This window comes from Mustela erminea, chromosome 4 (assembly GCF_009829155.1).
Source record: "Mustela erminea isolate mMusErm1 chromosome 4, mMusErm1.Pri, whole genome shotgun sequence".
NCBI classification, from domain to species: domain Eukaryota; kingdom Metazoa; phylum Chordata; class Mammalia; order Carnivora; family Mustelidae; genus Mustela; species Mustela erminea.
Window position 1 is genome coordinate 23,856,844 of NC_045617.1, and position 62,260 is coordinate 23,919,103.

Sequence of the window (62,260 nt, forward strand, 5' to 3'; positions counted from 1 at the left end):
GCTTCTTTGACCACCCTGTCTGATGAGCTTGTCTTAAGGGACTTAAGGGACACAACTCTCTATCAGATTATTCTAGCTTTATTTCCTTATAGCACCAATCTTATTATTTATTGACTTACTATGTTTCCCCAAGGACTCGATAGCCGACCTGATGAATTCAGAGAATTTCCGTAACTTATTTACCCTTAACTCACTACTATCTACTCTTAACTCACTAGTATTTACAGTTGAAAAATACCTACTAGACCTTCAAGAAATATTTGTTGCACTAATGAACGTTGATTTTTCAGAAAATAGTGTGTATTATATTTAAGTAATTTCTTTATTCCAACTGTTCTTAGTGTTATTAGGAATGGTTTTTAATTATCTGGGCAATTTTTCAACTTAAGGGTCAGATTATTCAAAGTGAAATTTCTGAAACTCAATATACTTCTAAAAATGCAGACATAGTTGCAGAACTATGCCATAAACAGAGATAACCCTCTAGGCAGGGATAGAAACATCCTTCTACCTCAAAGTTCGAAATCTCCATTTGCTACAGATGAACTACCATCTACTGGTTTTTTTTCCAGGCGGCTCCCCCCCACCCCCCAATTCTTAGAAAGTCTTATCTGAGTTTAAAATGCTGTAGAGGGGCGCCTGGGTGGCTCAGTGAGTTAAAGCCTATGCCTTTGGCTCAGGTCATGATCCCAGGGTCCTGAGATGGAGCCCACATCGGGCTCTCTGATCAGCAGGGAGCCTGCTTCCTTCTCTCTCTCTGCCTGCTTCTCTGCCTACTTGTGATCTCTGTCAAATAAATAAATAAAATGTTGTAGAAATATGTTTGCCACTTTTCTTTCTTTCTTTTTTAACTTACTGGAACTTTGTGGGAAATGAGGGAAGAAAGTTGCAGTTTACCCAAACACAGGTCATTAAAGGCAGGTTTCAGCCCACTTAACTACGTTATTTTGTTCTCGAGAGCCCAACAGTCTCCAAATGGTTTGACCTTAGTGCTGTGATCTGGCAAGGTCTTTGTCTGTATTCCACTCTCCTACTTAATCACCTACCATTTATCAATCTAGATACGCGTCTGGTCAAACTGTCACGATGATGTCAAAATCAGAATGTGAGGCCGGTTAATGGTTATCTAGAAAGGCATTGTCAGTGGTTCAAGGTAAGACGGGTGAAAGGTTGACACAGAGTTAGCTGGAGTTTCATTTCGACTGCGGGCAAATCCCACAAATCTAGCCGTTTAACTTTTGTTCTCGCAGCCCCCTAGACCGTGAAGATCATTTCCGTGCTCCCTCCCACCGCTCCAGGCCCAAACGACTGCAGAGAGACAGGAAGCGACCACCCCCGGACCCCTAGGTCCGGCCGAACCTCGGCCTCAGCCTGGCGGCGACGCGCTCGCCCGGTGCATTGTGGGCACTGTAGTCTGGCCGGAACCTGTTCACGACTACAAGTCCCGTGACCGCCATTGCCCCACAGCCGCCTAGCCCTCAGTCCCCCTCCGCGGCCTCCGCTGGGCCTCCCCGGCCCAGGGCGCGGCGTCCCGGCGAGTCAGCCGTCTCGCCGGGGCCCAAGAGGCGGAAGCCGGAGAGACGCAGGGAGGAGCTTCGCGTGCGGGGTGAACGCCCGTCCTACGTGCTCGTTCGCTTCGCGACCGCTGTGCGCGAGCCCGGTGTCCCCGCGGCGGGCAGCAGCGGCGGCGTCGGTGGAACGCGGAGGGGGCGGAGGGAGTCCGCGGCGGCGGCGGCTGCAGTAGAGAAATGGCGGAGACCGTGGCGGACACCCGGCGGCTGATCACCAAGCCGCAGAACCTGAATGATGCCTACGGGCCGCCCAGCAACTTCCTCGAGATCGATGTGAGCAACCCGCAGACGGTGGGGGTCGGCCGGGGCCGCTTCACCACCTACGAAATCAGGGTCAAGGTGAGGCTGTCTTTCTCCCCTTCGGAGAGACCCCTCCCGCCGTCCGTGGTCTCCCCCAGCCAACCCACGAGTGGTCCCCTCCGGCGGCTATAGCCGCCCAGGCCGGGAGCTCCGGGCTGACTCGGTCGGGCAGCCTTGTCCCCGGGCGGGGTCTTGGGCCAGGGCCCCGCTTCCTCTAGGGCTTACTCAAGGGGTCTGCAGAGTGAGCTGAGCCCAGCCCTGGTATGTGGAGAAGGTGCTCGAAGAAGAGGGCGTGGGTTGAGCGCCGCTTGCCCCTCAAGCAGCTGATCTGGGAATGACATTTGAGTTGGAAAGGTGTAGATCTTTCGAGAACACAGTGCTTCCTCGGGAGGGGAGCTAGATCTGACTGAGAAAGGGGGTTTGCGCAAAGTTGAAGTTTCCCCAGTCTTCTTGAGCTGGAGACTTTTTTCCTAAAGGTGGCCGAGCCAAGCTGGTTGGTTGTTCCAGGCCTTTCCCGAGCTACCAAACTGACTAGGTTGTACACTTCCCGGAACAAAATCTAGTGGGTGTTCATAAAAGCCTGACGAATTTGGTAGGGCTGAGCCTGGAGAGAACAGTGATAGACCTTAGCCTTCTGGGCCACCATCGTGCTAAAGGCTGAGGTGTGGCGAGTGTTGTCTACCTCACAATCCAAAACTACAACTGCTTTTAAGAAAGCCTATTCCCTTAGGGATCTTGCTCTCTTAATTTCGAGATTTGCACTTAACTGAATGAAGGAATCAGCTGAAGTAGAAACACACTTATAATTTCGTAGCTAGTGTTTGATAGCAAGTAATTCAGATGATTTGAAAGATGCTAATTGAAAATAGTGCTTCACTTTCACTGTAGTTCAGGATTAAAGAACTTTCTTATGTATTAACTTTAAAAGTTAATGACATGAAATGAATTTAGCTGTTCAAAACGGCAACAGATTTTACTAAAAATTAAGAATTTCACTTTACAGTAATCGAAATTTACATAACAAGTTACTAGTAATATTTAAGTGGAGTAATTTCTCATTAACTTGTGCATTTTTTTGTGCATATGGTTGAAAAACAACCTATAATTTGCCATCTTCACCATTTTTAAGTGTACAGTTCAGTAGTGCTAAGTATATTCATAGTGTGAAATTTATGCATTTAAAAAATATGTGTTGCTAAAAGAATTTTAATAATCAGACTTTAAAATGTGAAACTAAAGTTTATGTTCCAAGTCACCCTAGTGTCCCTACGGATTTGTAAACTGTGAGCCATATGCAGTTTTGTGAAAAAATCCAGCCTCTGGTATACTCAAGGAAGTGTTTTACCACATAAGCCTAGTGAAAGAGTAAGGCCCCCGGCCCCCCCTTTTTTTTTTTTTTAAACTTTTGGAATGATTTTAAAATACATGGCAGAATGTTCACTAAAAAGAACTTCCTCTTTTACCCTAATTCACCACCATGTTTTCCTTTATTTTTTGTGCTAAAACAGAAGTTGGTATTCCTGTTTCTAAACTTCCATAGTTAGTACTTCCTGTCATACAACTGAAGCAGAATCTTCTGCTTCCTCTTCCTCCATTTAATAACTTCGTGTTTATCTTGCTGAGTGCATTGTATTAAATGCATTGTATTATAATTTAATCATTTAAAAATACATCTGATACTTGATTACTGCATAGCTGATGGGACACTTTAAAAATAGTGTTTATGGTATGATCATTTACATTTTTAAGAATAATCCTTTTTAAGAGTGGTTAATAAGTTATGGAATGAACAAAGAATACACCTGCATTGGTTTGTATTATATAAAACAGGTTATTTTGTGTGTTAATGATGGTATTAGTCATAAATGCAGTATCCCAAAAAAAGTGTAATTGAGTTTCTAATGGTTGTGAAATGACATTGGAGTTTTTAATATGTGGTGTGTTAACTTAAAATTCAGAACACCTTATAGTAAGACAGTAGGTCTTAACTTAAGTAGCATATGATTTTTTAGAGTAATTACAGTCTTGTGTTAAGGTAAACTGGCCAAGAAGATGAATAGTTAAGTCATTTTGTAATTTTATTTATTACTACTACTTTCTAAACTGTTGCTTCTCTCCCTAGCCCCTGTTGCCTGCCCTTTGCTACTGAATTGCCATGTGGAGTTTGGGACCTTAAACTATCTTATAGTTACTTTCTAATTCTGGTCTTGAGTAAAGTGTTCAATTTTATAGAATCTGATTGAAATTACTCTAATTCACAAAGTAATTTTATCTAGATAGTGGTACTTTAGAATGGAAGTTTCCCAGTCTCCATTTATCTTTCGGTTTGAGGGTAGTGTTTAAGATTATTAGGATCACTTGATTAGTATCTCTGGGCTTTTGAAAATAATTGGTACAGTGTTAATGTTTTTAAAAATTGTTCTAATGGGTAGGTACAGCAGAGAGCACCATAAATGATGAAAGGTTTAGGAAAGCTTAGGGTTTAGAACTATTTTGGCATATTAAAGAGAAGTTTAAAGGAGAAACTCAGTCACTATTTTTGAAGTTTGTACCATAATGCCACCTTAATTTTCTGGGGATTTGAAGTTAGTTCAGATCTACTATTGTAACTAGAGACAGTTGTTTCAAACAAGTTAAGGATCTTTCTTGAGCTCTGAGTTCAGTGAATAGATTATAAGCAGAGTAAGGTCAACAATCTAAACTCCCATTTCCCCTCTGTAAAATAGGTATGCTAGCAATAGCATGTACTCGTAGGACTAAATGAGATACTGTATGTAAATCTCCTTAGCATTGACTGGTACATATACTAAGCTTTCAAAAGTTACCTCTTTCTAAAAACAGATAAGTTCTAATTTAAAAGGCAGTGATCAACTAACTACACTTTCTGAGTTACTGTGCAGTTGAGTTACTAAAATTGTTAGATTTTCTTGGCATGGAAGTATACTTTCATTGCGGCAGATGTAGTATAAAAGAAGCCATCTTGTTCAAGGAGCTTTTTGGTTTGTTTGAAGTTTTTATTATTTTGTGTGATTCCATGTAGAAAGTTGTGATGTCGTTTGGAAGGTGGTAAATTTCATATTAAGCCCCAAAATATTTAATAGAATACTTCATATTTTAAGGTTGTACATTTCTTGTGATTATAATAGTATTCTTACAGTTTTATTGAGATATGGTTGATATACAAGGTATTAAAGTTGTACAGCAAAATGATTTTTTATGTGCGTATATTTTGAAATGATTACCACAGTAAGGTTAGCTAACATGCAACTCCTCGCATAGTTACAGAAGTAGCCTTTTCAAATTGAGGCTTATTAAAATACAAAGCTGAATACTAAAGTTTAATCAACATTTTCAAAAAGATTTTATTTATTTATTTATTTTAAAGATTTTATTTATTTATTTGACAGAGAGAGATCACAAGTAGGCAGAGAGACAGGCAGAGAGAGAGAGAGGAGGAAGCAGGCTCCCCGCTGAGCAGAGAGCCTGATGCGGGACTCGATCCCAGGACCCTGAGATCATGACCCGAGCCGAAGGCAGCGGCTTAACCCACTGAGCCACCCAGGCGCCCCAAGATTTTATTTATTTATTTGATGGAGAGAGAGAACATGAGCAGGTGGAGGAGCAGAGGAAGAAAGAAAAGGAAGAAGCTGACTTTCAGCTGAGCAGAGAGCCGTATGTGGGACTTGATTCCAGGACCCTGGGATCATGAACAGAGTGAAAGGTAGACACATAACAGACTGAGCCACCCAGCCATATTTTTTTTTTTAATTAAGATTTTATATATTTATTTTAGAGAGAATGCGTGGGGGTGGGGGATAAGGGGCAGAGAGAGAAGAGAAACTCAGGTAGACTCCACGCTTAGTCTGGAGCCTGAATCAGGACAGGAGCCGAAACCAAGAGTGGATGGATGCTTAACTGACTGTGCCACCCAGGCGCCGCAAGTCTGATAAACATTTGGACAAGAAAGATGGTTAGTAAAAGTAGCATTTCGACAGTTTTCCATTCTAAACCCATATTGGTGATTTTATTCTGTGTGAGTCCTCTCATTTTAAATTGGAAGTTATTAATACCGGGATTGGAAACTAAGAAATACATTCTTAGAGGCTCCTGGGTGGCTCAGCGGGTTAAGGCCTCTGCCTTCTGCTCACGTCAGGGTCCTGGGATCAAGCCCCACATTGGGCTCTCTGCTGGGTGGGGAGCCGCTTCCTCCTCTCCCTCTGCCTGCCTGCCTCGCTGCCTGCTTGTGATCTCTGTCTGTCAGATAAATAAAATCTTTAAAAAAAAAAAAAAAAAGAGAAAGAAAGAAAATTCTTAGACTTGCTATCAGTATTTATAAGAATGTTTTAGTAAAGGGCCCAAATATATTTTTTAATGATGTTTTAAAGAATCAAGGTATTTTATGTCAAAGGACATCTGCAGAATCTAGGTAGCTTTATCAGCTGGCCAGGAGATGTCTGATACGCATCTTTGCTGGTGGCTCCAGCTGGCTTCCGGGATCTCCATGAAGGATGGGCCTGTCACTAGCTTTCAAGGTTCTTACCTAATCCATGCCTTAAGATGGGGAAGGAAAAGCAGTGACAGTTAAAAAGTAGTCCTGCTATATTGGGCTACTAGGGACTGTTCTGTATTGTTCATTATAGTACTTTAGGGAACCAAAGCACAGACAGTTGTCTCTCACCCAAAGTAAATTATCTCTGACTAGTGTCACAGCCAGGGTTAGATTGGAAGTAGTCTGGTCCTGGTTCAGAATTGCTTCACAGCTGCAGTTCATTTAATTTAAAACATGACATTAAAACCCTTGTTGTCTGCAGCCTCGTTTTGGGGCACCCTTGGGTGTCTGAACACTGGAAGGAAATCCCAGGGTTGGTACTCTTGAGGCCTGAGTTGAGTCTTCAGTAATGCACAGCGGGTAAGACGCACCCAGGAGAGGCGAGCAGCTGCCAAGAGCTTGCTGTTAAATTCTGTGCTCTGATGAGACCTGGAGGGAACACGTTGTTGACTGGCTGGCGGGTGATGTTATAAAAGGCAGGCCTTTTTTTCTGTGTGTGTTGAAGCCGATGAGGGGACTTAGCACTTCAGTGCTTCTTCTATTCAAGGCGCTGTGCTATATATATGTGTCTATAAAATATGGAGTGTTTCATGAATTTGCGTGTCATCCTTGCGCAGGGGCCATGCTAGTCTCTGTATCCTTCCAATTTTAGTGTATGTGCTGCTGAAGCGAGCACTGCTGTATATGTATAACACGGTCTTTGAAGTAACTGAAGAGAATAGGGAATATTCCTGTTTTGCTGATGTAAAAGCTGGGGTCCCTGTTGATCTGATCCTCATCTTTGGTCCCTTCCTCATTCTTGCTTTATGTTCCAGGCCTGTTGAGCTGCTTGTACCTCCTGAATAAGTGAATTCTCTTTTATCCAGGCCTCTTGTGTCTACATACTTCCTCCACCATTACAGACCATCTTCCTGGGGTGCCTGGCTAGCTCGGTTGGCGAAGCGTGTGACTCTTGATCTTGGGCTCGTGAGTTTGAGCCCCACGTTGGATGTAGAGATTACTTTAAAAAATAAAGTTATTTATTTATTTATCTTTAAAGATTTTTCTTTATTTGTCAGAGCGAGAGAGCACAAGCAGGGGCGGAATGGCAGGCTATACTGTAGGCACAGGGGTAACTGGCCCACCCAGGTGCCCCCTTGCTATCATTTTTCTAGAGATTTTGCTGATCCTTGGAATTTAGATTGGATTTCCTTCCTGTGTAGCCTTGTAGCCCTATGAGGATTAAATTTATTTGCTTATTTGTGGCTTCCTTTAGTTCTTGTGTCTTCCACTATAAGCTCCTAGAGGACAGGGACTGTCATGATCACCCTTATTCAACACCTGGCACTGCACTTCCACATAGTGGACATTATGAATAATGACGTTTAGGAAGGTTAAGTAACTTGCCCAAAGTCTTGGGTATTAAATGGCAAAACTGGGATTTGATCTACATTTTCTGACCTTCAGAGCCTGTATTGAACATTCTCCTGGGGAGCTTTTGAAACCATTGTCTTCTTTCATTGGGCAGAAGTGGGATTTGGGAAATGGTAGTTTCTTTATTTATTTTTAAGATTTTATTTATTTTATTTTGGGAGAATGAATGATGGAGAGAGCATGAGCCGGGGGAGAGGAAGGGGGAGAAGCATACTCCTCGCTGAGCAGGGAGCCCAGCTAGGGTGCTTCTTAAACTGTCATTTCCTGAGGTGCCTGGGTGGCTCAGTGGGTTAAGCTTCTGCCTTCGGCTCAGGTCATGATCCCAGGGTTCCTGGGATTGAGCCCTGTGTCGGGCCCCCTGCTCCGCAAGGAGTCTGCTTCTCCCTCTGCCCCTGCCTCTCTGCCTGGCTCTTGCTCTCTCCCGTCCACTCTGTTTCTCTTTGTCAAATAAATAAATAAAATCTTAAAAAAAAAAAAAAAAAAAGCACCCTAGCAAGGACGCTTTACTGATACACAGGAAGGCTCATTTCTGGTTGCACCATGCTCTCTGTCTCTGAGAAGTATGAAACAAATATATGGAACCACAGTGGTTGGTAGTTAGATGTGATTTAGAAAGGCAAATTCTAAGTAAATAAATAGAAACAAATCAGCCAACCAGAACAAAAAAGCAGATCCTGATAGAGATCTGAGAGAGGAGAGGAAAACCAATGACATTTACCAAAGATAGAAAACTGTTTTTGGAGGGGAGGCAATTTAGATACTAGCTGAAAGTGTAACAACCTGTATAGCTTAGCTTTTTCAGAAGAAGGGGAGGCATTGGCTGTATTCAGCCAAGACAGTTGTTTTTGCCACTTGTACTGTGTCCCCATGTAAGAATCAGGGAGGTAAGCCAGGAGTTAGGGAAATATAAAATATATATCCATCTAAGAAAGAAATAATAAGCACATGAGCCCAGGTGGGGAGGCAGACAATCTTTTTTTTTTTTTTTTTTTTTTAAGAATTTGTGTACTTATTTGTCAGAGAGAGAGAGCACAAGTAGGGGGAGAGCCAGGGCCCTTGCCAAGCAAGGAGCTTGATGTGGGACTCGATCTCAGGACTGTGGGACCATGATCCAAGCTGAAGGCAGATGCTTAACCGATTGAGCCAGCCAGGTGTCCTGGGACAGAGAGAATCTGCTTTCATGTAAGCAGAGCCAGCAATTTTTTGAACATCAGATAAGAGAGATGGTGTCCAAGAAAAGCAACACTGTAATCTCAGTACGGCTATTTACTGATTTCATAGTTAATGACTTAACCCATTCAACCAGAATTTTACATCCTTAAAGAAATATTTAGAACCTAGGAATTTTGACATGGTAGTAAAATGTGGCATATGATGTAACTTTCAAGAAAGGTGGTATCAGGATACAGTTTGGGCTGTTCTCACAGAGTCTTCAACAATAGAGTCTTTATTTTTTCACATGACAGGTTTCAGAGGCAATCTTGGGCTGTTACCCTGGCTTGACTGTCAGCTCCCAGCATCACATCCATCTTCTAGCCAAGGGGAAAATGTATTCCTGCCCCATTGCCCTTTTCCTCAAAAAGAAGCTGGGAATTTAGTCACATCTTCAGCCATGTGAAGAAAGGAAGAACACAATAAAGAAGTAATTGGGATCAGCCCTTCTAGGGTGTGGCTTTAGCAACCTTCTGATCATCTCTCTTAATTCTTTACTTTTTTGCTGATGTCTGATTTCAAAGTTTAGAGGAAGGTGGGTAAGAAATAAAATTGAGTTCTCATTAGTTCTGACAATCTTTTTTTTTTTTTTTTAAAGATTTTTTGTTTATTTTATTAGCATGAGTGGGAGGGCCAGTGGGAGAGGGAGAAGCGGACTCCCCACTGAGCAAGGAGCCAGGGATCCCAGAACCCCAACCTGAGCCAAACGCAGATGCTTAACCGACTGAGCTACCCAGGTGCCCCAGTTTTTACAATCTTAAATGTGAATGAGTTTTGATTTCTTCCTGAGAATTAATTTCGATAAGTTGAGAAAGACTATTGTTAAGACATGGTATATCTGATAGAGGCATACCATGGGATTGGGGTTGGATTAGAGGTGTTGAAAATACATGATTAATCTTTTTTTTTCTTCCATGGCTGTTTAAAACTATGGAGGCAGTTCTACTTAGGACCAGCATTTTAGTTGATGATATTGAATGATAGAGTATATAATTTGAGATACCCGAATAAGTGAGATCATTGTCTCTTACCAGAAAATCATAGAAGACTTGAAATAATTTTCATAAAATTATTTTGTGTCTAGCAGTATCGGAACGGGCACTTCCTAATTCTTTGCTCTCTAGACTTTGATTTTATCACTGATGTATCATCTCTGTTTGCTTGGATTTCCTTAAATTATTTCCACACTTGCCACCTATAGATTGTTTGCCTTCTGTTTTTTCCCCAGTCCTGCCTTGTGGGATAGTAAATTTGGGGATTTTGATCCATGCAGAGGAGGAGAGGAGTCTCAGATCTCCTCTCCTTACATCCATTTCTTTGCCTCTCACTCCTCTTTTGCCTTGACATTATTCGTTATCTTGAAGTGGAAACAGAAGTAGATAAAAGTCTTGTTGGCTAGGCATATATTATGTATTGTCAGGTCTTTATTTAAGTTTATCCCCAGGGGTGCTTGGGTAGCTCAGTTCATTGAGCATCTGACCCTTGGTTTCAGCTTAGGTCATGACCTCAGGGTTGTGGGATAGAGCTCTGTGTCTGGCTCTGTGCTCAGCGCAGAGTCTGCTGGAGATTTTCTCCCTCTCTCCCTTAAGCTTTCACTTGTGTGAGTGCGCACACACAACTCTCTCTCTTTCTCTTAAATAAATAAAATCTTAAATAAATGTATTTATAGTCAGAGATGCCTCCCATATTGTGTAACTTGAGAACTTTTTTTTTTTAAGATTTATTTATTTATTTGGAAAGAGAGAGGGCAATGAGTAGGGGAAAGGGCAGAGGGAGAGAGAGAGAGAGAAAGACTCGAAGCCAACTCCCTGCTGAGTGTGGAGCTGGACCTGGGGCTTGATCTCTCCGCCCTGCCCTGAGATCATGACCTAAGCTGAAATCAGGATTCAGAAGCCCAACCTGCTGAGCCACCCAGGCACCCCACCGAGAAAATTATTAAGACACTAATAGATTTAAAAGAAAAGAAAAGGTACTAATAGATCTAGAGCAGGAGTGAGCAAGCTGTGGACTTCCCTGTTTTTATAGTTTTATTGGAAGACTTCCACAACTCAAGGCAATAAATTTGTGTTTTAAGCTACTAAGTTTGTGACAATTTGTTACAGCAGCAATAGGAAATTAATAAGAATGACCATACCCTTTTACTAAAAGTCATTTCCCCGGGCACCTGAGTAGCTCAGGTGGTTGAATGTCTGCCTTTGGCTCAAGTCATGGTCCCAAGGTCCTGGGATTGAGCTCCAGATCTGGCTCCCTGCTCAGTGGGGAGTCTGCTTTTCCTCCCCCATGGTCTTCTGCTATTGCTTGCTCTCTCTCTCTCTCTCTCTCTAAAATAACTAAAATATTTTTTAAAAACTGGGTATAAGAGAAAGAACCACATAATCTTTAATAGGGTTTTTTATCCTTGCTGTTATCTGGTGCTCTTATATGAGAGGGGGCCAACTTCTGAGACTAGACAGATGTAAGATTATGCGTACTTTGTGATGAATACTGTGGATTATTGGCTCTTGGTTAAAATTTAGCTTAGAAAAGGTATAATTCTTTATTATTAGCCTTTGACCCTCCATAATTCTAGGCAAGTTCTTGGAAGCAATAGTATCTTATGTTCGTAGCACACATTGGAAGAAAAATACTTTTGAGTTCTGTATCTTGTGAATCTAGGTTTCAAAGTCTAACATTTAAGTATTTCAGGCAATAAATGTATAACTACACGATTTCTTCTGATGTTACATTTTTTTTTTTTTCTTGGATTTCTATTTTGGAAAGAAACCTGCACGTTAGCCTCAGGCATTTATTTATAATGAGTAGGAACAGGCGGTTCTTTTAAAATATCCAGATCCATTTATGACAGGATAGATTTTAAAAATCCAACTTTAAAAGGCTATGAGGTATATGAACTATATCAAATACGTAAGGCACCCAGAATTTCTATATGAAGAAAGTTCAAGAATGTCAAAGCTAAGGAAGCATTGTAGAAGAAGGCTTTTTAACTATAAAATCTGATAAAACATTCATAAAATTAAGAAAGTATTTATAGGTTGGAGTAGGCTATTAGTTAGAAATACTATTCAGTGGGTTATTTAGAAGGATGTTCTGTATATATTCTTTGATTTGCTTTTCTCTAGAACATTTGATAGCCCTTTGTCTAGAACTGTTCTAATACAGTAGCCATTAGTCATAAGAGGCTATTTAAATTGAGGTGTTAGTTAGAAGCTACCAGACATCTATTTCCTTGGGATTAAAGTTGAATTGTTTGACTTGTCTTTAGTTTATTACAAGTGATAATTGGGCTTGAATATACAGTATGTGTCATATATAAAGGGACCATTGTATCAGGGCTTTTTCCCTTGAGTTTCTGTAACCTTTTTGCCCCATCTCGCGTCCTTTCCAGTCATTGGTCACTCACAGTCTGTTCACTGTTACCCTTGGGCGAAACTCCCCAGCATGTGCTGACACACACACCCTGTTCTCTGCTAATTAAGATAGAGAAAATTTCTTAATCCAGTCAAAGGTTAGAGACTTACTTTCTTTATAGGATAATTTTAATGTATTAGGAAATTGAGCACAAGTTTGGAAACTATAGTTAAGCTGTAGCTTAACCAAAGAGAACTGGGATAAGAGTAAATGGTGCCTTTCAGAGTGGATAGACTCTTACTTCTCTTCAGTGTTGTACAGGTATGTGTAAAATATGAGTGGTTTCAGTAGGTTTCAGTTACAGTTGCCTTCAGGTCTGTTGAGAGCACTGGGCCTTCCGGTGGTATTTAGCTCAGGCCCCTGAAGTAATTTCCTGTTCTTCACAGAAGTTGGATCTCTTACAGGTCTTGCTGTGGCCAGTAGAAGAGGAAATGCTTCCCCAAATCCCTTCCTGCCCCACTTCCTCAAGGGTTCTTAATAAAGGCCTCAGGAAAATCTGCTAGATTAAATGTTAACGGCTAAATTCTCCTGTAGGCAAATGAAAAGCAACTCAGCGGAGGACATTAAATTCAGATTGTAAAGCACTTTGATAAATCTCATTTGGGATGCCTGAGTGGCCCAGTCAGTTAAGCGTCTGACTCTTGATCTCAGCTCAGGTCTTGATCTCAGTGTTCCTCAGGGTTCCTATCTCATTTAATATTAGCTGTTGCTATTATTTAATTACTGAGTTGGCTTTAGCTTTCTATTGCATTATCAAAGAGAAGGAGGCGCCGGACTGGCTCAGTTGCTAGAGCATGTGACTCTTGATCTCAGGATTGTGAGTTTGAGCCCCACGTTGAGTGTAGAGATTACTTTAAAAAAAGAGAAAAGAAAGTACTGAATTTAGTAAAGGATTGGTTTTCTTTCTTTTTTTTTTTTTTTAAGATTTTATTTGTTTATTTGACAGAGATCCCAAGTAGGCAGAGAGGCAGGCAGAGAGAGAGAGGGGAGGAAGCAGGCTCCCTGCAGAGCAGAGAGCCTGGTGCGGGGCTTGATCCCAGGACCCTGGGATCATGACCTGAGCCGAAGGCAGAGGATTTGAACCCACTGAGCCACCCAGGCGCCCCTATCATTGAAATGTTGTTAAGGAAAAGTAAAAACTCTATAGAATCTCTTACACTATTGCAGAGTATATTATTTAAACGTGATAATGGATGGTAATGATGGTTGTACAACAGTGTGAATGTACTTAATGCTTCAGAGTTCTGTACATTTAAAAATGTATACTCTGTGACATATAATGGTAAATTTTATGTGTGTTTTATCACATAAAAATAAAATATGAAAACGGGCGCCTGGGTGGCTCAGTCGTTAAGTGTCTGGCCTTCAGCTCAGGTCATGATCCCAGGGTCCTGAGATCGAGCCCTACATCGGGCTCCCTGCTTGGTGGGGAGCCTGCTTCTCCCTCTCCCACTCCCTCTTTGTTTCCTGCTCTTGCTGTCTCCCTCTCTATCAAATAAATAAAGAAAGAAATCTTAAAAAAAAAAAAAAAGGAAACAAATAATGGAGGAGCAGTTGAATAAGTTAATGTAATGTTTTCTTTGAAGTTACCAAAGCAGGGAAGGAAAGCAGTTTTTCATGACCCCCCCCCTTTTGTTTAAGATTTTATTTACTTATTTGACAGAGATCACATGAAGGCAGAGAGGCAGGCAGGCAGAGAAAGAGGGGGAAGCAGGCTCCCCGCTGAGCAGAGAGCCAGTGCGGGGCTTGGGGCTCAATCCCAGGACCCTGAGATCATGGCCTGAGCTGAAGGCAGAGGCCTTAACCCACTAAGCCACCCAGACGCTCCTCTTCATGACCTTTTAACAAGAATCTCTGTCCTTACCCATTTATCTTGGCTTCAAGTCTATTTTAGAGGTGCCGGGGTGGCTCACTTGGTTAAGCAACTGTCTCTTGGTTTTAGCTCAAGTCATGATCACCAGGTTGTGTTCTGTGGTCAGCACAGAGCCTGCTTCAGTTCTCTCTCTGGCTCCCTCTTCTCTGCACTCTCCCATCCCCCACCCCCGCCGCTGCCCCTGCTCCTTCCCCTACTCTCACAGGCCCTCTCTCGCGCTCTAAAAATAAATAAAATATTTTTTAAAATTTTTAAAGTTTATTTTAGTTGTTATTCATATAGTCACTCAAGCTTATTTGTGATTATTTGTAGGCTATATCATTTTCCATCCTTCGCTTTTAACCTGTTTTTGTTTTTGAATGTTAAATGTGACTCTCGTGGACAGGATATAATGGTAATCTTTTTTTTAAAATCCAGACTGACAATCTCTGTCTTTTGATTGAAATGTTTAATAGTTATATGTTTAATGAAATTATTGGAGTGATGGGTTTATTTCTGCCATTTGATACTTTTTTCTTTTTTAAAGCTTTTATTTTAATTCTGGTTAGTTAATGTATACCATGTTAATGTTAGTTTCAGGTGTGCAATACTGTGATCCAGCAATTCATACATCACCCACTGCTCATCACAAGTGCACTTTTTAATTTAATTTATTTATTTTTAAGATTTACTTATTTTACTACTTCTCTTAGAGAGAGAGCGCGCACAAGCGGAAGGGGCATAGGAAGAGGGAGAGAGGATCTCAAGCAGACTCTGTGCTGAGTGCAGAACCCAACACAGGGCTTGATCTCACAACGTTGAAATCGAGACCTGAGCCAAAAGCAAGAGTCAGACTTTTAGCTGACTGTGCTGCCCAGGTGCCCCTTTCGATGTGTTTATTTATTTATTTATTTATTTTGAGAGAAAGCATGAGCTGGGTGGGAGGGGCAGAGGGCAGGGGGAGAGAGAATCTCAGACAGGCTCCATGCCCAGCGCAGGAACAGGTCTTAGAACCCTGAGATTGTCACCTGAGCCAAAATCAAGAGTCATATGCTTAACCAACTGAACCACCCAGGTGCCCCACAAGTGTACTTCTTAATACTTATTCATTATATTTCATTGTTTTTCTATTCCTCCTTTATTGCTTTTTTTATTAGATATTTTTAATATACCATTTTAATTCCTAAGACCTTTTAAAATTCTTCTTTAAATTATTAGTGTTTGAGCTAGGAATTTACATCATAGTATGATTCACTTTAATGCTAACTTAATTCCAGTAAAATATAGAAACTTTGCTCCAAATATAGCCAGTTCCTCCCCCTTCCTTTGTTTTATATTGTCATGTGTATTATGTCTTGACATAGTACAAGGGTAACAGGAGAGGTTTATAATTGTTTTATGCAGTTGTCTTTTTAATGATCTAAGAAAAGAGAAAAACACATTTCTACATTTACTGTGTAATTACCTTTACTACTGCTCTTATTTCTTCATGTGGATCCCCGTAACCATCTGTTGTCATTTCTTTTGAGCCTGAAGGGCTTTCTCTCTTTTTTTTTTCCTTTCTTTTTTTTCTTAAAGATATTTATTTGAGAGAGAAAGAGATAGTGAGAGACAGCACAAGCAGGAAGGAGAGGGAGAAGCAGGCTGAGCGGGGAACCTGACATGGGGCTTGATGCCAGGATCCTGGGATCATGACCTGAGCCGAAGGTGGTTGCTTAACTGACTGACCCATCCAAGCACCCCTGAAGGGCTTTCTTTAGTGTTTCTTGTAAGGCAGATCTTACTATAAATTCTTGCAATCTTTGTTCCTCTGGGAACAGTTTATTTCGTATGTATGTATGTATTAAGTAGGCTCCATGCCCAGTCTGGAGCCCCTTGTGGGGCTTGAACTCACAACCCTGAGATCAAGACCCGAGCTGAGATCAAGAGCTGGATGCTTAACAACTGAGCCCAAGGTACCCCTTCTCTTTATTTTTGAAGGATAGTTTTGCTATCCTAATAGTGAATAATAAAACTAATAGATATTTTAGTTTTCTATTAGTGCGTAAAAAATTAAAGTAAATGTAGCACCTGAAAGTACTACCTCACCAGTTTCTGTAAGTCAGAAATCTGGGCTTGGCTTAGCTGTGCCATTTGCTCAGGTCTTAAGATCTACAGTCAAGGTTTGATCTGGGTTGTGGTCTCCTGTGAGGCCTGGGATTCTTTCCATGCTTACATGGTTGTGGTTCTTGGGAGAAATCATTTTCTTGTAGCTATAAAATTCATAGTGGCCTTCCTCTTCAAGGCCAGTGGGAAAAAGTCTTGATTTCAGGGGAACCGAAGTTCTCTTTTTAATTGGCTCACCTGATTAAGTCAAGTCGAGTCAAAAAACTCTTGAGGAACTCAAAGATGGATTAGGGACTTTATCTACAAAAGTGCTTCATCTTTGCCATACAGTGTAACTTAATCATGAAAGTGACATCCATCATATTTGTGGGTCTCACCCATACTCTCATGGGAGATGTGTACCACTCATATGGGAGGGGTGGGAATTGGGACAGGTGCATGTCAGATTTCTGTCTACCATTGAATTTATAGACTTTGTGGTATTTTTTTTTCCAGCTTTATGGATATTCCAATGCTTCCTAGTTTGTATTTAAGGGGAGAAGTCAGCTATTAATCTTGTATGTCTCCCTATCTATGATTTGGTTGCCATTTTTAAGATTTCTAGTTGTCTTTGGCTTTTAATAGTTTGACCATGATGTATGTAGGTATGGATGTGTTTATGTTTCTCCTGCCTGGAATTCATGGAGCTTCTTAGATGTGATGTATAAAGGTTTTAGTCAAATTTGGGAAGTCTTCAGTCATTAATTTATTTTTTCCTTTTATTGTCAGACTCTCATTACTTGTGTGTTGGTACCTGTGACAGAGTCTCACAGGTTTCTAAAGCTCTGTTCTAGTTCTTTTTGTTCTTCAGAACGAACAATTTCTATTGATCTGTCATTTGCTGATTTCTCTTGTCTGCCAGCTCAAATCTGTTGAGCCCCTCCAGTGAATTTTTCATTTCAGTTGTTTCACTTTTCTCTCTTTTTTTATATTTAAGATTTTACTTTTAAATAATCTCCACATCCAGCCTGGGACTTGAAGTCACAATCCTGAGGATGAGAAAGTTGCGTGCTCCACTGACTGAACCAGCCGAGTGCCCCAGTTACACACTTTCAACTTCAGAATTCCAACTTGGATCTTCTTCTTCTTCTTCTTCTTCTTCTTCTTCTTCTTCTTCTTCTTCTTCTTCTTCTTTTTTTAAGATTTTATTTATTTATTTGACAGAGAGAGAGAGAGAGAGAGCATGTAGTCAGAGAGGCAGGCAGAGAGAGAAGGGGAAGCAGGCTCCCTGCTGAGCAAGAGACCCTGATGTGGGGCTCTATCCCAGGACCCTGAGATCATGATCCAGGCTGAAGGCAGAGGCTTAATTAACCCCCTGAGCCACCCAGGCGCCCCAACTTGGGTCTTCCTTATAATCTTTTTTTGTTGAGGTGCTCTGTTCCTTGAGTCATTGTCAACATACTTTTCCTTGAATCCTTTAAGCATGATTTCTTTTAGTTATTTGAGCATATTTATTGTGATAGCTTTGAAAGCCTTGGAATCCTTGTCAGCTAAGTCCAACAGCTGAGCCTCTTCAGAGATAATTTCTGTTGAAAACAGTTTTTTCCCTGAATGTAGAACGCACTCTTCTGTTTCTTTGCATGTTTCATAATACTTTTTTGTTAAGCTGAACTTTTTATTTTGTTTGAACATTTTAGACAATTTATTTATTTATTTATTTTAAAATATTTGTGAGCATGAGCAATCACAAACGGGGAGGGGCAGAGGGAGAAGAAGCGGCAGACTCCCCTCTGAGCACAGAGCCCAACATGGGGCTCAGTCCTGGGACCCTAAGATCATCACCCAAGCAGAAGGCAGACACTTAACCAACTGAACCACCCAGGCACCCCTTAGATAGTATATTTTAGAGACTCATGAATTCTGTCACCTTTTGCCTCTCCCACACAGGACAGGGTCTATTTCTGTATATTTTTTAAGGACCTGCTTGCACAAAGTCTGTGGTGTGCTATTGCCAATATCTCTGATTTTTCCCCCCCCAGTTCTTGTTTGTTTTTTTTTTTTTTTTTAAAGATTTTTTATTTATTTATTTGACAGAGAGAAATCACAAGTAGGCAGAGAGGCAGGCAGAGAGAGAGAGAGAGGGAAGCAGGCTCCCTGCTGAGCAGAGAGCCCGATGCGGGACTCGATCCCAAGACCCTGAGATCATGACCTGAGCCGAAGACAGCGGCTTAACCCACTGAGCCACCCAGGCACCCTCCCAGTTCTTGTTTTTTAAGCCTAGTTTCCTAAGGGTCACTCTTGGATTAGCATAGCTTAGTGGTTAGCCAGTGACTGAGTCGGAGGTTCTACATAAGCATGTTGAGCCATTAAGGCCTCTGCCCTTTGACAGTGAATTAATTTGTAGGTTGGGAATGAATTCAAAGCATAAGCAATTTACAGATTCCAGCTTCTGGTTTGTGCCAAGTCTTCTCATGTCTGTGACTCTTCCTTATCTGTGAAAGACCTTACAGCCAGGGATACCTAGATGAGTAGGGTCCTTGTCAGTCTTTCCTAGGCCTGCAAGCTTTGTGCAAGCACACAGCCTCTCAGACCACCAGGGATAACTTACTAAGGCCCATCGTGGTTGTGCCATTCTCAGGACATCTCTGCTGAGTTTCTGTCAGGTGTACCCATTTGTTTTCTTGCCCTAGTCAGTCTTGGAACCATTGGCTGCTGCAGTTTTGGCCTTCTTGATTGTTTGCAACCAAGATCACTATTGTTCTCAACAATACCCCCTGCATATGGAACTTTTCTGCATTTTTCTCTTAATCACTTATCCCCCTCTAGTAATGATGATGCTGGTTTTGTCCCACACTGGTGAAACTACCAGTGATGGAGCTGGTGGGTGGTGGTTAAAACACCACAGACTTCCACTCTTATCTGAGGCTCACTGTTTTTTCCTTGAATAGATGCTTTTTGATTTGTTATATGTCTTCAGCCAATTTTCAGAATCCTGATATGGTTTTATCATTGATTTGGGGCGAGGGAGTCCGAGGTGTTTTACTTAGCTCTTCACCATTCCAGCAGCTCCCACCCTTACTGTTTTGCATTCTATCTTTTTTTGAGGTTTTATATTTTGAAGAAGTCTTACTAATATTATTATGCTTTTAATGTTAGTTTCTGTCTGCTCAGGAGCACTCTTTGTGCAACGTTTAAATGTTTTTAAAGGCCTCTTGATAAAATATTACTTAGCTTCTTGCACATAGTAGTTGTTCAGATATTAAACGCTTAAGTGGGTTTTTAAAAAAAATATTTTATTAATTTATTTGACAGAGAGAGAGAGAGCACAAGTAGGCAGAGAGGCAGGCAGAGAACGAGGGGGAAGCAGGCTCCCTGCTGAGCAGAGAGCCTTATGTGGGGCTCGATCCCAGGACCCTGAGATCATGACCTGAGCTGAAGGCAGAGGCTTAACCCACTGAGCCACTCAGGTTCCCCTTAAGTGGGGTTTTTAAAGCTTTATTTAACATCTGCTTTGGGTCAGGTACTGTAACCATAGTATGCCTTAGGATCATGAACTTTGAACTTGAAAGAAAAAACTCTCTCTTCTCTCTCTCTCTCTCTCTGCCTATTTGTATGCATATGACCCTAAGGGAGTTACCTCACTCTGCTTTTTTGAGTTTCTTCAGCCATAAAATGAAACTTCAGAGGATAAAATGTAACATGTGGCTATACTGCCTAAAGCAGTCTACCCATTAAATGCAATCCTTGTCAAAATACCACCAGCATTCTTCACAGAGCTGGAACAGTTTGTATGGAAAAATTTGTATGGAACTGGAAGACTACCAGCCAAAGCAGTCCTGAAAAAGAAAAAACAAAACTGGAGGCATCATGATTCTGGACTTGAAGCCGTATTACAGAGCTATCATCATCAAAATAGTATGGTACTGGCACAGAAACAGGCATGTGGATTAGTGGAACAGAATAGAAAACCCAGAAATGAACCCACAGCTATATGGTCAACTAATCTTCGACAAAAGATAGAATATCCAGTGGAAAAAGGCAATTCCTTAGACATATGCTGTTAGGAAAATTGAACAGCAATATACAGAAGAATGAAACTAGACCTACTTTCTTACATTAAAATAAATTCAAAATAGATGAAAGACCTAAATATGAGGTAGGAAACCATCCAAATTGTGGAGAACACAGGCAGCAAACTCTGATGACCATAGCAACTTCTTACTAGGCACATCTGTGGAGGCAAGAGAAACAAAAGCAAAAATGAACTTTTGGGACTTCATCAAGATAGAAGGCTTTTGCACAGTGAAGGAATCAACCAAAACTAAAAGCTATGGGGCATCTGGGTGGCTCAGTGGGTTAAACCTCTGCCTTCAGCTCAGGTCATGATCCCTGAGTCCTGGGATCGAGCCCCACGTCGGGCTCTCTGCTCAGCAGGGAGCCTGCTTCCCCCTCTCTCTCTGCCTGCCTCTCTTCTTACTTGTGATCTCTGTCTGTCAGATAAATAAAATCTTTGAAAAAAAAATAATAAAAAGGGGCGCCTGGGTGGCTCAGTGGGTTAAAGCCTCTGCCTTTGGCTCAGGTCATGATCCCAGGGTCCTGGGATCGAGCTCCACATCCGGCTGTCTGCTCAGCAGGGAGCCTGCTTTCCTTCCTCTCTGCCTTCCTCTCTGCCTACTTGTGATCTCTCTCTCTCTCTGTCAAATAAATAAATAAAATATTAAAAAATAAAATAAAATAAAAGTAAAAGCTAGCCTACGGAATGGGAGAAGATATTTGCAAATGACATATCTGATAAAGGGTTAGTATCCAAAATATATAAAGAACTTACCAAACTCAAAACCCCAGAAGACCCAAATAATCCAGTTAAGAAATGGGCAGAAGACATGAGTAGACACTTTTCCAAAGAAAACATCCTGATGGCTAACAAACATGTGAAAAAATGCTTAACATCATTCATCATCAGGGAAGTACAAATCCAAACCACACTGAGAAACCTAACACCTGTCAGAATGGCTAAAATTAACAACAGAGGAAAAAGCAGGTGCTGGCAAAGATGCGAAGAAAGGGGAACCCTCCCGCACTGTTGGTTGGAAAGCAAACTGGTGCAGCCATTCTGGAGAACAGTATGGAGGTTCCTCAAAAGTTAAAAATAGAAACTACGATTTAATAATTGTATTATTAGGTATTTACCCAAAGGATACAAAAATACTGGTTTGAGGGACGCCTGGGTGGCTCAGTTGGTTGGACAACTGCCTTCGGCTCAGGTCATGATCCCGGAGTCCCGGGATCGAGTCCCACATCAGGCTCCCAGCTCCATGGGGAGTCTGCTTCACTCTCTGACCTTCTCCTCGCTCATGCTCTCTCTCACTGTCTCTCAAATAAATAAATAAAATATTAAAAAAAAATACTGATTTGAAGGGGTATGTGTACCCCAGTGTTTATAGCAGCATTATCTACAATAGCTGAACTATGGAGAGAGCCCAAATATCCATAGACTGATAAATGGATAAAGAAGTGGTATACATGCACACTCAAACACATACAATGGAATATTACTTAGCCATCAAAAAGAATGGACTCTTACCATTCGCAGTTATGTGGATGGAGCGAGAATGTATTATGCTAAGCAAAATAAGTCAGAAAAAGACATACTGTGTGATTTCACTCATACGTAGAATTTAAAAAACAAAACAGATGAACATACGGGAAGGGGGACCAAAAAAAGAGAGAAGGAAACCATAGATACTCTAAAGGTAGAGAACAAACTGAGGGTTGGTAGAGGGAGGTAGAGGGCGATGGGCATTAAGGAGGAGGGCACTTGTTATGTATGATGAGCAGTAGGTGTTCTGTGTAAATGATGAATCACTGATCTGCTCATGAAACCAATATTGGAATGTATGTTACCTAACTAGAATTTATGTAAAAATTTTGAAAAAATGTGGCATGATATTTGTCCTACACTCAATAATCCGATAAGTGATAATATGTTTTTTAATTTTTAATTTTTTATTTTTTATAAACATATAATATATTTTTATCCCCAGGGGTATAGGTCTGTGAATCACCAGGTTTACACACTTCACAGCACTCACCAAAGCACATACCCTCCCAGATGTCCATAACCCTACCCCGCCTTCTTCCAACCCCCCTCCCCCCAGCAACCCTCAGTTTGTTTTATGAGATTAAGAGTCACTTATGGTTTGTCTCCCTCCCAATCCCATCTTGTTTCATTTGATAATATGTTTGAAGTAATAAAAGTTCCTCTTTAATTACTGAGGTAAATGACAGTGTCTTCATTTTAAAGATGATGCAACTCAGAGAAGGAAGGTAACATTTTTTTTTTAAAGATTTTATTGATTTATTTGATAGAGACAGACACAGCAAGAGAGGGAACACAAGCAAGGGGAGTGGGAGAAGGAGAAGCAGGCTTCCCGCTGGGCAGGGATCCCAACGCAGAGCTTGATCTGAGGACCCTGGGATCATGACCTGAGCCGAAGGCTTAATGGCTTAATGACTGAGACACCTGGGCGCCCCTAAAGTAACGTTTTTGGTTTGTTTTTTTTTTAAAGATTTACTTATTTATCTGAGAGAGAGAGAGCTGAGGAGGGGCAGAGGAAGAGAAGCAGACTCCCCACTGAGCACAGAGCCTGATGCAGGGCTCGATCTCAGCACCCTGAGATTAGGACCTGAGCAGAAACCAAGAGGTGAAGTCTCAACCTACTGAGCCACCCAGGAGCCTCAGAAAAAATTTTAATGAGTCTTAAAGCCTCTAAGCTTAAAAGGTTGTACATACATGTCTGTGTTACAATTATGCACTCCCCAGATTGGGTACCATCTACAGAAATTTGCCCCATTGTATTCTAGTATCCTTAATTTCCCTCTCCTTAACCTTACCTATCCTTGTCTGTATAAAGTCTGCCAATCAGGGACCATGTCCTTATATTTAGCCAGTGTTTGTGGTGGATTCCCAATTAATACTTTTATTCTGTATAGGTCTTAGCATTCTAAGTAACACCAGTGGCTTATGAGATTCATAATTAATATTTATAAGTGTCATGACTTAAAATATATTTCCCACAAATATTTTCCAAATAGTTTGGAAATGTATTATGAAGGTCTGTCAGATAAATAAATAAAATCTTAAAAAATAAGATAAAATAAATAAAAAATAAATAAAATAATTAATAATAAAAAAAAAAAGCTAGCCTACGGAATGGGAGAAGATATTTGCAAATGACATATCTGATAAATCACCTGATAGAGGTGAAGGATCTGGAATGATTTCCTTTTCTTAGAAACTTTACAACTCAGAGGACAGGGTAAGGGAGGGAAAGTATGAGGAAAAAAAGAGGCTAGACTAAGTACTCAGAAATGAACTTAAATTGTGAGGGACAGAACCCAGAATACCCTGCTCTGCAGCCTCACCGCAGTCACTTAATAGTTAAAGACAATATGCTGGCAAGAAATTTTTTTAAAATTACTGACTTAATTATTAATGTATTGAAATCTTTGATGACATGTTATAACTTGTGATCTGTGCTTTTTCCAGCTGTTTATTATGGGGGTTCTTAAGAGAGTTACTTACTGTATCTAGTAAAAGGATTTTGTGTTAGTAATTTGAGTACTTTTGGGTTATAAGAACAGTAATCACTCTGTGGGGCTTTATGGAAGGAATGAAGTATTGTAATGACACTGCTGCCAGTCTAACGTGTATAGTATTTAATGCCATTGTCTGGTGGTCTTATTATAGCTAGTCACTCTCACAAGAACAGAAGAGACTTTATTAACAGAAGCATTACTCTGGTCTTAAATAATTAAGACTCGGTAAGTACCCTCTTGTTTTTGTGTCCCAGGTACTACTTCATACTTTGAAGAAACACGTCGGTTTCATTCTTTTATAATGTAGGTGGCCAATTATTTCATACTCTATTATTAGAGGTTTATCACGTTAGTGCAGAGAAAGCACCTTAAATTACAACTTACTTTAGGACCTTGCTTTGGTTTAGAGTAGAAAAGTTTCAGTTCATTTTATCACCTGCTTAAATTCTGGAAAAACACTTCCATAATTAATCCATAATCAATGAACTGTTTTAGATTTTTCGGGAACCTCAGCTGCTCAGAACATAGGAGGTAATAAGGAAGCAAAAAAGTTAAGAGCAAAGAGTTAAAAATAAAGAAGTCTATACACTTACTAAGTACCATGTTTTTATATATGAAATACTGTCCTCTCAGTGTGCTTTTGGTTTAGCATAATTCTACCAAAGTCAGGTTACTCATTCAGTTGTCTGTTACTATGTAATAGACAACCCCAAAAGTTGGTGTCTTAAAACAACTAACTTTCACTTTATCACAATTCAGCCATCTGGTCAGGTCTTAGAAGGAGCAGTTTTATCTGTGTTTTCCTTGATACCTGCCGGAGCACCTTGATTGGGGCTGGAGGATTTATTTCCAAGATGATTCAGTCAAATGGCTGGCTGGCAAGTTGGTGCTGGCACCAACTGGGAGTTCGGCTGGGGCTGTTGATCAGGTCCTGAGTTTTCCTTCATGTGAATAGCTGGACTTCTAACAGAATAGTGTCTGGGTTCCAAGAGAGAATGTCTTTTCGTGAACAGATGCTCCAAGAGGACAAGCCTCAATTCACATATACTTGGTAATGTACCATTCATCAAAGGCGGTTACATGGCCGAGTCAAGAGGGGAAAGGATACAGAAAGCGTGACTGACTTCAGGTAACCAAAGTAACCGCCTGCTCCAGTTCCAGACCTCCCCAGTCTAGTGAAGTAGCCTCCCTTGAGGCCATTGTGAAGCATTAGCATTCATAGCCTTTGGCTCAGTTATTTCACCTTCAGGGGTTTGTCTCAAGGAAAGTATACAAATTCCCTGGAGCTGTATCAAGGCTTCATCTAACTCTCTCTTCCATAGCATTTTGCCAAGGGTGAGGTAGCTGGTTAATGCAGGAGTTGGGATTAAAACCAGATTGTCTGGTTCCAGAGCTGTGTGCTTCATCATTGTTTGACCCACCTCTCATGGAGATAGCGTCTGTATAATCCTGTTAATGATACAAATGAGACTCTCCTAACATATTTAATAAAAATAGAAGTTGTATATATAGAAGTCTGAAAGGATATGTATCAAAATGAAATATCTAGAAAGGAATGTGTATTACTGTTCTAATTTTTTGAATTGTAAGGATACTTTTTATGAGCCTATCATGCAAACTTAACCTAATGTGTTTTTCATATGTATATTGGTGTGGGTTTTTTTTAAGATTTTTAAATTTTTAAGTAATCTGCACCCAGCCTGGGGCTTGAACTCACAGCCCCAGGATTTAGAGTTGCATGTTCCACAGACTGAGCCAGCCGGGTACCCCTTAAATTATTTTATTTCTACTCTGCTTCTTTAATCCCTCCCACCTTCCAGCTTCATGCCATGCACAGCTCTTGAGGGGGAGATCCTGTTGAGATCCCTGTAGTCCGCGCTTGCCTGATGATGTGTATGTATATAGTTGTTCAGAATACACTTACTGAGTAGGTGCTTAGCTAATATTCTTCCGCTGGTTTCCCCGTTATAGTTTTACCTGCAATGACTTTGCATCACATTTCCAGTTAGTGTCATAAGAGTTAGTTCCAAATCACTGTCCTTGAAGAGGTAAAATATCATGGCCTGTAATTATCTTGGCTAAACTGAAATGATGGGGTCATCATGCAGATTCCTTAGCTCCCTTTCCCTGTCTCACAGTTAGTAGGTGTAGGGCAGGGGTTCTGGGGCAGTGGTTCTCAACCCTGGCTGCCCCTTAGCATTGCTTAAAAACCCCAATGTCCGGGTTCCACCTCAGACTAATGCGAATGAGATTCTGTAGGTTGTGGCACTTGGGATATGTGGGAATTGGGGGGTGTTTACAGCTCTTGAGACAGTTCTCACCATGAGGCAAGTTAGGAAGATACAGAAAATAATTTTGCACTTTTAAAATAGTTCACAAAAGGTCACAGACTGTTAATAAGCAGTTTTCTTTCAGAAGCCTATCTGGGATGATACAAATGTTCATGAACTATTAGGAACCAGTGTTTCTTTACAGTAGAAGTATTACTGTGGTTTCCTTAAAGGCGAAAACCTTTCATAGGCTCACAAACGAGTCTTGTTGCCAATTCACAAATGAAGAATATGGTCAAAGTAGAAAAAGTATATGGAATTACTTGATTTATGCATTAAAGAAGTCTAGATAATTTCTTCTCTACTGTTTTGGATATTATGCTGTAAAGGATACTTCTTTCATGTGGTACACCTGAAACTAATATCATACTGTATGTCAGCTATACTTCAATTAAAAAAAAAAGGATACTTCTTTTAAAATAATGGGAAATTGTATCACTGGAAAGCCATGTCCTTTTTTTTTTTTTAAAGAAAGAAACTAAACTAAATACCTTGGCTTACTGACAATCTACATTTCAAAGGTTCTCTGGACTAAAAAGCTTATTCTTCACTTAAATGACTTCTCCCCAGCCATATTTAGAGTTCATCTAGGTTATAAACCATATCTGCAGTTATTCATGCTGTTCCAGATGGGGTAAAACAAGTATCAAAAGTACTGACGGGGGAGGTAATAGCTTAAGCACTTCTCAGCTTATCCTTTATCTCTAGATGTAGATATTTGGAGAAATGCAGCCGTTTAATGAGAACAGGAGTGAGGCATCCATTTACATCTCTTAGGATTGGTTAAATAGAGTATGGTCTATTGAGTATACTTTTGATGTTGTTGCCAGTCTCTTTTCTCAAATGTATACATGACACTATCTGAAGAAATACTAGAAACACCTAGTAAACATTTTTCTAATATCTATTGTTGAGCTATATTCATGTGATCACATTTTGAGGCTTGGTTTTCTCTTTGGCTATCAGTGATCATCAGGTTACATATAGGGTATCTGTGAGCTGCTGACTTTTAATAGGTCAGCCTGTGGAAGCGTGTCAGCCTCAGGTTTTTGGAGACCAGTGTGACCGTTTCCTCTGCTTACATGTGAAGGGAGCACTTATTTTCTAAAATAGTGGTCTGGACCATGGTTTCAAAACTCTGCTCTATAGTGTGTAGTATCTGTTTGGATTTCTGAAGATTTTACTCTGTGTCATTAATTACACCTTCTGGAACATTGGCTGGTTTCTCTTTTATACAAATGGTAGGGCTTAAAATTTTTTATATTTGCGTGCGGTTGCAGCAGTGTTATGTTAGTTTCAGGTGTACGGCTTAATGACTGAGCGTGTCTGTAGGTTATGCCGTGCTCACCACTAGATAGCAGTCGTGCAGTACAGGCATACAGATATCACGTTTCATCCCTTCGGAGTTTTGTTTCTGGTATATTATTATAACATAAAAGACAATACTGAATAGTTTTCTTCAAGTTTTTAGTCTTACACTCTTTTTGAGTTTTCTGAATATACCAGGTATCTTGTATAATTAGTCCGTTACCTTGTCATGTGCTCTGCAAAATATATTTTCTTCTTGCAATTGATACACAGAAGCTTGAGAATGACCCTGAATTTCTCCTAAGGCAAGTACAAATATTCTCCTAAGGCTTCATTTTAGCCAAATAGACTATCAGTCCTCTTCAGGATCTGTTTACTAAGTCAAATTGTGAACCAAACGTCCTTAACATATCTGTATGTTGGTGCTGTTATTTGGCAGTCCAGTAAGCTCATCTCCTTATGGTTAAAGTCAGGCATATAACTTCACCTAAAAATGTGAATTTCTCCAAGAAGCAGAATTCATTTTATGCTCTGACAGTTCTTGAGCTTTAAATTAGGTGGATAAATTCCAAATGGCCCTAAACTTTATTATAAGGGCAAGTACAAGAATAAGAAAAAGACTTACTGTAAAGAAGGAAAAAAGGTAACTTTACACTGGAGAAATCTGGCTAACTTAACCTTAATCAGGTGACCCAGTAACAGGACAAACTGACATCATGTCTTTCTGATGTGATGTGCTGAGACAGATTCAGCATTCCAGCCATTAGGAACATACATTACTGACAGAAATGCAGGACATATGGCTGATTAAGAGGAAACAGATGAACTCAAATGTCTAATGCATCTCAAATATCTGGCCTTCGGTGTTTAAAATTGTCAGCATCTTGAATGGTAATACATCAGGAAGAGTGTTCTAAATTGAAGATCAGAGACACAACAGGCAGAGCTTGATTCTTAATTAGATTCCAATTTTTAAAAAGTTTTAAAGGGACAACTGTTAAAGTTGAATACAGACTGTACATCAATGTAAATATCCTGTATTTGGTCCTTGTTCTGTGGTTAAATAAGAGAATGTTCTTAGGTAATGCACACCAAAGTGCTTAGTGGTAACGGATTATGATGTCTGCAGTTTACTCTCAAATGGTTCAGCAGAAATAACTGCTGCAGAAGATTAAGAAAGCAAATGTAGGGGTGCCTGGGTGGCTCAGTGGGTTAAAGCCTCTGCCTTCGGCTCAGGTCATGATCCCAGGGTCCTGGGATCGAACCCCACATCAGGCTCTCTGCTTGACGGGGAGCCTGCTTTAATTCCTCTCTCTCTGCCTGCCCCTCTGCCTACTTGTGATCTCTCTCTGTCATATAAATAAATAAAATCTTTAAAAAAAAAATAAAAAGAAAGCAAATATAACTAACAACAGTTGGTTAAAGGTAAAGGAGGGTATTATAATAATAGAAAGTTTTGCTGATACAAAAGGGGTGATGTAAGAAAAGCAACTTAGACTTTGCAGTTGGGTGCTATGTATGGTTCTAGCGTGTTTATATTACATACCTCATTTCATCATTACAACAGCTGTACGAGATAGGGTTATAAGAGCATGGCCTTCAAGAACCACATATCTAACTTATTTCAAAATATTTATCCCTTGAATGATTTCCCAAGCAGTAGAAAAGAAATTATCTGGGCTAGTTCAACTTCTAAACCATTTATTTTTATATACTCTCACACTGTTATCCCCAGTTTATAGATGAGCAAATTAAAAAAATAGATTGACTAGCCCAATTCATACAGCTAACTGACCATGCTGGAATTTGAACCTAAACAGAGACTGAGCTCTTAACCACTGTTGTAATATAGAATATCATGAAGTGTGTACTTTTATACTGAATGATTGATTCAGTATAAAATGTGAGATTTTATAAATGTGAGATTCAGTATTAAATGTGAGATTTGACAGAATGAGAAAGAGTAGGGTTACTGACTTGAATTTTCTTTGACCGCAGAAGGAATAGTATGAGTACTATAAAGTTTTATAAAACAAGATATTAAAATCTTAAATTTTTTTTAAAGATTTTATTTATTTATTTGACAGACAGAGATCACAAGTAGGCAGAGAGAGAGGAGAAAGCAGGCTCCCTGCTGAGCAGAGAGCCCGATGTGGGGCTCCATCCCAGGACCCTGGAATCATGACCTGGGCTGAAGGCAGAGGCTTTAAACACTGAGCCACTCAGGCACCCTAAAATCTTAAATTTGATTAAAATTTCATTTCTTTATTTGAAGCATTGAATTTTTTTTTTTTAAGATTTTATTTATTTGAGAGAGTGCGCAGAAGCGGGGTGAGGGGCAGAGGGAGAAGCCAACTCCCTGCTGAGCAGGGAGCCTAATGCAGGGCTTGATCCCAGAGTCCTGGGATCATGACTCAAGCCAAAAGCAGATGCTCAGCCACTGAGCCACCCAGTGCCCTGGAATGCTTTTCATTTGTATTTTTTCTGTTTTTCTATTCTCTGTTTTCCACTCAGTTGTTTTTCACTCTGATTTCCACTCTGATCTTTATTATTTCCTTTCTTCTACTTGTTTTTAGTTTGTTCTAGTTTCTTAAGGTGGAAGTTTATTCACTTGAGATATTTCATCTTTTTTAATGTAGACATTTACAGCTGTAGATTTTCATCTGAGCACTGGTTTAGCTACTTGTTGGGTGATTGTTTGAACCAGTCATACATGTTATAGTTAATAGTTTCTAAACTTGTATATTAATCATCTGGGGAACCTTTTTAAAAGGCTCATTCCCAAGGCACCTGGGTAGCTCAGTCAGTTCAGCATTGGTCTCTTGATTTCAGCTTAGATCATGATCTTGTGGTTGTGGAACCAAACCCTGTGTCCTGCTTCTGCACTGTGTGGAGTCTGCTTGTTCTTCTCGCTCCCCTCTGCCTCTCCTTGAACTTGCCCTCTCTCTTTTTCTCTAAAATAATTGAAATCTTGAGGTACCTTAAAAAAAAAGTCTTGGGGCACCTGGGTGGCTCAGTCAGTTAGGCATTTGCCTTCAGTGCCAGTCACGATCCCAGGGCCTTGGGATCGAGCCCTGCATTGGGTTCCCTGCTCTCTGGGGAGCCTGCTTGTCCTTCTGCCTGCCGCTCACCCTGCTTGTGGTCGCATGCGCTCTCTCTGTAAAATAAATAAAATCTTTAAAAAAATAAAGTAAGTAAAATCTTTAAAGGGTTCATTCCCCTTGAAACTGATCTAGTTGCTCTGAGGCAGGCCTCAAGACTGTTTTTGTTTGTTTGATTATAAAGACTGCCCAAATTGCTACCATCTGAAAACTTAACCAAGCTATACCCTCAGTGTTATTTGCTCATATGTTATACTTCCATTTAAGAAATTGTTTCAAGGTACCTAGGTAATTCTGAAGCATAACTGGATTTAGGAACCACTGATGGGCACATGGGTGGCTCAGTTGGTTAAACGTCTGCTCAGGTCATGATCCTGGAGTCCCAGGATCGAGCCGCACTTTGGGCTCCCTGCTCAGGGGGAGTCTCCCCACTCCCCCAGTCATGTTCTCTCTCTCTCTGTCTCTCAAATAAATAAAATCTTAAAAAAAAAAAAAAAAGAACTACTGATGTCATTGATTTTAGTAGTGTTAAGATACAGAGTGGAGATTTTGGTTTGTCTCTTTCTCTGTGACTTAACATTGCACCATTTATTTATTTATCTTTCTATTTATTTATTTTAATTATTTTAGAGTGGTGGGGAAGAGCAGAGGGAGAGTTTTAAGAAAACTCTGCACTGAGCACTGAGCCCCACTAGGGGGCTTGATCTCATAACCTTGAGGTCTTGATCTGAGCCGAAACCAAGAGTCGGGTGCATAGCCAACTGAGCCACCCAGGTGCCCCCCCAAAAGTGTCAATAAGTAGTGCTGACACATTAACTAGTATTTGGGTTGTATAATAATTAAAAAGGTATATTTTGGAATGGTGAATAAAATTGGTTTGGGTTTTTTTTTTTTAGATTTTATTTATTTATTAGAGAGAGAGAGCACATGAACAGTGGCAGAGGGAGAAGGAGAAGCTGATTCCCTGCAGAGCAGGGAGCCTGACTCAGGGCTCAATCTCAGGACCCTGGAATCATGACCTGAGCTGAAGGCAGATGCTTAACCAACTGAGCCACCCAGATTTCTTAGTGTATAAAATTGTTTCTACAGACTTAATGAATTCCTGGCAACTTGCTTAGCTTTTTTAAGAGGCAGATAATTATAATTCTTTGCTTTTTAAATGTAAAGTTTGGGCCTGACATAGCTTCAAATTATTGTTAATACTGGGTTTCTTACATAGATGCTATAGGAATAGTTGATGTGTTTGTAGGCGCGTCTGTCTTGCTTCAGATTTATAATGAAACAAGTTGTACAACTTTCACAGTTACATGGATACTATTGAAAAGACCAAGTTTGGGTGCCTGGGTGGCTCAGTGGGTTAACCCTCTGCCTTCAGCTCAGGTCATGGTCTCGGGGTCCTGGGATCGAGCCCTGCATCGGGCTCTCTACTCAGTGGGGAGCCTGCTTCCCCCTCTCTGTCTCTGCCTGCCTCCCCCTCTCTGTCTCTGCCTGCCTCTCTTCCTACTTGTGATCTCTCGCTCTCTGTCAAATAAATTTAATTTAATTTAATTTAATTTAAAAAAAAAGACCAAGATTACTCACACCTTCAGCGTTTACTAGTAATAGGTACCTGTGCACATAAATGAAGATTATGGCTTAGTTTATGGTTCTTGCCTGATGATGGACTTTATTTTACTTGTCTCTGATGTTACGGGCCTCTGATCACTGTTCCTACAAATAAAATAACTGTGGTTCTATAGGTAAAATAATAGTAGCTGGCAGAAAATAGTGGCTTCTAGTTTATGCACAGTCTGAGCAATTTAGAACAACTATGGGAGAAATATGAATGTCAGGATAAGAGAATACTAAATGTTGCCTTTTGGAAGTTTCAGAGTTTTAGTCATTTAAATAAGTTAACCATATTGAAGTCTGATTTACATTTAATTTCAGAATTCACCACTTTATTTCTCTCTGGATAAGTCTATAAAACATTTTTAAATGAAATCTAAAGTAAAATCTATTAGGAACTTTTGCTTTAATTTGCCTCAGTAGTCTGGCTCTTGTGCATTTTCTTCAAGCCTGATAAACCTTAGAAGTGGCTAGAACAGCTGTTCTTTTTTGTTTATTTGTTTGTTTAAGATATAATTGACATGGGGCACCTGCCTGGCTTGCTCAGAAGAGTTAGTGACTCTTGGTCTCAGAGTTGTTAGTTTTGGCCCCATGTTGGGTGGAGAGCTTACCAAACGAAAGAAAACTAAAACTAATAATAATAATAATTGACATACTACATTAGTTTCAGATGTACAGCGTAATGAATGATCCCATATTTAGCATACTTTGTGAAATGATCACAGTAAGTCTAGTTAACATCTCCTACCATACATAGTCACAAAAAATTTTCTTTCTTGGGATGAGAACGGAACCAACTTAGGAACGGCACCCGTTGTTAGGCCCCTCGTGCACCAACATGTATCTAATCTGTCCAGTTCTGTGGCTTCAACTTCGTGGCAGTTTCTCTCTTCTGTTTTTCTATTTCGAAGTTATTTTCCTGTTTAGAGATGTTTATTAATCCTGATGCTCACAGAGACACACCTTAGCCACATACTCAGGGCATAGTTTAACCTTTTCAGTTTTCCCATGACCTACGCTTTAGTGTACTCAGCATGTAGCTCACACTATTTAACTTTTTCCAAGGTCTTCCTACAGTGTGGCTTACTCCATGTGTTAAGAGAATACTGGCCAAATCCAGTATCAATTCCCTTACGCTTTAATTATACAAATGGTATCATAAAATGGTATCATACTGTATGTACTGTTAGGAAACTTATTTTTAAAGGTTTTACTTTTTTATGTAATCTCTGCCCCCAACATGGGACTTGAATTCATTACCCTGAGATCAAGAGTCACATACTCAAAAAAAAAAAAGGTCACATGCTCTTAAACGTCTTTTTAACACATCTTAGGCTTTCTGATCAGCCTTTGGCTGAGTTTTAGTTTGTAAAAGCTGTATAAAGTTTCACTTATGTTTGTAGCAGTTGTATTAGATTTTGTTTTATTATCACATGAACAATGCTTAAGTAAACTACTGAGATATATAATTATGATATAATACTGGTATCTTTTTGTGTATGTGGAAATATTTGTAGGATTAATTCCTAGTGGAACTGTTGGCTTAGAGGATATATGCCTTTATTTTATTACTGTTTTTAGTTTCAGGGGTAGAATTTAATGATTCATCAACTGCATACAACACCCAGTGCTCATTCCATCAGGTGCCCTCCTTAATGTCTCCCAGTTACCACCCCATCATCAACCCTTTTCCCCTCCAGGAGCCTTCCCTCAATTTGTTAACTACAGTTAAGAGTCTCTTACGGTTTCCCTCCCTGTTTTCATCTTATTTTTAAGATCTATGCATTTGAAAGAATGAGAGGTGTTACCAGAATGCCCTCCTTACAAGTTGCTCCCGTCAACCAGATTTTTCAAGTGTCTGTCCGTCTGTCTGTCTCCATTCCATCACTAGGTATTAAAATGTAATACCTGCTGGTCTGAATGAAAATAGGATCTTCCTGTTTCAACTAGCATTTCTTGTGTGAGTGAAGTTGGTTGAACGTTACTGGCCTTTAGTCTATGTTCTGCCTGTTTTGTCAGGTTATTCATTTTTTCCTTAATTGGTCTCTAAGTTCTTTACATTTTAATAAAATTATCCCTTTGTTTTATGTTGCAAATATTTGTCTACAATTTGTTCTTGGTCTTTCAACTTTGTTTTTGTTTATGGTGTATGGTATTTTTAACCACATAAATTTTTTGTATTCTTATTCTTTAACCTCCCTAAAACAAGCTTCAAAGGGTTAGGGCTCCATCTCAGTCTTTACATTTCCTCAACTTACCTAGCACTAGCCCTTTTATAAATGTTCCCAAATTGTAAAAATAGTTGAATCCTCCTGAACCTGTAGTTAAAAAAAAAAAAAAAAAAAAAAGGTAATCACCCTCACTCTTCTCTATTTAGAAAAACAAAATGGAACATTTTATGAGGGTTAAATAAGTTGTAAGTGACTGATCAAGAGTTTATAATCAATAGTGGTTTAATGAAAACACCTCCACGTTTTTTCAATTTTATTTTGATCAAGTTGTGTTGATCAGGAGGAAGTTAACAGGCAAACTTGCCACTCCAAATGTAATGGGTAAATAATATTAAGAATTACATGATGTGACTTTATCAAAACTTTAAAGGAATCATCATGTAAAGAGAAAGCATAGCCCGTTGAGCAGACTAAATAGAAGAATTTTCTTTAACTGTGAACCTTTTTTATATATAATCTAAAAAATTACTAGCTAATCATAGAATGGAACGGACTTTTTCGCCTTCCCACTCCCCTTCTATTAAAGTGAATCAGATATAATCATGATTGTGTCAAAAGTTCAAAAGGGAAAATGGAAGGTAAAATGAGCTGAATTGGCACTCTTCCCTCAACATTGTACCTGTAAGCTTGATATGTTGTTTCAGAGATTAACTTTATGGACTTCCGTACCCAGAAGTATGAAAATTCGCAGGGAACTCTTTTCACAAGCTTGATCTTAACGTATTGAATAAAGAGAGCAGCTAATCCCTTTTGTAAAGTAATTTGAGAGGAGGGAATTCAGAATGTAAAATCTCACCTGCAGAAAACACTCAATTCTGTAAAAGCCTTTCTATCTTTAGACACTTACAAAGACTTAATATTTTAATGCGGAAGGGTGAACTTGGTTAAAAAGCCAATGGGTGAAATTAGAGAGAAATAATCCAGTGCTTTCTTTCTGGGAATTATCATCCTGCTCCCCAGGGGACCTAATTTTATTCCCTGTGGGGAATGAGAATACCCTTCTGTAAACAGCAAGCCAGCATCTCTAAATATAAGCTTGACTTTTAGTATAATAAGAGTCTTGTTAGGTGCAATTTTGCTCTTAGTCATTAATACAATGAACAAATGTTGTGGTTACCTGGGAAAGAAAATCCAAGTGCTTTTAAACCTCTTGTGAGATTTGGTTTCACGCTTGAAACCTATCCAGTGTTATGCCCAGTAGCATCTGTAGAAGATTCCAAGCTATAAGGTATACAGCATGGAGAAGTTAATACACTTTGGAAAAAACTAAAATCTACTACAAAATGGGTTTAGGGCCCTGAATAAAAAGCTTTTCTTGTGCTGAATGACAATTATTTATCAGTGGCATTAAGTTTAACAAATGATCGACATTTTCTGAAGAGTAAGGTTTACATGATGGTTGATGTCTCTTCTGGTGACACTTAACTTTTCTTTTCAGCTGTAAAACGGTTTGCTGTTCTACAAGTACAAAGAGCAAATTAGAGACAAAGTATAACCCATGAGTATCTAGTATTAAATAGCATTTTCAGTATGGTACGGCATTAATTATGTTAGATCATTTCTGTCCCCTATAAACTTTGTGATATGTGCACTTTAAATTCTGTTCTTGCTAAAAAAGTCATGGGCTTCTGCTAATATTCCTTAATCATGAGCCATTTTAAAGTGGGTTTGGTGGTGTATTTTCTCTTTATCTAGGGATCAGTAAAAGATAACAGAAATCTTTTTTATTACTTTTAGAAGTAGACATAAATGGTCCTTGCAGTCTTGTAAAGAGCGGTCTCCATTCCAGCGTAACCTCAGAGTTCTGGGCATTATGTTTTCAGTTCTTAAACTTGCCCTCAGTCTATAAAGCTGTGGATCTATGAACTCGATCTAATGTGATTGACTCCTGATTTCCTACTAGTAATAATAGTGCAGACTTTGCACTCTTTCCCTGCTAGTTTCTCGCATTTTTTTTAGAAGACCATTAAGCATAATCCTTCATTCATTTCTTTCATTGTGAAACATCTAATCCAGTCATCACAATAAAATATTTTGTATATCATGTCAAAGTAGTTAAGGTCTCTTCCCCCCTTTGAGCATTGTATGGTACAGTACTGTCTAAACTGGACAGCCATTGGAGCTAGCTTTATCCCACTCCTGTCCACTTGACATTTCTACAGCTCACCAAAATAGGAAAAATGCCCTATATTTACGTAACTGACCTCAGGCAGAATGACCTTCTAAAGCATATGTGCAGACGTGCATTTTTAAAAGTTGTACTCCAGCATATATAATACACTTGTTTAATGTTTAGTCAAGTTTTATTTTGTTAGAGGTAAAATGTCATCGTAATAACTTCATGTTTTTCTTAAGGTAACCAGGCCTGCCATGTGATCAGTTTGACAGACAGATTCCTCACCCCAGCTCTGTTTTTGAAGTCCCTATCCTGTGCTTCAGCTTAGGAGTGAATTTTTTTTTTTTTTTTTTTAATTTCAGACAAATCTGCCTATTTTCAAGCTGAAGGAATCTACCGTTAGAAGAAGATACAGTGACTTTGAATGGCTGCGAAGTGAATTAGAAAGAGAGAGCAAGGTAAGAACTATTTGTAATGGGACTTTAAAGCCAAAGACTCTGAATTTTAAGGTTTCAGAAAACTTACCTTGAATGAAGGGGGTAAAAACAAGTGTAATTTCTTTTTTTCTGGTAGTTCAGTTTCCTCTTATTTTTTGGGCGATGGGGGAAGGCTATAATGTTTCTTTAAAACTCATTCTTCCCTTGTCTACTTTAATGGCCCAGTTGAGGCCTTTACGGACTCACGCTTGGCCCACACTTACGTCTCAGAACTCTTTTGCTATCCTTCCTTCCTTTCCCTCGCCTTCTCTTCCGTCTTGCCCCTCCCCGTCCTACACCTTCCGAAATTTCTCTTCCTCAGTACATCTCATATATCACTGTATTTGCAGTTCTTTTTCTTTTACTGATTCGTAATACACTTTCTCATCGTCACACATGTACATATAGCCAGAGTTTTCATAAACCAGTACTTACTTACCTGTGATATGTGCTGATATTGTTCAGCTTAGCTTTTCAAATGATGGCCATGGTCTCATTGGTTGCTGCATGCAATTTAAAAACACTGCTGTATACTTTGGTAAGAGTTATCGCCTCTTAAAATTTAGTGGCTTTGGCTGCAAAAAAAATTACGGCAAGGCAAGGTCTCATTCTAATGACCCTAATTTCAGCCCGGTGTCAGAAGGGCATCAGAAGTTGGTGTGTTAGAGCCCGGAAGCAGGTGAAGGCTAACTTGTGCTCATTTCTCAAGTGTGATAAGTTGAAATGGAAGGAAAACTTCCTTAACCAGATACCTGTGGCTGGATAGAAGAGCGATATATTACAAATCATAGCATTCTATCGAAATGTAAAGCAGAATCAGTTGGCTCAAAAGAATATCAAAGAATAAAATATCTGTGAATAAAACTAGAAATTTAAGACCCATGTAAAGAAAACTTCAAAACTTTACTGAAAGACAAAAGCATAACTTAATAAATAGAAATGCTGCATTCTTGGTTTGGAATATTCACTTTTGAAGATTAATTTATTCTGTAAACATTTGAGAGCTGTCCTGGATGTCCTTTGACTTACGGATAGATCTGTGAACACATTAAGACCCCACTTTCATGGTCCTTATAATCTGTTGGGGAAGTTGGCTGGCAGTGATGGGAAAGCAGAAAAAGTAGATATCTAGTATGTCAGATGGTGATACGCTCTAAAGAAAACAAAAACCGGGGCACCTGGGTGGGTCAGTGGGTTAAGCCTCTGCCTTAGGCTCAGGTCATGATCTCGGGGTCCTGGGATCAAAGAGCCCTGCATCCAGCTCTCTGCTCAGCAGGAAGCCTGCTTCCTCCCCCCCCCCCCCCACCTCTCTGCCTACTTGTGATCTCTGTGTGTTAAATAAATAAATACAGCCTGTAAAAAAGAAAGAAGGAAAAAGAAAAAACAAAAACCAAGGGAAGTAGGGAGTGCCAGGATAGAGTTGTCAGAGGAAGGCCTCACTTAGAGGTGACATTTTAGCAGTAGACCTGATCAAAGCAAAGCATTATCTCCTCTGATAGAAATCTTAGTGGTTTTTTTTTTTTTTAAATAAACTTACAGATTTATATATGAGCTTTATAATCAAAGAGAACCCCAAGAAGAGTCAAAAATTATTTTCAGCATGTGCGGAACACCTGCAGACATCAGAGTTTCTCTTAAGGCTGCAGTAATTAAAACAGTTTGGTATTGCTTTAGAGATAAGCAGATAGATTAGCAGAATGTAATAGAACTTAGGGGCTAACTTGCATGTTTATTGGAAATTTAGTAACAAAAATAACATTGTCAATCAGTAGGGAAAATAATTTATATTCAGTAAATGGGATTGAAACATTTTGGCTGTCTATTTAGGAATAAAAATTTATAACTCACTATATATAAATTATGGATGGTTTGAAGATCTAAATGTACAAAACAAGTTAGGAACATTTTGGGTAACAAGAAATTAATTATGACCACAGGGAAGAATTCCCAGCTTTATTGAGATATAATTGACAAATAACACTGTGTAAGCTTAAGGCGTGCACCATAATGATTTGTTATATGTATATATTATGAAATGATGATCACAGTAAGCTTAGTTAATATATCCACCTCACATAGTTGTTAATTTTTTTTTTTTATTAACACATAATGTATTATTTGCTTTAGGGGTACAGGTCTGTGAATCATCAGTCTTACACAATTCACAGTATTCACCACAGCACATACCCTCCCCAGTGTCCATAACCATAACCCAATCACCCTATCCCTCCCGCCTGGTTTTTTTTGGTGGTGGTGAGAAAATTTAAGATCTACAGTCTTAGCAACTTCTAAATGTACAGTAGAGTATTGTTAACTATAGTCACCATGCTCTACATTAGACTCCCAGAACATTTTTATAACTGGAAGTTTGTACCCTTTGACCAGCAGCCTGCATTTCCCCCATCCCCCACCCCCTGGCAACCACTAATCTGCTACTCTCTGTAGCTAAGAGTCTCATTTTTTTAGATTCCACACATAAGTGAAATGATGCAGTATTTTTCTGTTTTTGATTGATGGGAAGAAGTGTCTTGATAGGTTTTGGGCTTTGCTTAACATAGCATGTGCTGCCCCGGAGTGTTTAGTAAACATTTGGGGCATGTAGACCTCACTTCTGGAAAAAATAATGGCTTCAATGACATAGAATTCACATGCCATACAGTTCACCCATTTAAAGTAAAATTAATTGGTTCTTAGTATATTCACAAAGTTGTACAACAATCTTTACTGTCAATTTTAGAACAACTTAGTCATTCCATAAAAGAAACCCCGTGCCCATTAGTAGTCACTACCAGTTTCTCCCTCGGCCCCTCCTCACCCAGGCCTGTACAACTGCTAATTGACTTTCTGTATGGACTTGCCTGTTCTGGACATTTCATATAAATAGCATAGAGTATGGAGTCTGATGTGTCTGGCTTCTTTCACTGAGGGTGTTTTTAACATTACTCCTTTTTTTATTTTTTCCTAGTTCATTTCTTTTTGTTGCCAAATATTCTCTTGTATGGATATGCATTTTATTTATTTATTTTATTTATCCTTTCATCAGTTGGTAGACATTCAGGTGGTTTCTACTTTTGACTGTTGCAGATAACACTGCTGTGAACATCTGGTACAGGGTTTTTTGGACATATGTTTCTGTTTCTCTTGAGTGTATACATAGGAGTGGATTTACTGGGTTCTGTGATAACTGTTTGAGGAACTCCTAGACTGTTTTCCAAAGCAGCTGTACCATTTTTCAATCCCACCAATGTCTGAGGGTCCCGCTTTTCTCTCTGTCCTTACCAACACTTACTAGTAGCTGTCTTTTTTTTTTTTTTTTCTTTTAAGACTTACTTGATAGAGAGTGAGTATGTATGCACGCTTTGGGGGGTGGGGGAGAGGGAATCTCAAGCAGAGTCCTGCTGAGTGCAGAGCCCCATGCAGGGCTTAATCCCACAACCTGAGCTGACTGAGACGCCCAAGTGCCTCTACAGCTAGCTGCTTTACTATAGCTGGCCTAGCATGTGTGGTGCGGGGTCAGTGTGGTTTTGATTTTCTTTTCGCTGAGGGCTGGTGGTGTTGATCATTTTTCCGTGCACTTATCTGTCATATATATATCTTCTGTGGAGAAATACTTTTTTCAGATCCTTTGCCTGTTTAATAGAATGTTTTGTCTTTTTATTATTGAGTTGTATCTAGAATATATTTAAAGACATGTGATTTGCAAAAATCTTCGCATTTTATGGATTGTTTTCATATAATTACTGTCCTTTGAAGGTCAGTACTGCACTTTTAGTAATAGGCCAGTTAAATATCTGAAGGGTTTACTGTGAAAGTTGTACTTGTATTACAGTATTGCTAAAAACAGTTATTTTCATTTACGTATTAGTACTTTTAACCAAAATAATGGTTTTTGAGGCTAGAAAGTAGGTGATGTTCAGTATACTCGAACGAGATCGTTTCAGACTGCTTAAGCAAAAATAATTTGATGTTGAAGAGGATCTTTGGAATCTTAGCCGAACAAGCCACTCATGATTTTTGTAGGTTATTAATCCTACAGCCTCACCATCCATTTCAGTGACAGCTTTGAATATTATGTTAGGAAGAATATATCTCTGCAGATAACACATAGTAATCTTAAGTTTCATGCTAAATTATGCCCTGAATTAATGGTAGTTATTTGTTTAGTATAGTTCTGGCTTCTTTTTTTTAACAATAGCTTTATACATACAGGTGTTTTTCCCTGCCCATCAGATAGCCATCGTACTGGAGCTCAGTTAGTGGTCACAATCTCTGCTTCTCAGTTGTATGGTCCTTACAGGTTTTAACACTCAACTTCACAAATGCTGATATAGGGAGAGAGATTTGAGAATGCTAAGGCAGAGTTAGGAAGGTAAATCTTCAGACGTCTTAATCATTGGTCTTCTGGGGAGAAGAGTCGATGGATCTGGGAAGGAATTAGGAAGTTCATGTTGGGCATTTGGTTTTCTGTTCTCTTTTGCTTTTATTTTGTTCTTTGCTATTCTGTATGAAGTGTTGATCTTTTTTTTTTTTTAAGATTTTATTTATTTATTTGGCAGAGATCACAAGTAGGCAGAGAGGCAGGCAGAGAGAGAGAGAGGGAAGCAGGCTCCCTGCTGAGCAGAGAGCCCAATCCAGGGCTTGATCCCAGGACCCTGAGATCATGACCTGAGCTGAAGGCAGAGAGGCTTAACCCACCGAGCCACCCAGGCGCCCTGTGTTGATCTTTCTTTTTTCACCCTAGTTCATTTCTTTTTGTTTCAGGATAGAAACTGCATCAAGGGTTTAACATTTTTAGAATGCATATAATTTTATTACTGGTGTTTACTATTTATATTTCTCTTGTCTGAATTGTTTCCTTACACTTTTCTGTTTTGTGTAAGATACGGATCCAGCTAAGTGGTTAGTCGCATAACAGGTCTTTGAGCTTCTGTTTTGTGCCCAGGCTTTCTTAAAATTTTTAAGACCTGAGACGGGATCGTTATTTGAAGGCATTAGGAGCTTAAGTTGGTGGTTTTCCACCAGGGGCAGTTTTGTCCCCCAGGAGACATGTGACAATGTCTGGAGACGGTTTTTATTGTCACAACAAGGGGGTGCTCCTGGGTGGCAGCCAGCCTGGTGGGTAGAGGCCCGTGATGCTGTTAAGCATTATGCAGTGTGCAAGAAAGCCCTCCCCTGCCCCACCCCACCCCCAAAGAATGACCTGGTTCAAAATGTTAATAGTGCCATAGTTTGAGAAACCAAACTCGCCTGTGAAATAGAGCTTTGTGCTGCTTAACTCAGACAAATATTTGAGCTCCAGGTAATTCCTGATCTGGAGAGAGAGTAGTATGAGTTGGTCCTAGAGGACAGTTAGGCTCTAAAGGGGAAAATTAGGATATTCCTTTGTCAGAAGAAAGAAATGACAGGTCCTTGGGGAGAGAGAGGGTAGTGGATGTGGGAGAAAGTTGACATGTTTCTTAGCCTAGAAAATGGTAGAGTGGTGACAGAATTGTTGAGTATTTTATTTTTTAAATGCTGCTCGAACACAAGTAGGAAAGACCATTTGCAGATGGTATGAGGTGGAAGAAAGAGACCATGGAATTCTGACCTGCCCAGGCTGGAGAGAGTTTGTTACTGTTGTAATTGAAAGTTGATCGTGGTCTCTGCAGTTTCAACTGTAGGAGCATTGTCTCCCCTAAGTGGCATCCGGACTGTCTGGAGGCATCACAGCCTTTCCTGTAGCATTGCTCGAGTGTTCTCTTGGTACACTTGTGCCTCGACAGGTTCAGGGAAAACGATAATTAAGCTACAGGCCATGCCATTGAGGAGCCGTACGTAGTCTGATGGGTTATTCTGCGTTTCGGTTATCTTGCCTCCAAACGTTGAATCTTTTTTCAGTGTGTTTTTTACTGATTTTCTTTTATATTTAAACTGGTGTAACAGTGGAATGGCTGTCCTAGTTAACGTATACTTGTCTTCATGTTGTGCTCTATATATTTTCACAGCCCGGTCAGCATCTTCAAGAGCTTTCTTTCCTGTGTTTTTTCAGGTTGTAGTTCCCCCGCTCCCTGGAAAAGCGTTTTTGCGCCAGCTTCCTTTTAGAGGAGATGATGGAATATTTGATGATAATTTTATTGAAGAAAGGAAGCAAGGACTGGAGCAGTTTATAAACAAGTGAGTACTTTCTGTACCTCGAGGTTTAAGAGGGAGTAGTGTTCTGAGACGACTTCAGGTGGATACTAGTAGTTTAGGTATGAAGCTGAACAGTAACACTACTTTTCTTTTGGGCCATTTCCTGTTTGTGCCATTTGAATAAAGTAGAAGTATGTAACAAGTTGAAGATCATGTGATAAATATTAACACACTTGAGTGATTAAAATGAGTAGCTTTGTGTTGACCTAAGTTTTGTATTTGTTTTTCATAGTTAATTTATGCAAATTACATTTAAAATTGCAGCATTTAAAAAATACAGTTTTACTTATGATTCTTTTTCATTTAAGGTATGTTCTAGCATGAACAATAAAACTTACAGTACACTTGCAATCATTTTGTTTGATTGCAAATGGAGGTATTATCAGCATGTCTTATGTAAAGGTACACATTTAAAATGTTCATGGCAGAATGTATTTTTTTCAAAATGTAAGAAGACCTGAGATTTTGGTTTTTAAACCAAATTTCTAGCTTTTAATTTTACTCCTTTGGAAATGCAGCAGTTTTTAAAAACCAAAGTAATAGAATTATGCCAGGAAAGGGATCGCTGTAATTGTGCATTGGCCTTAAATTTGACCAAATAAAATCAAATGCTGGAGAATATGGTTGTGTGAGCTTACGTATTAATCAATACTTCAGTTTTTACCTAGTAATAAAGATTGAAGATCTGTGAGTGGTTAAACAGGAGGGAAAGTTGTACAAAGCCTTAAACTTTTACTTAAGTGCTGTAGCACGTCACTTTTGTCTTATGAATATGCTTTCCTGTAGGAGAAGGGAACGCCGCCAGCTGAGGTGGTTTTGTAATTCAGAGATAGAAGTCTGGTCACCCATCTGTATCTTATGTGTAGTCTGCAATGGAGACCTTTAAAGCAAGCCAAAAAGAAAAAACTGGACACTTACACCTCTTTCTTAATATTTTGAGCTTTTAGTGAACTTCAGTATATTTCTAATTCTGATCCTGTAGCTTTTCCTTCTTTAAAATGTGTTCATAGAATTAATGACATGTTTCACCTTTGACATTAAAATTCATTTAGGTTTCTTGTGAATATACCCAGTAATATATAAAGAAGTGAATTGGTCACTTGTTCCAGAAGCAGTGCAGAGCAGGTGATTAAATGTTTTTTAAAGGACCCCAGTGAGCCAAAGGAAAGGAAATATCAACCATTTGCTGAGAGAGCATAGCCTTGTGAGCAGTCCAGAATAACACGTATTATTACTAAATCATACATGCTTCTTAACCTTAGAAAATGTGTGTTTGACCCACCAGGCTTTCTTTTGAAAAATACTGGACTAAGTGCGTGTTTTTTAATTCCTAGGGTCGCTGGTCATCCTCTGGCACAGAATGAACGTTGTCTTCACATGTTTTTACAGGATGAAATTATAGATAAAAGCTATACTCCATCTAAAATAAGACATGCCTGAAATTTGGTGAGAAGGGGCAAAAAAAAAAACAAAACAAAAAAAACAAAAAAAAAAACACACCTCTCCGTGACTATTAATGGTTCATACGCACCAGTGAAGAAGTTCTAACTAACTCTCAGCATGCTGCACAAAAACTGGTATAACATGCCCTCGGTATACTAACATCCATACGCTCAGTTTGGTTTGGTTTTGTTTTGGCAGTTGACAAGAAGTTAATTTGCTTTAGTGAAAATCCCTCCTTCCAGCCTTTCTATATAAATAGCTCTTCTTGCTGTTCTAATGTGGTCCCCATGATCACCTCGCAGACCTGTTACTCCAGTATAACCCGCAATGTCCTAACTAAAGTTACTGACTTGGTCTTATCTGCACAGTTTTTGTGTCCTGTTTGCTTCTTGAATCTGATTAACTAGAATATTTCTCTTATCCTTTTTAATATGTGATGTCCCTTGACCTAATTTATGTGTAGAAGCACTACACCATTGGTTTCCAGTCCCCTGTGTGTAAGATACACACTTGTGTGCAGAAAAGTCTCCCTTCAGGCTTGTAATACCCTTCACGTGGAAGATTAATGAGGGAAATCTTTATATTCTGTATAAAAACAAAATCAAATTTATATACTAAAATCATTTGTCTAAAAATTTAAGTTGTTTTCAAATAAAAAATAAAAAAGCATTTCTGATATGCACTGATTGTGTTGCCTCCGGCTGCTTCCCCACCCCCCCATGGCTTTCCTGCTTAACTCACTGTTGAGAGGGATTATTTACTAATTATATACTTCTCATTCCTGTAACTCCATTCCTCTTAAACAGTGGTGATATCAAATATGCTACTACCTTTTGAATTGGGGTATTTTCTTTTATACAACAAAAAAAGTGATGTACTAGAAAAAGCATTCCTTAAAGCTTACTGAGTTGTTATGAAGCACTTTGTGTATTTGAAAAATGCTTTATAATCTTAAGTCATTCTTCTTAAAAGGCCTTTTAAGATAAGTCAGTACTGTGCCTCCTATTTTTCACAGGAATTTTTTTCCTAGTTTTCTGAGTGACTTGTTTAAACACACTTAGCAAGGGTATAATAACCCTTTTCTTGGTCAGCAGAGTCATGCTTTCTCTTTAATTTGGTTTGGGGTCGTGGCATACTTCATCCTCTTTAACCAAGGCAGAGGGGCACAATGTTCTAGCCTGACTTGTGTAAGTGATAAGAAGCCAGAAAATGAAGGACTCCTTGTTCTCTAACTTGTGTTGTAGCCAGACCATTGCAGTCAGAATGTGGTCTCTAATTTGAGTCTGTACAACATCTGGTGGTTTGGGGGGTCTCGTTGTGATCCAGAGTTAAACCCCAAGGTAAGGAAAGTTGGTCCTCCCACTCCAGAGCTATCTCTGGAAACAGTTCAGTCCATTTGAGAGGAAACCAGCTTAGGTCTGGGCCAAACTAGGATGTCCACCAAACAGACTGGAAGTCCTAGGAATTAGAGCTGCCCTCTAAGGCCTTTTGTTGCTTAAATAATACTTCACAAGGGATGCCTGGGTGGCTCCGTTGGTTAAGCAGCTGACTTTGGCTCAGGTCATGATCCCAGCGTCCTGGGATCGAGTCCCACATCGGGCTCCTTGTTCAGCAGGGAGCCTGCTTCTCCCTCTGCCTCTGCCTGCCATTCCGTCTGCCTGTGCTCACTCTCTTCCCCTCTCTTTCTCTGATAAATAAATAAAAATCTTTTAAAAAAAATAATAATACTTCACAATTCCATAAACTGAACATTTCACTTACTATAAACTAAGGTATAAAGCTAAACAACAGGTGATTTCAGTGAGCTGGAGAAGTAACATCAAAGGCCATTGAGTTTTGGTATGCAGGACGAACAGTGGCAGCTCTGAATTCATTCCTTGCAAGCAGTGGTTTTCAAGCAGGTTAGGTTTTGCCCCCAAGGTACATGTTGCACTATCCCAAGACATCTTTGGTCATCACAACTGGGGACCACTGCCGACTGTAGTGGGCGGAAGTTAGAGACACTGCTGAGCCTCCTACAATGCAAGGGGCGGGCTCCTAAGTCAGAAAACACCAGGAGTACAGAGGCTTCCACTCACTGGAATTCTTTTGATTTTGGTCATTTATAGGCAAGGAAATAACATGGCTTCGGAGGGATGGTATTGGCCTGCTTACTTTTAACCTCTACAATTGCCTAAGGGCAGGCATGCTCTTAGAAAGTTGAAGTTAGGTGAAAAGTTGGTTCTTTCAGATACGTTTTTGCCTGATGTGGGAAAGTTCTTCTCAGGGTTGTGTCAGAGAATTGAAACCATGGTCCCTATTAGAATAACACCTTTGAGGCGCCTGGGTGGCTCAGTTGGTTAGGTATCCCACTCTTGATTTCGGTTCAGGTCATGGTCTCAGGGCCCTGGGATGGAGCCCCACTTCCAGGCCTCAAGCTCAGTAGGGAGTCTGCTAATCCCTCTCCCTGTGCCCCGCCCCCTGGCTCGTCATGTGTGCATGTGTGCATGTGCACACTCAATTCTCTGAAGAAAAAATGACATCTTCGAGCCTGTGACGTAAAAATGCAGGTGCTGTTAACTCCCACCATAAAGGAGGAGGTTCTAGAAGTCCTTAAGGCTCTTCCTAGGAGTAGAAATTAACCTGGCAGTGAGTTGTGCTATAAAAGCCTCTCAGTAATTGCCTCGTCTCGGCTGTTAGTTGTGAAGCATCAGCATCAGTGATTAAAGCCTCCAGTAACTTACAGTGGTGGCAAACCGGATGTAAAATCCTTAGCACAGCGGTATCTGGGACACCTAAAGACTTCGTTATCTGATGGCAGTGCTCGTCATTGAAACCACCACTAAACCCATGGCTGTTCCTGCATAGGTTCATCTGGTATTTATTTGGCTTCCTTATTGGAGGTTCTGCCATCGTGCCCCTCAGTTGTGGTGATGACCTCTGAGAGGGGACGCAAGGGAGGATCTTTTTATTACATCATGGGGCTTTTGAGCCCCGCCCTCTTGTAGATTACAAGCCCTTGTCCTGCTGCTGCAGCCGGCTCTGTCAGTGTTCGGTTGCCGAGTGAGGATAAACAGCCACTGGAGAGAGGAGGCCATTGGCCTCTAGACCTTCACAGATAAGTGTGACATCTGGATGGACAGATAGCATGGCGCTCTGCCGGGCACGTCGGTGGGCTTTTCGGCGGATGCTGGCTGTGATGATTACAGTGTGCCAGTGCTGGGCCTGAGAAATGAGTTAGAAACCATTTTAGGAGGATGAAGTGTGAATTTCCCTTTGTACTTGCTTCGTGATCTCTGTCGCAGAGCATCAATCTCACACATGGGAAGACAGGCCGTGCAAGCCTAAGGGATACACTCACGGTTACCCAGGATGCGATGGCTCTGGATGAAGACTGTAGGGACGTCTGACTCTAAAATCTGTATGTTGGTGCACTTGCTGCTTTTGAACGGGTCCCGAGACCCGGTAACGAGCCTTTACTTGGTGCTCAGTACATTTACTGAATGAGTGAAAAATGAGCTTTCAGTAACATTTCTTGTGTCTTCTAGACTGAACATGAATGAAGAATGGATGGGTTTTGTTTTGGTTTTTGGTTAGATTTAAGTGTGGGTATAAAAAACACTTTTTGGACATGAATAACTTGCGGATCCGGATTTTATTTTTCTACACTTAGGTGTGTACCATAATTGCTCCCTAAGACTGAGTCCAAGAATTTTTTTTTTTTTAAACTTGCTAGATAATTCTGAAATAGAACTGTTCAGACACTTAGCCAGAAGGCCCTTTGCCTAGAATTTGGTCAGATTCCATCTTAACCTAGCTACTTAAGTCATTACAAAACAAAGTCAAGAAATCCAAAGAAAGACAAGTACCATATGATTTCACTCATCTATGGAATTTAAGAAAACAAGCAAAAGGGGAAAAAAAGAGGCCAACCAAGAAGTAGACTCTGGACTATAGAGAACAAACTGATGGTTTCCAGAGGGGAGGAGGATTGGGGGAGGGGTTAACCAGGGGATGGGGACTAAGGAGGGCACCTGTGATGAGCACCAGGTGTTGTGTGGAAGTGCTGAATCACTATATTGTACACCGGAAACTCCTATTACACAGTATGTTGACTAACGAATTTATTCATTTATTTATTTATTTGGCTCCACACCCAACAGGGGTCTTAATAAACTCAATGACCCTGAGATTAAGGGTGGTGTGCCATATCAACTGAGCCAGCTAGGTGCCCCTCCCTGGAATTTTAGTAAAAACTGAAAAATTTTAAAAAGAAAGGAGTCAGGACTTACCAGATCTTGAGAAGTTACTTTTGTAACTCAATTCACAGTGCGTGAAATTTGTGTTATTCCAACTTTGCTAAGAAAATAAGACCCCAGGGGTTGCCTGGATGGCTCAGTGGGTTGGGCTTCTCCCTTAAGCTCAGGTCATGATCCCAGGGTCCTGGGATCGAGCCCTGCATCAGGCTCTCCGCTAGGCAGGGAGCCTGCTTCCCCCCTTTCTCTCTGCCTGCCTCTCTGCCTACTTGTGATCTCTGTTAAATAAATAAATAAAATCTTAAAAAAAAAAAAAAAAAGACATCGTCATGAAGGAACTCACTGATAGTCTAGCCAGAGAGAAGATACGGCAAATGTGAGGACGAGAAGGGATCTAGGAGTTCAGATGGAAGCAAGGCAATGGCTATTCAAAATAAAGGGACTTCCGGTTCCAACTCTGACGTGTAAAGAGGTGAAAGTTGGCACTCTTGTCCTTACAGGAAAAAGCTGGTCAGGGGGGCTGGGGTGGCTCAGTTGGTTAGGCATCTGACTCTCGATTTTGGCTCAGGTCATGATCCTGGGGTGGTGAGATCAAGTCCTGCATTGGGCTCTGCGCTGGGAGTGGAGCTTGCTCAAGATTCTCTCCCTCGGGGCGCCTGGGTGGCTCAGCTGGTTATGCATCTGCCTTTGGCTCAGGTCATGACCCCAGGATCCTGGGGTGGAGTCCTGAGTTAGGCTCCCTGCTCAGTGGGAAGCCTGCTTCTCTCTCTCCCTCTGCCTGCTGCTCTCCCTCCTTGTGCGCTCTCTCTCTCCCTGTCAAATGAATAAAATACTAAAAAAAAAAAAAAAAAAGTCCTCCTCCCCCTCTGCCGCCAGTGCCCCACCCCACATGCACGCGTACACTTCTCTCTCAGAAAAGCGGGTCACACTGAAATTCTGTGTCTTTCCTTGGACCCACCCATCAGAATTAAGGTTGCAGGGCAAACCATCATCCCAAAATCTGAAGAAAGAGGCTCCTCTAGAACGGACAGTCAAAATCTGTTTACCTGGAGCAGACACTGCTGAGCCACAAACTGGCAGGAACACTTAGACGCCGATACTGGGTTGCTGCAAGTTGAGCGTGGCCCAGCACGAGAGTGAGAAGTCCCTGGAGCCTGCAGTTTTGAGGGGCTGCAGGGCTCAAAGCCCATGTCCCTGGGCTTTTAACCTGCAGGCACCCCACCAGATACCACAGTGAAGCTTAAGATCTCCTTGTGGCTCTGGCAGGGAGAGGAGATGAAGAATCATTGTGAGGTACACCCAGAACCTTCTTTACCACCAAGGCCTACTCTCCAGGGCAAAAGACTGCCAGAGCTGAATCCCTGTCGGGGGAAGGGCGCTCCCTGCCCACCAGCCCCTCTAGCCTTCCTCTCTTACCTAAGGAGGGGGGGATACATTCAGTCAACCAGGTTGTCAAGACTTCAAGGAAACAGGTTGGGAATGGGGCTGTCAGAGAAGGGAGGGCGGGGCAGAGGGGCAAGGCTCTACCACTGCGGGCACACTGGGGAGGGTCACAGGCCCACTATGACAAGGAGGTTTAATCTGGGCCTAAGAACATGCATACACTCCCCCTACTTCACCACCACACCCCAGAGCTCTGGTAGAGCCCTAGTGATTGCCGCTGACTGCTGTAAGACTCTGAGAAGTAATGAGGGAAACCCAAGGTTAAGAGAGAGACAAAAGCAGACCTAAAGGAATTTGAAGCTTCTGGTACCTAAAACCACAGCAAAAACTGAACATATCCACTCCCTAGCCAGATTACCATAAATCACAGAGGCCTACTTACCTCACTTCCTGTTACCCAATGCAGCAAGTCTGGCTTTCAACAAAACTTCACAAGGCATGCCCAAAGGCAGGAAGTCTGGAGAGAGAGAGAGAGAGAGCAGGCATCAGAACCGGAGCCAGACTTGGCACAGATTCTGGAACCATCAGGCAGGGAATTTAAAATAACTACGATATATATATATATTTTATTTTATTTTATTTTATTTTTTTTAAAGATTTTATTTATTTATTTGACAGACAGAGATCACAAGTAGGCAGAGAGAGAGAGAGGAGGAAGCAGGCTCCCCGCTGAGCAGAGAGCCCTATGCGGGACTCGATCCCAGGACCCTGGGATCATGACCTGAGCCGAAGGCAGAGGCTTTAACTCACTGAGCCCACCCAGGTGCCCAACTATGTTATATTTAAAATAATTATATAATATGTGAAAGGTTTTAAGACCACATGCAAGAACAGAAGGGGAAACAGAACAGAGCCATGGTCGAGAACTTTACAAAATTAAAGATACCAAACCCCAGGTCCAGGAAGCTGAGAGGGCAGCAAGCAGGACCAATTCAATACAAAACAACCCGGGGATGCCTGGGTGGCTCAGTTGGTTAAGCAGCTGCCTTCGGCTCAGGTCATGATCCCAGAGTCCTGGGATCGAGTCCCACATCGGGCTCCTTGCTCGGCGGGGAGCCTGCTTCTCCCTCTGCCTCTGCCTGCCATTCTGTCTGCCTGTGCTCCCTCTCTCTCCCTCTCTCTGACAAATAAATAAAATCTTAAAAAAAAAAACCCCGTAGGCATATGATTTCCTAATTGCAGAAAATCCCAGACCAACAGGAAAATCTCGAGAGAAGCCTCAGAGTCAAAGGAATACTGGCCGGATGGTTTTGAAATGCTTTTCATCCACAGTCTGGAGGCCAGAGGGGGCGCCGTTGTTTCATCTGGAGTCTGGATTCAGATGGGGGGAAGGTTGCATGTCTATACTCCGTATTCTCTAACTGGGATTTAGCATTTCTTCCGTTGTGAAGGTGGGAGCCAACCGGAGAAGTAGTAGAATACGAGTATGTATGTCCCATGTGTGGCTGCAGATCTTGAAATCCACTGGTCACCGCTTGAAAATGAGTGCAGTTGTCAGACCCGCCCCTGAATCTTGTTTAATGTGTTACAGAGTGGCCCGGATGTTACCTTATCACAAGTTTTAAAAAACACGCTAATGGGGTGCCTGGATGGCTCAGTCAAGCATCCAACTTTTGGTTTCGGTTCAGGTCCTGATGTCAGGGTCGTGAGATGGAGCCCCGCATCTGGCTCCATGCCCACCGGGGAGTCTGCTGGAGATTCTCTCTGCCCCTATCCCTGCTCGTGTGTGTGTGTGTGTGTGTGTGTGTGTGTGTGCACCCGCGCGTGCGTGTACGAGTGCACACTCTAAAAAATAAAAATAAAAACCACTTTAATAAATGATTTCAACAAATACGTTTTCTTCATAATCCGGTGTGTTTTATTTTATGCTTTTATAAACATCCAAGGAGGGAATGTTTGGCACAAATAAGGTCAGGGGGTGGTGATGTCACAACTCCTGAAGGCTCCTGTCCCAGATCGAGCCCTGGACGTGTCCTGAGTCTACATGGAGCGAGGCGGCCTCACTTGCTGTGCGTGTGTGGAGAGGGCGGGGGAGATCAAAAGACAACTGACCCACTACTGTCTGTCGTGGGCTGAGGTTCCGGCCTGGGCTTTCGCGTGTATTATCTATCTCATTTAACCCACATAATAGCCTGTTGGGTGGTTATTATCCTCATGTTACCAAAGAAGAGTTGAGACGGTGTGATTGATCAGTCCAAGGTCATCCAGCCAGTAAGAAGTGAAACTGGCGTAGAAACCCATGTCCTGGGGAGATGGAGAGGAGAAGGGAGTTGAGGGAAATTGGAAGGGGAGATGAACCATGAGAGACTATAGACTCTGAAAAACAATCTGAGGGTTTCGAAGGGGTGGGGGTGGGAGGTTGGGGGAGCCGGTGGTGGGTATTACAGATTGCATGGAGCACTGGGTGTGGTGCATAAACAATAAATTCTGTTACACTGAAAAGAAATAATAAAAAAAGAAAGAAAGAATGAAACCCATGTCCTTCTAATTCTGGAACCGGGGCCAGGGCCATGCTGACCCCAGTACGGATTGCATGGGCCCTTGGCCGTGAGGGCGGGACCCACGCTAAGCATCTGCCCTGACAGCCCCGGCCTCCAGATCCTGGGGTTGCCAGGGCCGTGGCCTCCACGGCATCCATGCTCTCTCCCCCCTCCAGTGCTCCAACAGTTGCCTTGCTACCAGTGTTGTTAGCACAGAGGCCAACGCAAGCAGAGACTCATTCTCTTGATCTAAAGGAAAGTTAAACAGTGAAGAGAACCCAGTTATAAAACTGGAATGTCCGTCCACGCTTGGCACATACAAACACTGCAGCTTTGTCATTACTTAGCTTCCTCGGTACATTTCCTCTCCTTTCTAGCTAGATTATACTTTAATCCAGTTGTTTTCATGTTCAGTAAATCCAAACCATGTTTAACCGGTTTATTCATTGGAGAATCTCTGAGGTGAAGAAAGTTTTGTCCTTTCAACTGCACTGGGGATTTGCTGTCTTCTTTCTGTAAAGGGATTTTCCTGGACCTGTAATCTGAACATTCTGACCCGTGGGGAGATTTCCCCCCAACTATGAGCAAGTTTGTGAGGCTTGACCCTTTGTGTGCCATGGAGCCGATACAATGGCCTTCTGTGAAATGGCTTCTCCCGAGGACAGTGGTCATGGCCGTGAAGAATGTTAACCACCTGGCTGTCACTCCCCACAGCCTCGCTGCCCATGGCCACTGCGGCCACCCCCCACTCACCTTGGCTACGTGCTTCAGAAGGGACCCACCGTTCCGGGAGAGCGTTCTAGAGAGGTCTGCAGTCCGCAGGCTCTAGAGAGCTGGCAGTCTGACTTAAGCTGAGGTGAGTTGGTCTCCCGGACACGTCTGTGTTGGTGAAATGGCGGGGCCTCATACGTGTTGTGGGCCGGCAGGATGAACTGGCCCAAATTTCATAGAAGGCAACTTAGCATGAAGCCTGTGGGCCCAGGAATTCCGCTCGGAGGAATTTATCTCACAGATGTATTTTCTGCTTTGAGAAATGGTATTTATACAATATGGATATTTTCTTACATAATCTCTGAAAGATCATGAAAGAAAACGGGTACCATTGGCTGCCTGGTTGGGGGGCAGACTGGGCGGCCCAAGGGCAGGGGTGAGAGGACAACGTCTCACTGTATACTCAGACAAAACCAAACCACTTCTTATTTCGAAATCATTGAGATTTACTGAGTGTTGGTACAGATAACACAGAGTTCCCCTATGCCCCCTCCCCTGGCTGCCCTCGTGTTGACATCTTCTATGACCATGGGATTTTTGCCAACTCTGAGAAACCAGCATTGGTACGTTACTCTTCACTAAACTCAAAACTTTGACTTCCACCAGCTTTTCCACTAATAATCCTCTTTCTGTTCCCGGATCCCATCCAGGAGACCACATGGCAGTTAGCGGTCACATCTCTTTAGCCTCTCTGGTCTGTGACATGGACACCCTTTGGAAATTTTTGGGTTGTGTCTCATGTGACTATTAACTATTCCAAAAAAATAAGTATATTTTTTAAAAGAAAGAGACATATGGAGTTACAGGATGTTAGAACTGGAAGGAATCTCGGGAAAAATCCAATCCGATCATCTCATTATTCAGACACAGGAAAGGACTTGTCCAAGGCCCTCTGCTAACAGCAGACCCAGAGCCCAGACCAGAAGCCAAAAGGTAGGGCGAGGGAGTAGTAGAAAGAGAATAAGCTTCAAAGTCACCCACGCTTGGGTTCAAGTCCCAGCTCTATGTCCTTGGACCAGTAGGTATCTTTTAAAAAAAAAAAATTCATTTATCCGAGAGAGAGAGAGGGGCAGAAATAGAGGGAGAGAGAGTCCTCAAACAGATTCCCCGATGAGCCCGGAGCCCAACTCGGGGATCCATACCCAGACCCTAAGATCATGACCTGAGCCAAAATCAAGAGTTGGGCGCTCAACCGACTGAGCCACTCAGGCGTCCCAGTATGTACTTTCTTGTCTGGATTCTTTCACTCAACATGTTTTAAGATTCAGCTATGTTGTTGCATGTATCCGTAATTTGCTTAAAAAGACCAAACAAATAAACAATAGCTCTTTGAGGAAGTAGTCGTGATTTCTAAGAATTTGTTGAGAAAAGAAAGTATTCTTGATCTCTACTTGTGCAGAAATGTGACACCATGGGCCAAACTCTCTTGCCTTCCTGGAAACACTCAAGCACAGTGAGTGGTCAGGCCCCGCGCCGCTGAAGGGGGAGCAGTGGGAGAGAACGCTGGGTGGTGAGAGCCCCAGGGATACGGAGGGGCTGAGAAGAAACTAAGCTCCTCATAGAGGCACTGAGTAGACGCATTCCATACTAAGAAGCAGGGAATTGGTCTTTTATATGGATTGCCAAATTCAGCTGGAGAAGTTGTGGAGAACCTGAGCCCTGGGGTCAGCCGGCTGCGGGACCGTGGACATGTCCGCCCTGCCTGCGCCTGCGTTTGAAGCAAGGGGAACAGAGAGCTCATCTCTAAACTCTGGCGGCTTCTCGCTGTTGCCTTTCTCACCACTCACTCCTCTCAGTGTCCATGCCCTTGTGTTTCCTTGGCATTCGTCAAACGGATCAGTAGAACCTATCTCCTCAGTATAATTGACCCCATACACTCTACTGAGGTCTTTACTCAGGACATAGTGACTGTTTTCTAAGCACAGGACACGGAACTGGATGTTGCCGTCTCGTAGGAGACTGAAGGTGTGTACAGACCTAATAACTCAAGGCAGAAAGTGATGTCTAAAGCAAGGTGTACATACTCTTCAGAATCTGATTCCAGTCTTGTTTCAAACATATCTCCTACCTTCAGCCCCTACCAACACATCCTCCAGCCTCTAAGGCTTTCAACTCAAAATGCCAGCCGAACGGGCATTTGCACACGCTGTTCCAGCTAAACTGCTGTTCCCGACTGGTCAGCACCTCATTCACCCCTGCTCATCATTCAGGAGTCAGTGTAACTGTCACCCTCTCAGCGAAGGCTTACTGCGCCTCCCAGGGAAGAGGTTCTTCGGCTCTCATGTCCCCTTAGCAAGGTGGCCATGTCTCCATTCATGATGGCTCTCGTCACTGTGCGTTTCGCTTACTAGACCACGAGCGAGCTCCTTGAGGGCTTTACCATTCCTGTCTGTGTCCCGCTCTTCTGGTGTCAGCAGACCCTCAGTCAGCCTTACTGGCTGAAGAAATGAATGAGCGATGAATACCATAACCGGCGAGGTGGTGGCAGGCATCCCATTCCCTTCCGCCAATCAAAATTCTTCTTTCGGATGACGGCGCCGGAATGCCAGAGTTGGCCAGGAGTTTGAAGATCTAGTTTCACTATTTCACAGTTCCAGTGATTCACCCAGCTCCTTAGAGCAAATGGAGGAATCCCAAATGAAACTCCCACTACAATTCAGTTGCAAAGTGCGCAATTTCTTCAGTTTATCTACAATTCCCCTGGTCTTCCCAAACTCACCTGCTGCTTCGAGATAAAAGCTCACTTTGCAGCTTATCTTGTGGGGGTGATTTCCATAGCTTTTTGACTATTTTGTAGTCTCCCAGAGAATGACCCCTTCTCCCTGCTTTTCTCCCCAAGAACGTGTCCCCATGTCATGTGGGTTAGTGCAGCAGAAATGTGCTCCCAGTGTCCGGAAGAACTGGGGTCCTCAGGCATAGCGCCTCTGAACCACTGGTCTCTGGAGCGGTTGCTGCTGAGGGGTTGCCCACCCACGGGTATTTGCACAGAGCATTGCAGCAGCTCTAAGTCGTTGTCTGGGCTCCAGGTTTGGTCCCTGAAGGACAGGGCAGCACTTCAGGTCTTGGTGGCTGCTGATCCCCGGACCTCTGCAGAGTTCTTCAGATAGTCGTAGACCCAGGGATCCACCCTGACCCTCCGTGGACCAGTCTGTCTCCTTGCTCTGCCATGGCCAGCCCCTAGTTCTTGGGTTAGCTTCCACATAACAGGAAATCTGAGAGACACTGAAAGCTTAGGACGTCGCTTTTCTTTCCACATGCTGGGGCCAGTTGCTATGGCCAGCCCAGGACGATCGTGGAAGCAGCCTCCGAGTACTGGGGCTCACCAGAATCCAGATGTGGACACAGAAAACTCCTTTTTCCCAGGAAGTTATCCTAACTTCTCCATGTCCCTCCCCAAGCACCAGGTGAAAGGTCTGGAAGTGAGGACACAGACATGGGTCTGGTTCATTCTGCTTCACCCTCTGGTTTTCCCTCTCCCCTCAAGAAACAGGAAGGTTTCTTTTACTTCTTTTACTTCTTCCCTCTACTTCAGCCCTCAGGCAGCACACCCCATGACTTCACTGTCATACACCAAAGCAGAGTTTTCTCTAGACTACAGAACTCAGAAAACTCGGTTCTCTAGCTGCTGCCTTTGAAAAAGAAGAGAATGGGGCACCAGGGGGGTTCCATCGGTTGTGTCTGACTCTTGATTTCGACTCGGGTCAGGGTCTTAGGGTCATGAGATCGAACCCCATCTCAGGCTCTGCTGAGCATGGAGCCTGCCTGGGATTCTCTCTCTCCCTCTCCCTCTGCTTCTCCCCACCCTGCTCACATGTGCTGTCCCTCACTCTCTCTGTCAAAAAAAAAAAAAAAAAGAAAGAAAGAAAAAAAGAAAAGAAAAGAAAAGAAAGAAAGGAAAGAGAAAAAGGAAAACTGAAAATAATAAGCCTGGTTTGTAATGTTATCATATTGTTGTTTAAACTCATTTTGGTGAGCACCTGCGTGGCTAGTCATTAAATGTCTGCCTTTAGCTCGGGTCTTGATCCCAGGGCCCTGGGATCGAGCCCTGCATCGGGCTCTCAGCTCAGCGGGAAGTCTGCTTCTCCCTCTCTCACTCTCCCTGCTTGTGTTCCTTCTCTCACTGTGTCTCTCTGTCAAATAAATAAGTAAAATCTTAAAAAATAAACTAAACTAAACATATTTTTTCAGATCAGAAGCAGAATCCTCCCCCTCCTCCCCAACCTGCTCTCCTTTCATTCTTTTTAGAGCAAATCCCAGTATTTCTCTCCGCCCAATGGACATCTCAGCTAGACAAAGGCAAGGGTGAAATGCTAGGGAGGTGGAATTATAGATGATTTTTGCCCCTCCAGATTTTCCTATATTATCATCTAATAAAAGAAAGTCACTTCTATCGTTGTTATAATGTTCTATTTAAAATAAAAATAACTGGGGCGCCTGGGTGGCTCAGTGGGTTTAAAGCCTCTGCCTTTAGCTCTGGTCATGATCCCAGGGTCCTGGGAGCGAGCCCTGCATTGGGCTCCCTGCTCAACGGGGAGTCTGGGGAACCTGCTTCTCCCTCCCCTCCTGCTGTGTTCCCTTTCTTGCTGTGTCTCTCTCTGTCAAATAAATAAATAAAATAAAATCTTTTTAAAAATAAAAATAAAATACCCCTGGGGCTAATAATACATTATATGTTAATTAAATTTTTAAAAAATGCAGACAAAAAATAATAAAATAAAATAAAACTAACTACCCTATCACCCCTGGTCCACAGTGCACCTCCTGTGTATGTGTGAGATAATCCACCAGGCACTGTGTGCGCTCGAAACCAAATCAGCCAAGCCAACTCTCCCAGGAGGGGGAAATGCAGCTATTATCCCCGGGCCACCCTGATCACAAGCCTCCAGCCTGGAGGTACTCGAGGCTGGGGAAGGGGGCACAGGTTGTGCACTGCTCCAGGCTTAGCTGCTGTCTATGGGGTTCCAGAGGATCTCTGAACAAAGGGATTAGGGAGGAGTGGTAGTCCTTAGGCCTGACAGCCTCAACACCCCGCTTCTGAACTACAGTTAATCTGGACCCACTGCCCTTGCCCAACATGACTCTGAGTTGCCCAACATCTAAAGAGTCCATTGCTCTCTCTCCTAGTCCCGAGTCCTGAAGAGAACCTGTTCCCCTTGCAGAGAGTGTGCGGTGGACAAGGGGGTAGCCTGAAGTGTTATAGGCAAGGGCTGGCTTCGTTCTTTTGACATGTGGGGCTGGTGAAGCCGGCAACTGGCCACAAAGAGCTTGGGGAGTCAGTTCAAGGGGGCACAGCCCCTCCCTGCACACCAGGCCCTCCCCTGCTTCAGCCTCCCCACCGCCCCGGATGCTCGCTCTGAATCACAGGCTGCTGCCAATTACAAAAGGACTCTTAACTCTGCTTCGCAGCCCCTTGATTGATAGCACTGGTGAGTGAAATTATAAGCCTTAATGATCACGTTAATTTCTGGGGAAAGGGAAGCGGTCAGAAGAGGTTCTCAATCACAAGCGCCACAATCAGCTGGGTGAGTTCAATGACAGGCCAGAGCAGGGAGAGAGGGGAAAGAATTAACTTTTTTAAAGGTCATCAGCAAGTAGTGGGAGAGTAACCAGGCATCAGACGATCCTGGAGCCTGGACGCGAACCCCCGGCCCGAGGCTCCTGACTGAGGGTGGGCCTCGCGGCTTCTCCTCCTTAGCCTGGCTCCCAGGACGATGCCCAGGCTCTGCCCCCAGAGATTCTGCTGTCACCGTGCTTGGGACACGGCTCAGACACTGACAGCTGTGAGGGCTTCTCATGGGATTCTTGGAGCAGCCAAGATGGAGAACGACTTGTCTAAATGAAAGGATCTGGGGGCAAGTAGTTAGGATTGAGCGCATCTGGGGATCCACTTAACCTGACTGGTTTTTGCCACCGAGGGGACTTTCTTCTGCTGGTCTCCTGACCCCACCTGAGGACAAGAATGAGAATAAGTCCCCCTGGCTCTCCTGAGAATCAAACCTAGGACTTCAGCCTTCTCGAAGCACTGACCCTACTCACAGTTTCCCAGGAGAGCATTGCAACACCGGGGTAGGTCAGGCAGCTGCCCAGGCGATGTGGCAACATCCTGGTTACCACATTAGGGAGACTGCCTTGTGCACGCGGCCGGGGAGCCCAGCTCAGCAGTGGCGAAAATTCTGATGACCCTCCCTGATGGTCTCTGTACTGGTCAGCAGTCTTCAGAGCAAACAGCCACTTCACGTCCCAGTACAGGCTTCACAAATCTGAAAAGATGATTTATGGGGCACCCAGGTGACTCAGTTGGTGAACGTCTGCCTTCAGCTCAGGTCAGGATCCCAGGGTCCTAGGATCGAGTCCCGCATCTGGCTCCTTGCTCAGCGGAGAACCTGCTTCTCCCCCTGCCTGTGCTCTTGCTCTGACCAATAAATAAGTAAATAAAAATCTTAATAAAAAATAAAAAGATGATTTACAAATACATATGAAATAAAATAAACCATGCGTCCTTTGTGCTAAAGGCACTGGGGTTCATCAGAGAGGGTCATTGTTCTTCAATTTTTCCTAAATGATTATAAAAAAATGTTACTGTAAAATGAATGGCTTGAGATTCTCAGAGCAGCATCTTAGCCCCAGAAAGTGGCTGCCAAGCTGCTTCTACATTATCTTTAAAAAAAAAAAATCATTCATCTACTTTCTCTCAACCTGCCTCATGACATGGGTACACTCGAACGCTCACCAGAGAGGTCTGGACTGAAAAACTGGGGGACTTGAGCTTGACGGTGGACAGGCTGAGACCTCCTTGGCCAGCCAGGGAAGCAGTACAGCGGAGGCGTGTCCAGCACAGAAACACAGACGCGCTCTGTATTTTTCTAACAGCTTCTGAAGTGTTCATCAAGCCCGTGTCTGATTAAGCACTTTTAAATTCTGAGCAATGAAATGGGCCCTCTCATACCCTCTTGGCAGGAGTGCACATTGATCCAAACTTTTTGGAGAGCCATTCGGTTGTATGTACCAAAATTAAAAATGCATATAATCTTTGACGCAGAAATGCCACTTCTAAGAATTTTTCCTACAGAAATACCCCAAGTCCGTGGATGTAGACGTGGAAAGATGGTTCTTTACAGTTTATTACGGTGAAAAACAGCACGTAACTTAAAGTCTGTCAGTGAGGAATTAGTTGGATCAACAACAGTTAATCCATAAAATGGCATGCTAGGCAGACGTTAAAAAGAATGAAGCAGAGCCACGTGTACCCCCAGAAGAGAGAGCCAAACACACAAGAATAATCTGCGGAAACGTAGAGGGTTTCCGTTTTTGTAAAGATTAAGGACAGCAACCACAGTTCACATCTCTGGTCAAGGGGTTCAGTTTCTAGGCTCCTAAATTAGACTGAAAACCCTAAATTCGAAGTGAAATAATTTGGGAGCATTATTGACTGAGCTCCTGAACTCACCCACTGTTCGTTCTCTTCCCTAACATCAAAGGACAACTAAAAGCAATTCAAACACAAAGGTAAGACTGCTCACCTAATTGTCACAGTAAATAACTAATACTTTTGAAAAGCAACCCTCCCAGATGTAGAAAAACCATGTGTTGAGAAAGAGCCCAGAAGACTGGTTTTTGGCTGCAGAAGTCACTTGGCTAGGCCCACCTCCTCTTGTTTGTGTATTCAAATTCCATACATTGGAATGGTCTAACTTGAACTTGTATGTCCAGAGGCCCCTGTGACAGAGCCCCTCAGCCCCTTAGCACCAGCCCGCAGAGGATACTTGCCTTAAGATCCAGGCAAACACTAAGGTTCTTAGAGCACCGAAGCCGCAGCCAGCAGAGATCCCCGAATCCCAGAAGAGAGTTTTTAACTCTGGGCTTTTTCAAACATTGAAAGCCAGCTTTGATTCATGCTTACGCCCCAGACAGGCAGTTCCAGTGGGAATGTGTTCTAGGGCAGGTCCCACCAAACTTACTCCCTCTTAACTTTACGGAGATGGTTTTCAATGGATTAAAATAGATTCTGTGTTTGTGACAGATTTTTAGTACAGGTCGGTGATACCCCTCTGTCCCCCTCCTCAGAAACATCTCAGAAACATTCTAGCATCTTCTTGGTACCTTTCACCAATGCACACATTCCCAAAGGTAACCACTATTACGGAGTTAGTGTTTATCCTACTCATGTTTGTTTTAAATATTTATGATATATTTATATATCTATAAACATAATCTGGTATTGTTCTGTAGGCTTTAAACTTTACATAAACACCAAGCTCTATGTCTCCTTTGTGATTCACTTCCCACCCACTCACACACTGTAGTTCACAACATGGACCCTTGATGAATACATTGGTTCCAGGCTACTCGTTTTAAATGCAAACCTTCTACAGAATACTATATATACCGCAAGTATATATTCTCCACTGGTGGACATTTTCCTCTTCAAACATGAGCAGTATTACAAGGAACGTTCTTACACACATCTTTAAGTACCTTGCTTTTCTCTAAGCCTCGCTTCTCCTCTCTGTGGACTCAGCGCAGGAGTGCCCAGCTGGTTGTACTTCCATACAGGCAGT

The 62,260-nt window shown here is 41.7% G+C and overlaps 1 protein-coding gene and 1 non-coding gene across 2 annotated transcripts; one reads left to right on the forward strand and one right to left on the reverse strand.

Moving 5' to 3' along the window:
- The first annotated feature begins 1,451 nt into the window (after positions 1-1,451).
- Positions 1,452-44,863, forward strand: SNX3 (sorting nexin 3). Its single transcript, XM_032338883.1, has 4 exons — positions 1,452-1,910; positions 37,046-37,141; positions 43,188-43,312; positions 44,665-44,863. Exons 1-4 carry the CDS (start codon positions 1,749-1,751, stop codon positions 44,768-44,770), a joined length of 489 nt encoding a protein of 162 aa, XP_032194774.1. The 5' UTR covers positions 1,452-1,748; the 3' UTR covers positions 44,771-44,863.
- Positions 6,993-7,096, reverse strand: LOC116589548. Its single transcript, XR_004285322.1, has one exon. It is a non-coding gene; the product is annotated as a U6 spliceosomal RNA (small nuclear RNA).
- Positions 44,864-62,260: the final 17,397 nt, after the last annotated feature.

What these genes read in the sequence shown, in the direction of transcription:
- SNX3 (XM_032338883.1), top strand. Translation starts at nt 1,749, where the DNA reads ATGGCGGAGACCGTGGCGGACACCCGGCGGCTGATCACCAAGCCGCAG. An exon ending in AATTAGAAAGAGAGAGCAAG is followed by an intron (nt 37,142 to 43,187) that starts GTAAGAACTATT and finishes GTGTTTTTTCAG; the next exon opens with GTTGTAGTTCCCCCGCTCCC. An exon ending in CTGGAGCAGTTTATAAACAA is followed by an intron (nt 43,313 to 44,664) that starts GTGAGTACTTTC and finishes TTTAATTCCTAG; the next exon opens with GGTCGCTGGTCATCCTCTGG.